At 43.4% G+C, this 72,089-nt stretch overlaps 1 protein-coding gene across 1 annotated transcript; it reads right to left on the bottom strand.

The window, feature by feature from the left end:
* Positions 1-13,377: 13,377 nt before the first annotated feature.
* On the bottom strand, positions 13,378-48,352 carry LOC147423467 (ubinuclein-1-like). Its single transcript, XM_086501054.1, has 13 exons — positions 47,413-48,352; positions 46,342-46,422; positions 46,141-46,224; positions 45,989-46,065; positions 15,902-16,457; positions 15,721-15,817; positions 15,538-15,638; positions 15,365-15,448; positions 15,123-15,248; positions 14,913-15,041; positions 14,795-14,842; positions 14,495-14,596; positions 13,378-14,109 (listed from the first exon to the last, which is right to left on the bottom strand). Exons 1-13 carry the CDS (start codon positions 47,650-47,652, stop codon positions 13,675-13,677), a joined length of 2,160 nt encoding a protein of 719 aa, XP_086357180.1. The 5' UTR covers positions 47,653-48,352; the 3' UTR covers positions 13,378-13,674.
* Between the last annotated feature and the right edge of the window lie 23,737 nt (positions 48,353-72,089).

Below are 72,089 nucleotides of genomic sequence, written 5' to 3' on the forward strand. Positions count from 1 at the left end.
TAAGCAAATGTGCTGGATATTATCCTACCAATCACAATTAAAGCAGACAATCATAGATGCAAAAAAGATAAGGGGCAATGCTAATGGACAAGAAACACCTGTTTGTATCGATGGTCGTGCTTGATTTGAAGAGTGAGTCAAGATAAAGATTCCATGAAGGTCCAAATCCTATCAATAGCAACACGCTCCTGTACACACGAGGAAACAAAAGGAATACCTCCAGGAGGCACATTAGTGGGAAAAGGTACCAACACTTATTGAACACAACAAAAAACATAAGGAACCCTAACCTAATTATTTGCACTCCCCCTAGAGAGTCAAGGGAATAGGATATTGTAGATGTTGGGGGGAAACCCTAAGGCTAAACCCCTATCCTCGTCGTCGAGATAAACAAATTCATCATCCATGAGACCATATGTGCCATCCGTGTAGTCCTGTAAATTTTCTTCTTCATCATAGGTGCCCATGTTTACTAAGAAGGTCACTAAACGCCTATAGTCATCTTGGTCAAAAGGGTAGGCTTGTGCAATGGGAGAAACGCTCTCTACTAAGTATGGATCAGACGTGGTCAAGAGACGTATCAGCCATTCTAACTCCTAAAAATTCCTCTCACATGCCAGCGTACCTATCAAATCCCATTCACATGCAAGAACTGGAAAAACCATGTGAAATATTTGTGAAAAGTAACGAGGGTACCTCTCACCCAAGGCAGGAGTGGATGACTCTAGCGTACTAGCCATATCTGTACACGCAAATAGATGATGGTTAGAGTGCAAATATTACAAGGGTCGTGTTCTTGTGCATAATTTGTTTTTATGATTTGTGTTATGGCTCTTGCTCTTTTACTTTTTTATCTTGTTTTTGTGAGTATAAGGCTTTATATATACATTCCCTAAGATTGGAGATTAAGAGGTCAGGGAGAAAGGTTGAGAGGGAAGCAAGTGAATGATGGATGTCCACAAACACTCCCCCCTTCCTTGGGTAGATCATACCGTTTGAAATGATGTCGTCACTCTTTGAAACCAATTGTTCCAGTTGGTAATAGGTGAGGATTTTTGCCAGTATTTTTCTATTACCCTAAGTGCCTCGTCAAGTTGCAAGGGTGGTAAGGTACTCTCCCAGGATCGAACTTGAAGTGGTTCATCAGGTGATTCTTGAACACTGGGAGGTGTGGATTCTTTTGTAGCTTCATGGAGGTCCACTACTATAGATGGAGGCTGTGTAGAAGCTTTTACCTCTATGGATGTATTACATGAGGAGATAGAAGCTTCATGGAACTCCCCCCTTCCTGAGCTAGGTGGAATAAATTGGTTTTTCCTTGGAGCCCAAACTAGCTCTGGACTAGGTGTGTAGCATTCTGTGATCTTTCCCTTCCCACGGTCTGCCATTGGCTTTAGCGTTACACTGTTTGACTCATATGGGTTTGTTGTCGATAGGGAAGGACACATTTTACGTTTAGGTACCAAAATTTGCTCATTTCCATCATAGTAGCCTTGGGCTTCTAATAGTTTCTTTGGAATCCATCGTGATTTGGTCTTGACTCTCCTAGGGCGCGCTCTTGGTTTTCCGGGGAAATTTTTTCTTGGAATGGATGGGAGGGTTGAGGTAGTTGGAAGTAAGGCCTTGGGGACCCATTGATATGTACTCTTAGGTCGTGCAGGTTGAGTACTTGCAATATTACTGCTTGCTGCAACTACAAGTGTTGAAGTGCTAGGTTCATGGGTAGCTGGCAAAGACGAGTTAACCACCTTGGCTTGTGAATGTTGGCTATCCTTCAACTTTGCTAGAGTTTGCAACGTAGGTGACTTTGCTTGAATGATAGGGGTAAGAGTCGGTGGTCGCGTCGTGATACTACCAGTATCCCAATCAATAGTGTATTTGGTTGCCAACATCCACGTGCGTCCCAGGTTTACGTTGCCTTCCATAGCTCCCGTGGGCATGACTAGAAACCTCTGCACTATGCTTCCATTGTCATAGACAACAGGGGTCTGAAGGACTCCAAGAATAGCAGTTTTATTTTTATTAATGCCCTTGACTTGCATCGTACTCGGGGATAGGGTCGGTTTCCCTAATTGACACCAAACTCCATAGGACAACAAATTGTGTTTAGCTCCCGTATCTAATAAGGCATTGTATAGTACTTTTCCATAGGGGCTACTTAGCTCAATTGGGTATCGTAGGGGTAGCTCAGATTCTAATGAGTTGTCATCTGTGTCCTCGAAAAATGCTTGCGTGATTCCCAGATTAGCCTCTCGTTGGCGTCTAAGACGTTGTTGTCGTTCTCAAGCCTCAACTCTTGCTTGGATTTTTTTAAGCTCTGCTTGTTCCTTGGCAACCTTCTTTTGATGGATGGCTTGCAACTCTTCCTGGCTTAGAGGATCATAATATCTTTTGAATTTACTCCCATTAAGGAATCCAATGGTTTCAACTCCATCTAGAGTCTCCACACGAATGGTCCCTTGCGGGGTAATTTCACACACTCGATATGGTCCCTTACCATCGTATTTCAATTTCTTCTTTTCATTACGTACCCCGTACATAAGAAATTTATCACCAACTTTGATGTCTTTATCCTTTAAATGGCTATCAAACCATTTCTTTCTCCTATCCTTCTCCACTAGAGCATTTCGCATAGCTAATTGCCTTTCTTCATCTAGCCTTTCCAAGATATATAATCGCTCCACTAAGAGGTTACCATCCCAACCTTCTTGAGAAGCTACTCGAAGACTAGGAATGACAAACTCCCATGGCATAACTGCTTCTTGGCCATACACCATCTTAAATGGTGTGCAATTAATAGCAACTTCATACGCAATACGATAAGCCCATAAAGCTGATGTAAGCTTTAGGTTCCAATCAGTGCGATGAGCCTCAACTGTCTTTGTCAAAATGGAGATCCGAGTTTTGTTGGTACTCTCAGCTTGGCCATTTTCTTGGGGATAATAGGGTGTAGACTTGTGGTGAGATATCATGAAGTTTGATGTGAGTTTTTTTATTACTTCATTTATAAAATGAGTTCCATTGTCACTCACAAGTTCAAAGGGGCATCCAAAACGTGTGATAATGTTCTCAAAGAGGAACTTAGCTGTTGTTTTTGCATTCGCCTTTCGTGTTGATTTTGCTTCAGCCCATTTGGTTACATAGTCGGTAGCTACAATGATATATCGTGATTGCGTGTTACGTGCAGCCGGACTAATCGGTCCTACAAAGTCTAAGCCCCACTTTTCAAATGGTTGGGTTACCTTGATGGGATGTAGAGGCATCCTATCACTTCTTTGTGGCTTCTTGAAGCATTGGCATTCATCACATCCCTTTGCAAAAAGTGATGCATCCTTAAACAGAGTGGGCCACCAATAGCCTGACTGTAAGATCTTTCGGGCAATCAACTTTCCTGAAAAGTGACCACCAGCTACGCCCATGTGTGCCTCTTGTAGAATATATAAATACTCATCCTCGCAGGCACAGCGTCTAAGAACATCATCTTTTCCTCTCTTATAGAGAGTTCCAGCCAGTAAGCAATAGGGTTCGCATTCCTTGATTAATTTTCGAGCTATATCTTTTCGCAGTTCTTTGGGTGGAAAACCATTAATTAAGAAGTTAACAATCTTTTCACTCCATTCATGCATTGTCTCAACAATGAACAAAGGAGTATCAGGCAATTCATCATCAACCCCCGTAGGAGCTTCGCCATTAGGGATACGAGATAAATGATCCGCCATGACATGTTTCCTCCCAGGCCTCACAACAACGGTGAAGTCAAACTCAAGAAGAATTAACAACCATCGTGTAATTCGACCTGTGGAACACGGCTTGTTTACCAAATATAGCAATGCTTGATGATCAACATAAAACAAAAACTTGGTAGCAAGAAGGTAATAGCGAAATTTTTTTACTGCGTAAATCATAGCTAGACCTTCGCGCTCTGTAGTAGTGTAGTTCATCGCGGCATCATTTAATTGGCGACTTGCAAAGCTAATAGGGTAGTCCAATTTATGTTCTCCTGGTTGAGTTAGAACACACCCAATAGCAAAATTTGATGCATCAATATGCACATGAAAAGGTACATTCCAATCAGGTGTTTGTAGGATTGGAGCACTTGTTAGGGCCTTCTTTAATAACTCATAAGATTGATGACATTCTTCCGTCCAGTGAAACTCGATAAGAAGCTTGTACAATGGACGCGCTATCTCGGCAAAGTTTAAAATAAACCTTCGATAATAACCAACATGGCCCATAAATCTTTGAACTCCTTTATAGTTAGTAGGTGGTGGCAAATCAGCAATGGCTTTAATCTTACTCTCATCTGTGGATATCCCGTTCTTGGAAACTATATGCCCTAGAATGACTCCATGCTTAACCCAAAATTGGCATTTGAAAGGGTTCAATGAAATGCGATAAAATCTGCACCTTTCAAATATTTTTCGTAGATATAACAAATGCTTCTCCCAAGAAGAATAAACACAAAGGTTGTCTAGGAAAGCTTCACAAAACTCCCTTAGAAATTCTTTAAACGCAGTGTTTATTAATCGTTGGAATGTAGCAGGGGCATTCGTTAAGCCAAAAGCCATAACACGAAATGCAAACACTCCAAACTCTGTGATAAAAGCAATTTTAGCTTGGTCCTCTAATGCGATTGTGATTTGATTGTAACCAGAGTACCCATCTAAAAAGCTATAAGCTTCCTTGCCCGCAACTCTTTCAAGCACATGTTCTGAATATGGCAAGGGATAATGATCTCTCCTAGTGGCTGCATTAACTTTCTTGAGGTCCACGCACACTCTTAGTTTCCCATTCTTTTTTGGCACAATGACTATTGGAGATCCCCATTCTGAGTGCTCAATAGGGTATATGAATCCACATTGGATAAGTTTTTCAATCTCCTCTTATACAATTTTGGCGTACTTAGGATTCATTGGATAGGGTCGTTGCTCGACGGGTTTAGCAGTGTTGATCATGGGAATTGTATGTTGCACCACAGAAGGTGGAACGCCCTTCATGTCATGATATGTCCAAGCAAAGATATCCTTGTATTCCTTGAGGAGCTCCTTAAGTACAGCCTCTTCAGTTTCGGTAAGGTCTTGAGCAATAAAGACTGGTTTAGACTCCTCACCTGGTTCTGCTAATTCTATCTCTTTAACTACCGTTGGACCATCATAGACTCCACTGCTTCCATTGGTAGGTATTCGTTGGGCTTTGGCATACACAACCTTTCGCTCCCCCGTGGTATAAGATTTAAAATATTCAGGAGCCGTATGTAAGTCAGCAGGCTCTTGTCCTGACAGAGACCTTTCTTTTAGTTCGGCCTCCTTTTGTTGTTGAGCTACCTCTCGGTTTTGACGTCTTCTTATAGTTCGACTCAATTTCGGCTCTATAACCTCCAATTGAGCGAGGTCAATGGGTCGCGGGCTGCACCACATGACACTCTAGAGATGTTCACCCCAATTGTCTACTAGCTTTCGATGAGCATCACATGCCCCTAGATAACTAATCCATTCTGCATTAGATCTTTCCTTGTTTATCCTAGCTCTCACATTTGCTCGATATCGTCGTCTCTTATATGACCTTTGTTTCTTGTTAAGGTTTTGATTTTGGTAAATGTTTGAACTCGACTCGCCTGATAGGTCTTCGCTTGTATCTTCTTCACTCTCATATAAATTACCATAGATGGTCGTACTAGGCCTTGATTGTTCAGTTTCTATACTTGGTTCACTCGATGTTTCTTCAGGTTCTGAATCCATTTCTCCCTGACATTCCGTTTCTGATGTGTATTGGCCTGAAGCCTTTGAGGAATCATCGGTTTCACTCTCAGGTAGGTGTGCCTCTTTCTTATCATCGGATGTTACATGCGCTACACCTAACATGTTTACTGGTGCAATGTGTGGTATCTCTTCCCCATCTGGTGTTACCCAGGTTGTTCCTCTAGCTCCCCATGTATTTATAGTTGCCGCTAGGTGCACCCAATCGACATTGTCTGACTCAACCATTCCGGGTAGGATATCCATATAAGGAGAGTTCTCCCTAATATCCGTGTCTTCGTTACATGTGTAACAATACTGTAATGGAGCTGAGTGAATTGTTGTGTCTGATCGATTATCAATGATGAATTTATTTCCTAGAGGATACGTTCGACCACTTAAAAGATCAACTCGAATGACAGAGTCTTGGAACTGTAAGTAGACGTGGTTTTTGAACCAGTCATGCACCATTTTTGCTTCCCTCATGAATGGACGCCCTAAGATCATCTCAAATGACATAGGATGCTTGGAAAAATCCATAACAATGAAAGTCTGCCTTACCTTGTGTCCCAAGACCTTGATCATGAGATCCTTTAGCATTCCAATAGGCGTAACAATAGATCCATTAGTCATTTTTACCACTACGCTTGTGGCTTCAAGGTGAGGTCGCCCCATAGACTCCCAACAACTCTTTGTCACCATGCTGACTCCCGCACCACCGTCAAGGACCCCCTTTACATTTAATCCTTTAGTAGTGATTGGTAGAGTAGCATTACATTCATCACCTTCAAAGTATTGCCCCAACTTGTTAACGGGTACTTCAATTACACATTCATGTCCCGCTAGGTCAGATGGTGGTGCTAAATGTTCCTCATCATTCATTACCGAGTCAAGTTTGTTCATATGTGCAAACTGTGGTAATCCGGCCTGTAATTCTCCATTGAGGAAGGCTCGAAGAGCTGAGACTAGCTCGGGGTCTTTATATAGTTTGGACATGATGGTGGTTCTAACTTCTGAAGACATGAAATCCATCAATTTGGCAACATTTAATGGCATCTTGTGGGACGTAGGACCCTGACAAGAGAATGGTGAACATGGAATCTCCACTTCCTCAAGGGGGTCGGGCATTCCCTCACCAAACATTCTCTCTAGTAGGAAAGGTGTGTGTCCACTTTCAGATGTCCTACCCTCACCCTCTTCCCGAATGATACTGGGTATAGCTAACGGCCTGTAGTTCTTGTGAGGTTGAACTTGTGTGGGAAACACTGTGTCCGACATCTTGATATGTTTGGGTTCAGGTTCTAATGTTCGTTAAGTTTCTTCCACCAAACCCCTCAGTTGTTGGACTCGTTCAATTTCCACTGTTGGGTTTGGATAGGTTCCAAGCTTTCTCTTGCAATCCTCATTTTTTGTCTCTCGTGGCTTATCTTGGGGGTTTGCAACTGGGTGGTTTAACTTTGAATACTCTTTTGGTGTTCGTCGTAATTCCCTCTCGTGATCCTCCTCACTGGCTTTTTCCTTTGTAGTAACAGTTTTGGTCTCCGTGGTCTCTATCGAATCTGAGTCATCCTCAGGGTCATTCATATACACGGGATCCTCTCCTGTCCCTATGTTAGTCTTTGAACTAGGTTTTGAGCTAGAAGCATTAAGGGATTTCTTTCTTCGTGTTTTCTTCTTTCTCACTCGGCCAATGGATGCAGCATCTCTCTCTTCGAGGATGTAATTTTGCTTTTGGACCATCGACCGTGTGAGTGCATTCACTGGTGCTATGTTTATAGTTGGTGGTGTCCCATCAACAATCTCTATTAAGTTCAATGGTGTGATTTTCGGTGCGTTTGGATTGTTAGGACACTGTGCGATCAAATGATCTATGCCACAACGATTACAAGTGAGTATTGGCATTGCCAATGCACTCCCTTGATTTGTTTGCATTAGTGCGGTATTCTTTTGCATTCTAATGGGGCACTCAACTAGTCGATGTGGTCCACCACATTCGTAGCACTGAAGAGGTGGTTTCCTGGTAAAACTATTAATGTTTTGGCCTCTTGCTCCTAGCGCAGTAGCTTGATATACCGGTTTGATTTGTCCCCAATGGTCTTCCATATAGTACATGGGACACTCCACAAGCATGTCGACTCCATAGGTGATACTAGAGTCTATGTCCTCTTCGCAATCTACATAAGTACTAGATGACTCGCAACCTATTTGGTTCATAGGTGTAACTCTTGGATGAGGAGGTTGCGGTCCTAGCACTGGAGGTGGAAACGGTGTGGTTTGGACCACATTTTGGGTTCTAGGGACCATGTGCTGTAATGGCAACTGTTGCTCCATGGGTGGGGTAGGCATCAATGCAGGAACTCAAGGTGAGTCTGCCCAAGCTATAGGCGGTCTATTTTTCATGATGCGTTTAAGCATTAGGCAATCCTTCGCTTGATGGCCATACCTACCACACGCGTTACAAGTCCCGTTAAACTTTACTCTGAAAGTAGGGCATTCACTCGTAGTATGTGGGCCCAAGCAAATTGAGCACCATTGTTGCTCCCTTCTTGGATACATATGAGTGTTTTGTGGAGCACGATTACCCCTAAGGCTTTCTTGGATGGCCTTGGTGAGATCTTTCAAAGTCGTCTCAGATATCGTTTGCTCTTTCACGATTGGCATTATCTTCATTGGCTCATGCCTTGATGCTTGCGAGCTACTAGACTTCGGCTCGGCAGACACTCTTTCTCCTGCAATCATTAAATTATCGTCCAATTGGATTGCATTCATGGTGATTGCTTCCCAAGTAGTGATACCTCTAATGACTAGGCCATTATAGATACTTTCATGTCGTAGTCCCCTAATGAATCTATCGAGCAATTGGTTGTTGTTGAATCGCTTGTTTGGATTGCATCGAGAATTCAAATTCTTTAGGCGACTAATGAAGTCTCTCACGGATTCACCTTCTTCTCATTGGGCTTTCTGGAGCTGAGAGGCTACACCCCAAAGTACTCCCTCTCATATGTGCTCTTTCAAGAACAATCTCCTAAGAGTAGAGTAGATCGTTTTCTCTTATACTCTTAAGGTTCTATACCAATCTCCAGCCTTTCCGCTTAGGGTCAAACTCAAAGCCTTACACTTATGTAGCTCATTGTGCTCTTCCAAGGAATCGCACACATGTTCAAAGACTTCCATATGTTTTCTAGCATCTCCGTCTCCACTGAATTTCTATGTGAGCTTAGCTACTTGAACTGCCTTGCTCCTAGACTCTCTATCAGATGCACTACGCATGTTTTTCTCAATAGAGCGACCGATAGTTTCAGCAAATGCTGCCAAATCTCCTATTTGAGCGGGTATAATGGGTGTATGTGCTCCTGGAACCACATGTGAGATGGGAGTTGGCCTTGGACTTGGCATACGCGCGGCTCTTGGGTCCCATATTTCGTATGGTGGTGTACCAAACGGTGGTCCAAAGTTTACAGGCGTGGCCCTAGGCATAGGGGGTGCCTGATATGGCATGTTATTATTAAATGGCATGGCTCCACTTGTATAAGAGCTTGGATAATTCCATTGTGGATTGTAAGCTCTTTGAATAATCGGAGGTGTAGGAGTTACATGAGGCTGAGGTACGACAAGTGCACATGATTGAAACATACATGTAGGTATAGTTGGGGGCACTGTGCTACTAGGCATCGGCGCAGTGTTAACAAATGAACTCCATGGTGTACTTCTTGTCATGCTCACCACTGGGATATGCATGGTAGCCGTAGTGTCATTAAGAGAAAGATGAGCTAGATCCGGGAAGGTAAAGCTGCCACTTGTGGGCTCAGATTGTACTAAGGCTCCCGGTGAAACAACGTATGGAGGATCAATGGGGCTCAGTGAGGGAGTCTCCATTTGTGATAGGGTTGGTTGGTTGGCCTTTCCCGTATCCAAGAATCTCATTAGGCCTGTTGAAGACATGTTGATTCCTGTGTTCTGTCTTTCTAACTCGACAATCCTATGGAGGACATCACAGACTTTCTGTTGTTGCTCATCTATGCTAGTAGTACCCAATGTGGATTATAGAACATCTAACCAACCCACATGATAGGTGTGTCCTGTGTACCGATTAGTTAAAGATTCTGCTTGTAGGTCATACTCCCAATTTTCGTTTAAGAATATCCCATCTAGGCCTGGCGTGCTGGAGGTTTCCCTTGAAGTGGAAGCATTATTGCTCCCCATAGCTTGCCCCTCCGTGACTGCTACCTTGGGAGCACTCGGTTGCTCGGTTGCTCGGCTGGCATGATTGTTGTCATAGGAGCCTTTGCTTTCAGAGCTCGACTTTGTTTTAGCCTTCGTAGGTTCTCAATTTCCCTCTCCCTTGTTGCTTGCATATAGCGTTCGATCTCTTGCACTTCGGCAAGACTCCTACCATCGGGTAGTAGAACCTCAGAGGGAGATAGTCCTAAAGGATTAGGAGGTGCAGTGGATGAAACATTCACATGCACACTCTCAAGAAGCATAGGGTCTTTTTTAGGCATGAATGACGAATTTACTTCCCCACTCCCTTCATTTATTTCATTAACCGCATGTTCGGAGCGAGTAGCTCTACTAAGGGTCTCTTTTAAGGGGCTAAACACGCTGGACCCGGGCCGTGGACCCATGGCATGCATGTCTTGACTTGAACTATCAAGGTTTGGTGTAAGATACCCCTCCATGACTTCGAAGTCAGAGGAAGAATCACTAGACGCGATATGAGGATCTTGGTTCGCACTACCTTGAGTCCCGGCCGAAGGTTCAGAACCAAGGGTGGAGGAATCATGGGTGCCCACGTAAATGGAGGCACTACCAATATGCTCATGCTCTAACACTCGTCCAGAGCGTAGGTACATGTGACCTCCACACTCTAAACGCGTTGGTGAGTGCTCGTGAAGGCCGCTCACTTAGTTTTTTTTTTTTTTTTTTTTTTAAAAGATGTTTATAACCCAAGTTTTTCGTTATTCTTTGTAACCGAGCCACAAAATATGGCATGTAATAGCTCAAGACTAGCGTTTTGGCTAAAGGAACGTGTCGTACTTTACAGCTCTCTATTCGGCTACGTGAAGCCCTCGAAATCTTAAAAATAGTCTTTATAGTCCTTGAAATCCTAAAAATAGTTTTTAAATATAAAAAGGTGTATAAACTATATTTTAAAACTGAGGACTGAGGTCTGGGTCTGGGCTTGAGCTTGGGGAATGATCCCCAGCCCGATCCTTCTTTTTTTTTAAAAAAAATTTAAGATTTTTTTTTTTTTTTTTAAGTCGCCGCGGCCGCGTCACGCGCGCGGACACACACACTTAACCTACACCTAACTTATCTACTTACAGCTAATAGAGATACTGCCACACCTAACATTGTTTACGCATTACTACATTAGCTAACAGATCTACAAAACTAACCTTACAGAACTAACATTCCATAGCTAATACCTTAATTCTAACAATACATTGCAAGAAAATTGTAACTCCTTTACAGAAAACAAAAAAACACAGTACAGTGTAACAAAAATCTTCTCCACACAACCACACACCTTCCTTCTTCACAAATCTTTTAATTGAAATTGCATCACAAAAAAGCGTAAAGTGCTTAACCGAGCTTAATGTAGGGCATTTTCACGACAGCGGCGCTAAAAATGTGCGCTCCTTGCCGCACTGTCGAAGCAAGGGACTTATCAATACACCGTGTGCGAGCCACAAATGGCTCCAAGCACACAACAAAACTAATCTAGCAAGCTCAAGAGAGCAAAGGGTGTGTCACTCACCGCTCTACGCTCGCCTTCGTGGTGAATTCCTCGCCGTGATGAAGAAAAAGCTGCAGTCGTGTCGCGCTCAACCGCTTCGCCACCGCCGTACCTTCGTAGCAATGCTCGATCACACACACTCTCTCTCTCTCACACACACACACACACACAAGGAGGTGAAGAAGAAGAAGATGGAGATGGAAATGAAGCAAGAGCACTCTTCTATTGCACAAATGAGAGAATGAGTGAATTTTAGGTTTACTTGGCTTTTATATGAGCTCACCCCATTCATACTTGGGCGCCCATGTTTAACCAACTAATCCCTTGAATGTCCCAGTTAGAGTGCGTCTCTCATCGACGATCACTCTTATCCTTTTTCTATTGGTTCGACAAGCCCGGTACCTGACTCTACCAAATATATAATACACGTCCGTCGTAGGTGATGGGGTGTCTGTGAGCCGTGAGGGTTAACAATGCATCATCGATAAACGGTTCATACTGACAACACATTAAAACACCCATTTCATATCTTACACGACACCCTGCAATGGCCACATCTTAGCCTTAAGCCTATGTATGCTTAATGAAACGATCACTTGCCTTGTACTAGTTGCTTCATTTTTCCTTTATCATGAGACTTGTCAAAACTTAGACTTGCTCCACGAATGAGCACTATTTGGTAATCTTTTTCCAAGCAACCACAAATCCTTATTCAACAATAAATTGATGAGCCATGTACTTCTAGGCAAAGAGTCTTGCAACAATATATTGATGAGACCATCATTGTATAACATTAGGTATGTTCCTTTTCACAAGTCTTTAAGCGGAGACAAAAGTCTGATAAGAATGTAGAAATGCATCAAGAACTGTGCGCACAAAATAACTGTGGTGCCAAAGCTAGAAAGATGTACGCAAACACGACATGTCAACTTTTCGCTAGCTAATAGACGCACAATGATGATGATGATGATGATGATTGCAAAGCATCCTATCCAACACTCATTCTAGTTTTCAAAATAGGGAGGCAAATAACAAGCTTTTCTTACTATGTAAAATTATTTCTATGCTACATATCTTTGTGTTAGGCCTACATCAACAACATATGAGAATGTACCAATCAATGGTGCAAGATCGAGATCTTTGATTCAATAAATCTACGTACCTTTTGACTGAATATTTATAGATGGGTGCTAGTGTTTCTTTTGGTACAGCCTTGTTGTATTTGGCTACTTGTTTGCAAGATACTTGAGTATCCACCAAGGTACTACATTAGACTATCTTGTATCCAACACGAGACTCGTCAATCGAACTGTGTATTTGACTCCAGCACACATCTATATCATGCAATTCCCTCTTTTCTTTGTGGTTAGGTGTAGCTCTAACAAATTTCTCGGCCCACAAAAAAAAAAACTAACTCCCTCTGTCTATAATATCCTTCACATAACTATAAACCTCTCTATGAGAAGAATTTTTACACTTTTGAAGATAAGAGCTCTAAGGTTTTGCTTTGTAAGAGTTCGTTGTTTTATATCCCAGGCTCTTACAAGCTTACCAAATAAGAGAGTAGTCACTCTTTGTCGAAGTCGCACACCAAATAGCTAACAGTTCGATGCAATGTGTTTTTTGTGGTTAACAAGCCGACATAGTGGCACGCGTATGATGTGTACCGAGTCCGGTTGTACACACACACACACACACACACACACACACGTGTGTATGAAGTTCTCTCTACTACCTTCCCCCACACTGATGGTGAAAAAAAAATCGGCAGTGACAGAAGCTGAGAGCAACATCCAAATTCATAAAACAAAAAGGTTGCAAAGCCATAAGACATGGTCAAGAATGATGTTAAGGTCAGCATGGACACTTGCACACAAACACCACAAGAACGTGCACGCAGCATCGACAAGAGAAATTTTAACCATTGCACTTCCAAGTCTTTGAGGACATTTGGAAACGAAAATAATGAGCTGCCCATTAACGAAGAAACTCATGAGGGAGGTTTAACACTACTTTCTGTACACTTGCCATATTACCTCGCAGGACATGGAAAACTGGTTAAGGTGCTAAAGAATGGGAGCCAGCAATTCGCTAGAAACCCCTTTACAGCAAAACAAGAGAGAGAGAGAGAGAGAGAGAGAGAGAAGAAAAGCTCTAGAATACATTGCTTTGCCTGCATAAAAAGCATCATCACCTACCTCAATGGGGGGAGATATAAGCTCCATTGGCCGTACCTACCGAATTAGGAAGAGGAGATTCCAATGGCAGGCTTGCTGGCAGAGGGGAGCTGAATGAAGCATGCCCCATTGAGCTACCCATGTTCGGAGGAAGTGAGATGGAGGCCCCCACGTTGATGATGCCTTTCTCCGCCTCCTTTTTTGACTTTTTCTTGAATAGTGATTCATCCATGGATTTGCTTTTCCCCTCCGCACTGCCACCATGTTTGCTGAAAACTTTTTTCTTCTCTTGCAACAGTAACTGAACATCGTGTCCATGGCTAATGATTTTCTCAGTTGAAGTAGGGTCGCTGCTTTTCTCACCCGGTGCGAACAGTTGAAGGAGGGTTAAGCCATCTCCACTTGAATCCTCTGTTTTCGCCTTCATAGGCCTACGTCTTATCTTTGCTTCAGAGCTCTGCACGTCATTGCCAAATAAACATATACCACGTGAGAGTTGGAACTTGTGGTTCAGAAGTATATAAGCATCCCATCTCTCACCCATTGGACTGCCTAAACACTACTATCATCCCCAGAAACGGCACTAGAGCCCAATTGAGGGAGTCCAGCTAGATATCAATTTATTTTCACACATGCCGTGCCCCCTGCCCCCCACAGATATTCTTACAAAGGTCTGCATATGGAGAGACAAACAAGAAGCTGGGCAACTTGGTCATAACGAAGCTTAGCACACAAATAACGTAATGACAATTCAACTTTGACACAAACAAAAAAGATGATTGATGGGGCAAAATCTCCTATTGCCACAGCATAACAGTCAATCAAGAACACCGTGTCCTTACATTATTGGCTTTACTCAGCTTTCTTTTCCTTTCTTTGGCCCTATGTACAGCAAGCTTTATACCAATATTGTCCATCCATCCATCCGGCCAAAGCTCCGCCAGCTGCCAAGTTAGACATGAACACACATCAATGATACTTCCAAACAAAATTACACTTGGGCATACAAGGAATTCTATCATATTATTTGCAGTTTTGGCATCTCTATAAATGTTTTGAAGTACCAAAAAGCCGCTACAAAAATATCAAAATTTAGTTCAAACAGTGGTAGTTGGCATAAATGCATGCTTGTTCATTAATACCTCAGCATAAAGCTTCCGCAAGTGTGGTCCTTTGTTTACATCCATCCCCTGTTGACAAGCAAGTCTGTCATTGAGACTTTTCAAAACACAACTAATAGTCAACAGTCCTAATAACCACCTCTATGTACTGCTCATAAAGATCACAAATCTTGTCCTCAGTCGCATGATCCCATTGATAAGGCCCCTCTCCACTTGCTTTGTCGGGAGAGGCACCCATGGATTGCATATTATTTGACCGGTGGCTATCCTGTTAACGATGTAAGCAAAAATCAAAACGTGTTCATACCTCTTTACCTCATAAACCTATTTCCATTTTATAGAAAAGGACCTGTGTTTGCAGATTGAGAACCCTGGATTTGATCATCTCTGTAACCTCCTTTTTGATGCCTTTCAAGCGACCCTCCTTCTCTTGCATAGCAGACACCCCCATCTCTATCATTGCTTTCAAATGTCTCTGAAAATAAAAGGGAATATTGAGCGTTTCGCAGAATTTAACAGAATTTGCGAATATGAAGTGCACAGAGTGCAATCAAAAGAATATAAAATCTAGCGAATGGGAGATCCACCCACCTTCAAAGTCCTTTCTCGAATCACATGGCCAAGAATGCCCATAAGGCGCTCAATCATGTCATCCGTAATTCTACCTTGTTTAGCCTGTAACAGCATAACTTCTCCAATAAACAAAGCAATCTCCCAAAGGCAACATCTCATCCTACTTGCTTCAAAAGTGCAAATGTTCTTACAGCTAATCTAGCGACTTTTGCCAACTTTTGTTTCAAATCTCGAGGAAGGCGGTTCCTCTTTCCTTGCTCAGGCTCTTTAACTACTGATGAGGGTGGATACACTGTCATGAGTAACTAAATCAGCACATAAACTTCAATACCAATCACTACGCAACAAGCCTCTTACTGCGATACAGCACTCACACTCCGTCACATCTTTTTCTAGATCCAAAAATGCCTTCTCTAGCGCTGTTCCTTTGTTGCGCCCTGGGCTGACTTCTTTTCCAGCAATTGGCAATCTCTGTACGTAGTCAATTTTAAAGATGTAAGTGTGACGGAGCTTCTGAAGTTCGATATCACTGAAAAAATGGTATTAATCTCTTACCTTAGCACTCGATAAAGATTCCTTCATGGCGTCCTCCCTCGCACATCTTTGTACAGATTTTGACTTCAGTCCGTTAGCTGACAAGGGGTCCCTTGGGTCAAAGATAGCAATAGCATCTTTTTCCAAGGGTTCATTTATGTCAATCAATCCTACTGATCGATCCTTGGCATCTCCAGTACTATCTATCATCATCGTATCTGCTACAACATCTTCCAAGAACCTTTTTCCCTCTGTTTTATTCCCAGCTATATCCCTAGATACTAACATATTGTTTGTCCTAGCATTATTGAGTTCTTTCTCAACAACTGCCATTGCTATACTTTTACCCATCTCCCAACCTGGGCCACAGAAACTTTTTTTCTGCTTTTCAATATAGATGTCTACCTTACATGAAGAGCCCAAACTAGATGGTGAAGGACCTCCTCTCGCAGCATCTTTCAACCTCACCCCTGGCTTAGACTGCTTTGCCTCATCTGCAGTAAAACTTGAGTTCAGCTTCTGAAGGTCCTTCCTTTTCCTCTTCTTAGGTCCAACTAAAGTAGAAGCCGGATCAACTCTGTAAATCATCATCCACACTCACATGTTATCATCCAGACTCCATAACCACATATACACATGATATAATCCATGACACACAAGAAATGGGCATCCAAACTCAAGAAAAATTTGGCCTCGATAAATCTCTCCCTCTCTCTTTTCTTTCTTATTCACAAACAAAAAGAGCTGGTCTCTATTACTTGAAAGACACCTCAGAACGCCCAAATGGTGCTGATTCTGAGGAGAAGTAATGACTGAAATACATAGCAGGCCTGAACGCAAAATCTGAGGAGCCATATACAACTAGCAACGTGAGCAAAAAACTGAAAAACTGAAACAAAAAGCAAGGGGAAAACACCTTTCCTAAAGAGACCCTAGCCACCTAAGGAAAAGAGAGGATGACAGCGGCCTCTGAAAGATGGGCACTTCCCACCTTCTGCAACTATACACCAACATCTCAAGATAAACAGAAGGCCATCAGGAATATCAGCGCGAAAGAAACTGGCTGCCTATGGCAGCTGCTTAATGCCAGGGGGAAGCCCAACAGCTAGTACTATCTGCAAACATGAAGCCGAGGAAACACAGAAAGGTACTGTAGCCAGCGAGTCACTGACAAGGCGGTGAAACAGGCAAGCACAGTACGAATTGAATTTAAACACCTAGTACTGGAACTAAAAACAGAACTTAAACACCTAGAATTGGAACTAAAAAAAGAACTAAAAACTGAAGACACAATGGGGCGAGGTTCCCCACTCAAATGTGGTGGCCCCTAAGGTAGGGTACTTGATCTTTGAACAGATACAACTGCCGGGGAGTTGCTCTGCAATCTACAACCATGCACTCATCTACAAAGTGGTCCCAAGGCACTAAGGCTTGAAAAGCAAATAATTTGCTATCAAAAGCTGGCTTCCAAAGCCTGGCAAAAGTCAACGCTTGCATAATTGGAGCCTAGAAAAGCAGCCCACGTCAATTCTGCCACGTAGAGCACGTCCACACAGCATGCGACATCAACTCCGTACCATAACGTCAACAAATCACGCCATGATTTGCGTTGTATTCTGCTGCCTGCATATGCCTGGCGCGAGAGATGGGTACTCTCTTTCGATCCAAGTCCAATCTGGCTCCTGCTCTTCTCTTCTAGTTGGTCGGGGGTCTTGCCACATCATCTCCTTGTGGCATATATGTCATAATAATCAATATCTAATTCTCCTAAATGATTTTCTCATGTTAAACTGATCATTTAATATGGGGAAGTGCCAGGGGAGAAAAAGCTAGAATATTGGTTAAGCTAGCAGACCGGCCACAGTAGGGATCCAAAGGAGGGAAAATAGGGATCCAAAGGGGGGGCCATCTGTAAAAGGGCCATGTGCAACAATGGGCTTAAAAGACCCTAAGGTTCAGCCCATTAAGACTTCCAAAATGCTAAGGTTCCAAAATTCAAAGGTGGTGTCCAAAGGTCAAACATTGGGGGAATTGGATGCTTTGTGTGTGTCCCAAAAGTCTTTAGCAATCCCTACATAGGAAGGGGTGAGCCTTGCAAGTAGGGGATGAGAGAGAAAGTCACACACACACACACAGAAGCTCCCTTGACACAAAGGGAATGAGGGACACATGTCAGCTCCCTAACCCACATGCCCACAAGGTGTACCCAATTCCTATTGGATGGCCTTGGAGGTGGACCAATGAGAATTAGACTAGAGTAAATCTAGTTTAATTAGTTTAAAAACACTTAATAAAAGAACCACTAAGAATTAAGCTCTCTAAAAGACTATTGGACAGTCTCCCAAGGGGACCAATGGCATTCAGCAGCCCAATGGCTTGCTTGATACCTATTGGCCAAGAGGCAAAGGGGTCCAATGAGAGTTTAGTTGCATTTATTAATTACCTAAAGCTCTCACAAAAGGGGAAAGAGGGACACATGTCAGAAGGCTATCACTTATGCTCCTTAATTACCATTGGCTAAGCCTGGGGAGGTCCAATAGGATGCTAGCAAGAGCAAATAGCAAGAGGGGTCGACCAAGAGAGAGAGGGGGCTGATTTTTGCAAGGCATTATCACACACACACTCACACAATCTCATGTGTGAATTAAAGCAGACTCTCTCCTTCTCAAGCTTTAATGGAAAGCTTATCACCTACTCCAAGCTTGTGAGAAGGAAGGCCTACACCAACAACTCTTGGCTTTGTGATGCAAAATCCAACCAAGAGCCAAGCTTCAATGCATGCTCATCTCCTCTACCATGCTAATTACTAAGCTAAGCTATGCTAGTATGAGTGATTATGTGAGGAGATGTACATCTTTCTCGTAAGAATACTCCTTCCTCTCAATCTACTCTCATACCCCGCTAGCTCTCACCATCTTCGAAGGTGTGTGAGGTCTTGGGTCTGAGACCTTGAGGGAATTGATGTTGTGTTTGATAAGTGTTTTGCGTAGTGCATGAAGTTTCCATCTTCATTGCACTAGCTAATATTGAAGGAACACAAGAAATTGTATTGTAAAATGTCTCTCTTGATGGGAGAAACCATAATACAAAGCCTTTTGGAGGGGGGACCGGCTCCATGCAAATCCGGTCCTCAACTATTGTCAATTGCTTAATTTCTCTCTTTTGAAGTATTGTTCATGCTATCTGACTAGGTGTTATGCTTTTTGTTGCTCTCTCCACCCAAGCACTCTTGTTAATCTCATTAGGAATCTATTATAATGAAATGCTCACTATGTTCATGCTATTTTCCGCTACACACAAGTTACTAGGCCATTAAATGTTACAATATACCCCCCCCCCCCCAAAACAAAAAAAAACCCTTTGAAAGAAGAGTAACCATCATCCATTACACTTGCAAAACAAATAACAACCGCATGCACGTCTTTAACTCCACCAAGACCTCAAACATAAACTGTTATCCCAATGAATCATTTAGCCATCAAATCCAGGCCTCATTAACATCTACACGTGTGAAGATGCACTAAATTCATCACGTCAATCATTGGTACCAACCCCTACCGGTGTTCTCTATCTGAAACAATAGATATAGGCATCCCATGAATCCAAAAGATGTTCAAGACAAAGAGCTTTGGCCAAATGATCGGCCTTCACAATCTTATTCACAAGTGTCACCCAGAGGTGTATTTTTCCTGTTGCCTTCCTTGTACTACATATTTTTAATTATTTATTTTTACTCGTTTTCCCCGAAACCCTTGAAAAGGTGCAAGTAAACATGACATGGCCAGTGTGAAACAGCTGCGGCCAAACAGGTTTCTCACATCAAGCATGTCACGTGCACATGGCTTTGTGTGCCACATGGACTTGCTTCATCGACTTCCGAAGCCAGTTTTCCCCTTCTTCCTAGATAGGAGTGTCTAGAATTTTAGGAGGATTAGTACCGGCAATTTTGTGAGCCTATTCGCAAGACTTGCATGTTCGAACGAGTTCAATGCATTACGTTTGTCACGCGAGATATGGGCACCACGTGCCAACGGAAAGAACAAACTGAACAACTCTAAGCACTTCAAATAACAACTGAACTGAAAGAGATGCACGACACGAAACGGGGAGTGGCGGAGTCCCACCTCGAGAGAGCATTGGCTACAAACCTTGGCGCCCCTTTCGGTATTTCTTTATATTGCTTGAACTCTATAAAATGTCGGTACTCGCGCTCTGCACCTTCACTCAGAAGAGTGCCAGAGACTGAGCCCTCTACACACATTTAAAGGCCCTTGGCCTATGAAAAGCAATTTACATGAAAAGCTTCAAACTCAAAATCATATGGCCCCAAAAGCACTAGCGCCTAAAAGCTGCCAGCACGTTTTGCGGGAATCCGTACCGGTGCCACGTAAGCACAACCAACACAAATTGCGGAAATCCGTACTAGTCTGCCACGTCAACATGTGAGCACAGAATCCAAAAATCCGTACAGGTCCACCACGTCAACATATCACTACAGAATCCGAAAATCTGTACACATATGCCACGTCATCAGCTCCAAGGTTGTACCAATCCGTACGTATTGCACTGTACTGTACGGACGTCCGTACTGATCGTACAGTACGCGGACTGATCGTACTGTGCGGCAGTTTTTTTTTATTAAAAAATTGGGTGAGTTGGGCGTCTGGATGCGACCAACCAGCATAGCGATTGAACTTTTGCACCTAGGGCTCTGAAATTTGCCGTACGTAAATTGATATGGGGGCGCTTTTCTATGCGTGGCCGTTTTTGAGAATTCTCTAGGACGCAGCAGTAGCATTTACTGGCAGTGTGTGTGCAGGTTCAGAATAAGGTAAGTGAGCATCCTCTCTCTCTCTCTCTCTCTCTCTCTCTCTCTCTACACACATACTGTGAGCACTGAGCAAAACTTTAGTCTTATATTAGCTCTCTGCTTTCCTTCAAGGAGGAGCCATCATGCCGAAACCAACTAATCCCTTGTGGAAGGAGCACACCAATGTCATCGAGATTGTCAACACATTTTCTAAATCTCTAATGAGGAATGGAATTTTTTTCTCATTTACTTGTTTTTTTACAAAGGCACGTATTTTTATGTACATAAAAAATTTATCCATACGGAACAATGTACAGTACGTACAGATACGTACCGTACGTTACGTATGGTACCACCTTGAGATTCAACTCTCCGCGTGTGTGTGTGTGGGCTTGCTTTATTTTTAATGCCTTTATGTCACTTAGGCCCCATCAGACGGGGTGGGGTTCCATAAGTTGGTGGGAACTCTTCTTTAAAAATAGACCAGTCCGCAAGACTTTGTAAGTCGGTAAACTTCTTCTGCTGCTTCTGCTTCTCCACTTAGGGTTTAGGCTTCTCGGCCTGGATCTGCAGGTTGGCTCCATTCTTCAATGGCTTGACACGTCAGTAATTTGTAACATCCCCCCTTCTTGAAAGAAAGTAATCGTCCGCAATTACTTGATATCTATAAAACAACTCAAGTTAGCTCAAAAATTTTCTGAGGGTCATTCCGAGGAACATTCCGAGGGACAATCAATTTTCTCAATCCAAATGGGAGCTCTTGATTTCTTGGGTCGTTGGCTTCTCAAAAGAATTTCATCCAATAATGAGTCTCAATCACAAGACGGGCACCACGTGCCAATAGAAAAAAATTGACTGAATAGACTTTTAGCACTTCAATAACAGTTGAACTGAAAGAGAGAGACAACAGGCGACACAGAGTGGCGGAATTCCACCCCAGAGAGTATTGGCCCCAAGCCTTGGCGCCCTTTCGGTATTTCTTTATATTGCATCAACACAATACAAGTCGGTACTCAAGACTCAGCCTTCAAACTCAAAAACATATGGTGCAAAAGCAATGCCAAAAAGCTGCCAGCGTAAATCACCGAATTTTCGTACAGCAGTCAACGCAAAACACAGAAATCCGTATAACCTGCCACGTCATCATGTCAGCGCAATTATCGGAATTTCTGTACAGCTACCACGTCATCAACTGCTACGCCAATCTTCTGTGTGTGTGTGGGTCTTGCTCTATTTTAATCCTTTATGTCACTTGGAGCCCCATAGAACGGGGTCCCCATAAGTTGATAGGACTTCTTCTTTTGTTACTTGTTCTTCTTAGGGTTTAGGCCCCTCGGCCGGCTTCTGTAAGTTGGCTCCGTTCTTCAAGGCTTTGACACGTTAACATTTTGTGACATCTCCCCTTCTTGAAAGAGAGTAATCGTCCGCGATTACAGCATATCTGCAAAACAACTCAAGTTAGCTCAAAAATTTCCGAGGGACAATCAGTTTGCTCTTTTTGTTAAGGAGTTAGCTTCTCCTTTCGGCTCTTTTGATCAAGGAGTTAGCTTCTCCTTTCGTCCAGATCGGAACTCTTGATATTCCGACGTAGTTAAATTAGCCATCACACCCAATTCGTATCTTCCACGGGTGTCTTGATGCACTAAAATTACATACCCAGGCAATCTCATCCAATTAGGAATATTCAGTGGTTGACACATCACAATGCAACACAAATGCTCACATATGCATGTTACAAGACATAGAAACATAAAGCCGCCGATGAACACTCCCCCCGCAATAACCATCTAGGTCCAGGCCATGAGCTGTTCAACGACTCCCTCATCACTCCTTCCGCAAATAACCTAAAAAGGTCCGGGCCATGAGATATAGAGGCCTTTTACAACCAAACGCCCCCGAAACCGCAACCTGCGTCGTTTGGAGGTGCTGAGAGTAACCACTGCTCAGATTTCTTAATACTCCCCCCGTAAATAACCATGCAAGTCCGGGCCATGAGTAACAACAACAATACTCCCCCCGTAAATAGCCACAAGAGTCCAGGCCATGAGTAAAAACAACACTTTTCAATCATTCAATGCTTCCCCCGCAAGTAACCGCAAGGGTCCGGGCCATGAGTATGAACAAGCATTCTCAAACATCTTTTCTTACCCTCCACCCGGGAGTATAATCACCAATCGTTGAAACCAGTATTAGAACCAGAGTCAAACATTTCAAATCGGCACCAAGACAGGTTTAAAACAGATACCATCCATTTCAAACAAAGCTCCAAACAATACTTTCTCAAACAAAGTTCAAAAGTATCTAACTATAGAACAACTGAGAGTTCATTCATGGTTTTGTTCGGACAACCGAACTTTGAGGACGACTGGCTTGTCCTTCTGCATCACGGTGATGGTTCGATTCCGAACTTGGAGAGTGGCATCATTCTTGTCATGCCAAGGCATGCCTAATAGAACGTCACAATTGCCCAACTTCACAATGTGGAAATCGGCTTTTCCATGATAATCTTGGATAGTCACTGGAAGAGCACCAATGAGTCATACCACTTTCTGAGTTTGCCCTATGGCTAGCTCAGCTTCAATTTCTCCACCCTCTGCATCATAATCAAAGTCCATCTGCTTCAAGAATTGTGGATGGATGAAGTTCGCGTAGCTCTTGGGTCAAAGAAAATTAGGGCTTTCGAACCGTTGACTTTGCCATATGCTCGACACAATTCATTTGTACTTTCAAGGCGTATGCCATAGATGTCAGGTACTAATCCAATGATCGGTTTAGCTCGTTTGGCTGGAGATGGTCCTAGATTTCTGTCGACTGTCGACGTGGGAGTCGGCTCCGCAAGTTTGTCAGTGCGTTGGGGACAACCAAAATAGTTATGTCATGTTTGAAAGCATCCAAAACATCGGCCTTCTTGTAGTAAGGTGTCTCGTTGTTGAGGTGTCAAACGAGGCCTTTGTGGTTGACTTGAGACTCTCGAGAATTTGTTCGTTGTTGCCGAGACTTGTGGTTAGTGGCCGGAGATTCTTTTGCGGTAAACTCTAGCTTTCCCTTCATCAGTTTGTAGCTGACTGCGGCATGGTCCATAAGTTCTTGCATGGTGGAGACTTGCTTTATTCCTGCAATGATGATGGTAGTCCAATGGTGTATCGCTTGCATTGGGCCTCCAAGGGAACAGATCTAAAAAAAGACACCGAAAGGTACACGTCGAGAAACCTTTGGTTATATTCGTCCATGGTTTCGGTGGCAAGCATTTTCAAGTTGCCCCACTCTGCCAAAATCCGTACTTCAAACATAGAAGTCATGTAACCACTGTCTTGAAAGCTTGCCAGGTCCTTGGAGCATGCGGTTGTGTCGCGATCGAACTCCACCATTGCATAGCATTATCTTTAAGAAATCCTGCTGCTCGAGAAATCTTGGATTCTTCTGTATAGTTTCCCAAAGCATAGATGTTGTCGAATTGCTGTAGAAACTGTAATGCTTTCTTGCGATCTCTCACCCCGGAAAAAGTGAAAAATTTGACTGTCGTTCCGCCATCTTTGGAATCTTTGGGTTGGTTAGGCGCATATCCCGGGTATGGATAATAAGGGTATCTGTTAGGTGCAGCGGAATGAATGTTGAACTTTGCTCAAGATGAGTGCTCCGAACTGTGCTCAAGGATTCCTTTTACTTACGGAAGGGAGAGCCTTCCGTTCCTTTAGTGAGAGAGTGCAATGGACACAAACAAAGTGAATGGACACTGTGAATAAAGGTGCATGAGACTGAGAGATAGAGAAGAGAATACGACACCAGAAACGTAAAACCCTCCTCCGAAGGCCCCACTCTCTATGGAGAGAGCGGTCTACTTATGATTGCACAAATCTCTACAATGCTTGGACTTGCCCACGATGTCGACGACGATGAGGACGACGAGATGAGCTGAAATCTGAAAATGCTAATGGCTGAAATCTGCAAATCTTTAAATGCTGAATTCTGACTCTATGTCAATGACGACGGTGCGACGACAACGCGCTGAAAACGCAGATGCTGAAATCTGCGTTTTCTAGGCTGAAACTGTAAACTGCGCTGGATTTGACCGTGCGGCGAGAATCTGCTGCGGGAAGGTGGGATTTGCGAGGTTCGGGGGTTCTTCTACGAGTGCTAAAGGCTGAAAACTGAAAACGCTGATGCTTTTGCTGATTCTGTCGCGGAGGAACTGCAAAACGCTAGGTGCTCTGCTGTCCCAAAAACGCTAGGGCTGAAATTGGTCCTGCTGCTGTCGATTGTTCTGCAAATGCAAAACGCTAGGCTGATCTGCTGTATCGTGATGACGCCGGGCTGATTTGCTGAACAAACCCGCCAGGACTGTTCTACTGATGCAAAAACGCTAGGGTAGCTGCTGTGAGGCAAAAACGCTAGGCATCTTGCAAGTTCTGCTGAGAAGTTGCCTGTTGAGCGAGTGCTCCTGCTACCTCTTCTGCCAGAAACTGCTAGCGCTAGGTTTTTATTTATGCAAACTTAGCAAAATTGCCCTACCTACTTTCCAACAAAAGTCACTTAAAAATAATAAGTGAAAAATGTCAAAAATAGGGAAAATAGGCCTATGCACTGTAAAAATGCTACTCATGGAATCTGACTGGAATATGATGGTCATGCTGTGTGCAACTAGAGGATATGCATCTAATCTAAGTGTCTGGACATGCACGGTCTGCGAACAGACTCACAAAAGTGCCAGATCACTTCCTATTCTAGACTGACTTGACTGAACTGAACCCTGGTCATGCTGTAGCTTGTCCACGGACACATAGAGTTGGATGTGTCACGTGACATCCCCTCCTTTTCAAAGTGAGGTACTGGTACAGAATTGTAAGGCGTCGAGGGAGATCTCCAATAGCATCCGGAATCCTGGAAGGGACTCTTCGCTGGCCCACTCTGATGTGTGGGTCGTGCGGTACTTGAACTTCATAAAGGTCTGCAACGCTTGCTTCTTTGGGCCGCGCCGAAAGCGACACAAAGTCTTTTGTAGCTCCTTCAATGCTTCAACTTCGTCTAGAGTCATGCGTCTACCTTCTTCAAGAATCTCCGAGGCTGAAAATTCATGAAACCACTTCTAACACAAAAACATGAACATACCTATTCCATGTAAAGTGACTAGAAAAGCTCTCGTCTTCTCTAAAGACTGTGCATGCAATGTAGATGAACATAGAGATGGAATGCTAACCCGTTTATCAACACGCATGCAAACAATAAGATCGAACAAGGAAGAGACATGGAATGTGACTTCCTAGAATGCATACTTTTCAGCTTTTCATGAGAAAACCGCATACATCCGTACTCATTCATGAGTGAAACGTGCTCAGCATACAATATGTCATGCCTAGGAAAAGGGATCACATATAGACGCTGACTAAAATACAGGAAACAATCACGAATGAAACACTCGAACAATGCGTGTTGATTAATCATTCGTACACAGAATACTTCCTGTGAGGGTTCTTTGGACCTAGGCTTGAAAGCCAAGATCGGTTCTTCTTGAAGTGGTTCTTTGGACCTAGTCTCAAGAGCCAAGATCGATCCTTCGTGATTGATCGAATCTGCAACGAGGTTAGCTTCGCTAGAAAAAGCATCGACTAACACATCATCCTTGTGAACAATCACATCATCTTCATGCAAATCATCATGCTTGTGAGAAATCACATCTTGATCATGCAAATCATCATGCTTGTCATTGGCATCCAAATCATCATGCTTATCATTATCATTCAAATCTTGTGTATCAAGCTTTGGAGAAGACGAGACCGAGAGAGTCTCCTTCTCCTGAATCCTTTCAATCTTCTCTTGCACATTAGAAATGAGAGATGGAGAATGAACAACTTGCTCTCCACGAATGACAATGGGAGAGTCACTTATGGCATTAAAAGTGAACGTATTTTCTGCCCAATCAATGAGAGGGTTATGCTCACGAAACCATCGAATGCCCAAAATCATATCACATCCTTAGAGAGGAAAGACTAAAAATTTTCTTTGGAAAGCAGCTTGTTGAACTGTAAACCACACATCAAGGCACTCTTTCGTGATGAGCGAGTCCATATCGGCTTGTTGAACTGTAAACCACACATCAAGGCACTCTTTTGTGATGAGCGAGTCCATATCGGGAGCGAAGCCAGAGACCTCGAGAGGAGATTTCTGCCTAACCTCTACGCGGACTCTCTCAACAAGAGAGGGACAAATCACATCATGCATACTACTTGGGTCAAACAATATGACAAAACGTTGCCCGTCATATGACCATAACATTAATGAGAGACTCATCAATCGGAGGGTCATGAGAAACTTAAGGCACACTCGTGTTGTCATTGATTGCATTGACAGAGGAAGTGGATGCTGTGGATTCTTTAGATTCATTAGAGTCGAGCTTAGGACATGTTCTTTTTATGTGACCCTTTATGTGACAATGAAAATAACGACCTTCCTTAGAATAAGTGCTTTGCTCTTCGGACGTGATGTATCCTCCTAAAATTCCTTGTGCTACCTTTTCATCTAGAATGAGCTTAGGTTTAGCAATTGTGTTAGACTTACCCTTAGGCTCATTGGAAGAGTTCTTTTCTAAGAGACTTGGAAGATTGGTTAGAAGAGTTACCGTTCTTACCATTCTAAGGGTTCTAAGAAGTCTAGGAGGTACTTGTCGAAGTCTTGTTCTCCTTAGGCTTTCCCTTGTTGTGCTTCATCTCCTGTGCGAAAGCAATCGCTACCGCCTTGTTGAGATCGATTGGATCGAGCACCTCGACATCATACTTGATATACTCGTCCAATTTATAAAGGAATGCCTCTTTGCGCTCATCATCCGACTTGCGTAATTGGGTACCTAGCTCCAAAACACGATTAGAGAAAGACATAACTGGCATACCAATTTGCTTGAGAGCGTGCCAATCGTCCTTCAATCGTGCGAGGTACTGAGGTGGCATAAACTGCGCCTTGAGCTTGTCTTGGAAATCAGCCCAATTGAAGGAAAGGGGTGTGAATTCGTCGGCTTCCTCTCGGTGCATGGCTGACTGTGCCTCTTGCCATGCGTGGTACCAATTGATGGCATCATCGGCAAGGTACATAGCTGCCGTCAAAACCTTGCTATTTCCTGTCTTCTTAGTTGTCGCAAAATAAGCATTAAATTGATGCAACCAAGAATGAATAACCGTAGCATCCATCTTACCATCATACTTACTGAAAGTCAACTTCTCTGTGACAGGGTTGTTGGAGTCCGAATCGCGGCTTGCACCACTCGAGGAACTACCATCTTTGGCTGGTTCGGACTTCGAGGCAAGAACCTGTCGAGCCAATTCTTAAGTAGGTCTCTTTGAATCTCACGATCGGCCTCCAAGGCCGCTCATCTTGCTTCGGCTTCCTCCTTTCTTTGTGCTTTTCTTTCTTTTCGTGCATCGCGCTCGCGTTTCAAAGCAATGCGAGTCGCTTCTTGTTGTTCTGCTTTTCTTTCTAGTTGTGTCTTCGCAACGCAAGTCGTTTCTTGTTGTGCCATCATCTCCAACATTGACTTGACCATCGCCTCCATAGGATTTGGTACAACTCGTGGCGTAGATGGGAAAGGGGGAGGGTCGGAAAAACCTCCTGGTGGGGAAAATTCTTTGTCGCCTCTCTCATGCTCATTACCTCCAAGCGAAGTATCCATTCCGCTTCGAGTGATGACCATACACTGTGATCTTGGGTTCTTAAGTTCACGAGGAACTTGGGTTCTTGCGGGTCTTGGATTCTTGGGTTCTTGAGGGTCTTGAGTTCTTGAGGTTCTTCTTTCGCTTGCAATTTGTGTTCGAGAAGGATCTTCTCTTCACCCGAGATCTGCTCTTATCCGCGGGCGCACCCCTTGGCGGCCTTGCGCTCACACCAAGGTTGCTTTTTCCCACCTCACGTCGATTGGCCAGCCGCTAAGTGCACAGTCGGCTCTCAATGAGTGAAAAGAGGCACAAGGGGAGGCTGGACAAGCCCTTCTTCCTTGGGATTCTTGTCACTCTTCAAAAACACGATTAGGAATCGACACGCCCAATTGAACTTGGGTTTGTGCGACCACAACAAGCAAAAATAAAAAATAAAAAAAATTCTTGTGGTTCTTTCCTTAGTGATACAGAACACTGCCACAGCTTTGATACCAATGTAAGGTGCAGCGGAATGAATGTTGAACTTTGCTCAAGATGAGTGCTCCGAATTGTGCTCAAGGATTCCTTTTACTTACAGAAGGGAGAGCCTTCTAATCCTTTAGTGAGAGAGTGCAATGGACACAAACAAAGTGAATGGACACAGTGAATAAAGGTGCATGAGACTGAGAGATAGAGAAGAAAATACGACACCAGAGCTGTTGTAAAACCCTCCTCCGAAGGCCCCACTCTCTATGGCAAGAGCGGTCTACTTATGATTGCACAAATCTCTACAATGCTTGGACTTGCCGACGATGTCGACGACGGTGAGGACGACGACGAGACGGGCTGAAATCTGCAAATCTTTATCTGCTGAATTCTGACTCTATGTCAGTGATGATGTCGATGATGACAGTACGACGACGACGCGCTGAAAACGCAAATGCCGAAATCTGCGTTTTCCGGGCTGAAACTGTAAACTGCGCTGGATCTGACCGTGCGGCAAGGATCTGCTACGGGAAGGTGAGATCTGCGAGGTTCGGGGGTTCTTCTGTGAGTGCTAAAGGCTGAAAACTGAAAACGCTGATGCTTCTGCTGATTCCGTCGCGGAGGAACTGCAAAATGCTAGGTGCTCTGCTGTCCCAAAAACTCTAGGGCTGAAATTGGTCCTGCTGCTGCTGCCGGTTGTTCTGCAAATGCAAAACGCTAGGCTGATCTGCTGTCTCGCTATGACGTCGGGCTGATTTGCTGAACAAAACCGCCAAGGCTGATCTATTGATGCAAAAACGCTAGGGTAGCGGCTGTGAGGCAAAAACGCTAGGGATCTTGAGGGTTCTGCTGAGAAGTTGCCTGTTGAGCGAGTGCTCCTGCTACCTCTTCTGCCAGAAACTGCTAGCGCTAGGTTTTTATTTATACAAACTTAGTAAAATTGCCCTACCTACTTTCCACAAAAGTCACTTAAAAATAATAAGTGAAAAATGTCAAAAATAGGGAAAATAGGCCTATGCACTGTAAAAATGCTACTCATGGGATCTGACTGGAATATGATGGTCATGTTGTGTGCAACTAGAGGATATGCATCTAATCTAAGTGTCTGGACATGCACGGTCTGCGAACAGACTCACAAAAGTGCCAGATCACTTCCTATTCTAGACTGACTTGACTGAACTGAACCATGGTCATGCTGTAGCTTGTCCACGGACACATAGGGTTGGATGTGTCACGTGACAGTATCCATATGGGCTCCAACCATTGTAGCCTGGTGGCGGTGGCGGTGGCGGTGGCGGTGGCGGTGGTGGAGGTGGGGGCGAAGGCGGTGGCGAAGGCAGTTGCACTGGATTGGGGTCAGATGGCTGCACCATATTCCTGAAAACTCTCCCGATCGAAAAAGACGGCTGAGAAGGTTGCCCATTGGAAGCTCTCGTACTTTCTGATGTCGGAGGAGGAGCTACCACCTGGGGCATCAAAGAGGGTAACATGTAGTTCAAAAAGTGTTGAAAACTTTGCAGTATTGGAAGATTCTATTGAGGATGCCGCAAAAGAATGTCCTAGAGTTCGTTGAGCAGAAACTACAAATATTCTGTTGAATCCATGAATTTCAAGTCTTGGGTTCTTTATGGCTTATGCCCTGTAAGACAGCGACGAAGACGAGAGCGCGCCCGATGCGCGATGAAGGGTGGGAGTGGCTAATAAGTCCGGGTTGGAGGGCGAAGATACCTCAAATGGAGGGCGAAGATACCTCGAATCAAATTCCAATAGCTCTATCTGCTCTTTTGTAGGATCGGTATGCTTTCAGAAAAGCACACGCCTGATGCTCTGATACCACTGTCACAAGACGGGCACCACGTGCCAATAGAAAAGAACAGAATGAACAGACTTTTAGCACTTCCATAACAGTTGAACTGAAAGAGAGAGACGACAGGCGACACGTAGTGGCGGAATTCCACCTCAGAGAGTATTGGCCCCAAACCTTGGCGCCCCTTTTGGTATTTCTTTATATTGCATCAACACAGTACAAGCCGGTACTCGAAACTCTGCACCTTCAGGAAGCCGGTCTTCTCTGTGTATGTGGGTCCTGCTTTATTTTAATTCTTTATGTCACTTGGGGCCCCATCGGACAGGGTCCCCATAAGTTGGTAGGACTTCTTCTTTTGTTATTTGTTCTTCTTAGGGTTTAGGCCCCTCGGCCGGCTTCTGTAAGTTGGCTCCATTCTTCAAGGCTTTGACATGTCAGCAGTTTGTGACACTCATTCGAGATTGGAGCTCTTGATATCATGGGTCGTTGGTTTCCCGAAAGTTATATAGTTTCTGCCAAAAGCAGCCAGAAACCATATAACTTCGGGCAAATATTTTCTTGAAAGCTTGCCAAGTCCTTGGAGTGTGCGGTTTAGCTATAGACATCCACCACTGCATGGCACTGCCTCTGAGAAAAACAGCAACTCAAAAATAAAGTTTTGATCCTTCTCTGCAAGTGATCTTTATGTCTTGTGCCTTGTAAGACACAGCATGAAGACGGGAGCGCGCCCAATGCGCGATAAAGTAAGGGTGGGAGTGGCTAATAAGTCCAGGGTCGGGACACGAAGATTCTTTCATAAATTTCTCTGTGAAACTTGGAAGCGCCATCTTGCTCTATCTGCTATTTAATAGGACCGGTATGCTTTCAGAAAAGCACACGCCTGAAGCTCTGATACCACTATCACGAGAGATATGGGCACCACCTGCCAACAGAAAAGAACATATTGAACAACTTTAAGCACTTCAAATAACAACTGAACTGAAAGAGATGCAAGACACAAGACAGGGAGTGGCGGAGTTCCTGTCACAAACGGGAGCGCATGACAATATAAAATATTCTCGGATAAATAGAATTTATCACTTAATACTGAAGCCAAAGGCTATAGAGAGAAATAAATAGAAAGAGAGAGAGAGAGTGAGAAGATCGACACAGTAGTGGGGACCAGAAGATGGGCTCGTCCCCCCCCTTAAGGAGAATCCTTTATTAGGGAGAATCTTTTTACAAGCACAAGAACCGGAGAAAACCCCTCCGTTCTAATTCTCTGACTCGATGGTCGTTCCTTCCCGTAAGGGAAATCCAAGAGACGAGCTCTCAATCCTTTTTCCGTCTGTACTCGGGAGTGGAGACTCCGCAGACAATTTCCGAATTCCGTTCCCGGAACTCCCAAGCGTAGGCCGAAGCCTTCTTGCTTATCCTTTGCAATGAAGTACCTGCAAACACACACGCAAACACGCGACAACAATTCGTATGGCGAATCCACAATAGATACATGTCGCTCTTGCACGAGAAGAGCGACTTCTGTGCTTCGTAGTCTCGCGATCTCTTGCGTTATCTGGCGGCAGAGTCTTCTCTTGCTTACGTTGGGAACTCCTCTTTCAATGAGGGCATGTGGTGCTTTTATATCTCCTTGGCCATGGCACGAATAGCTGCTCGCGTAGAGATCGCGGCCGTTCTTCTTTTTTTTTTTTGGCTGTTCTACCCGAAATAGGGAGAGAGAATTCGCTGGCTAGTTTTGTTGCTTTATTTTCTAAGTGGCTGCCCACTTATTAAGTGGACGGCCGACATATTTTAAAATTGGTCTGAACTTGGCCAAAAACTCAATAAAACCTTATAAGTTTAAAACAATGCTTTTCACAACACTTCCCAGGCGTCCCTAGATGCAACCACATGCACGAATACAATGCAGACATAGATTCCTCGCAGGAAAGCGTTTGCTCTTCCCAGAAAACTCGTTAAAATATTCCGCTTTTTAAGAAAAGCTTCTCAGAACCCATCTTTATTCTTGTACTTGCGTCTTTACGCGTATTCCTCTTTCCAGTTCGGATTTCCTCTCAACTATGGATATCCCTTTCCGATGCACCCGTCACCCACCTTGTGACGCATCAAGAATACCCATCACCTAGTCCTTTCCTACCGAACTTACGGTACAACCCCCTTCACGATGCTCTATGTCACCCATCCTATGACGCATCAGAGATGTCCGTTCCCGGATGGTCGAATACTTCTTACTGATGTTCCCTGTCACCCATCCGTTGTGACGCATCAGAAGTACCCGTTCCTGGTGGCCTTACGGATATTCCCTTTCACAGTGCTCTTGTCATTACTTTGAATGACGCACTAGGGATACTCTGTACTCAGATGTCTCCAGTGAGAAAAACCCTCTCACTTAAAATTCCAATAATTCATTTAAAATTATTTTCTTGGTGTTCCAAGCGAGAAAACCCTCTCACTTATAAATCCAATAATTCATTCAGAATTATTTTTCTGTAAGATAAAGCTAGCTAGCAACAGTTCCACCCCAAGAGAGCACTGGCCCCAAACCTTGGCGCCCCTTTCGGTTACTCTTTATATTGCTTGAACTCTGTACAATGCGGTACTCACGCTCTGCACCTTCGCCCGAAAGAGTGCCAAAGACTGAGCCTTTTGCACATATTTAAAGGCCATTGCCTATGAAAAGCAATTTACATGAAAAGCTTCAAACTCAAAATCATATGGCCCCAAAAGCCCTAGCACCTAAAAGCTGCCAGCACGTTTTGCGGAAATCCGTACAGGTGCCATGTCGACACAGCCAGCGCAAATTGCGGAAATCCATACTAGTCTGCCACGTCAGCATGTTAGCATAGAATCCGAAAATCCGTACAGGTCTACCACGTCAGCATGTCAGTGCAGAATCCGGAACTCTGTACACATGTGCCACGTCATCAGCTTTCTGTGTCACAAGACGGGCACCATGTGCCAATAGAAAAGAACAAACTTTTAGACCTTTAATAGCAACTGAAATTGAAAGAGAGAGCACACGCGACATAGAGTGGCGGAATTCCACTCCAGAGAGTACCGGCCCCAAACCTTGGCGCCCCTTTCGATATTTCTTTATATTACTTGAACTCGGTACAACGTTGGTACTCGTGATCTGCACCTTCTCACCGAAGCGTGCAAGAGACTGAGCCCTTTGCACTTATTTAAAGGCCCTTGGCCATAAAAAGCTGTTACATTTAGACTCGAAAGCAACTGGCCCAAAAGCAAGTGCTCAAAAAGCTGCTAGCACAAAAACAGGAATCCGTACAGCTCTACCACGTCAAGAGTCAGCGTAAAACGTGGAAATCCGTACAATCTACCACGTCAACAACCAACGTAAAATTCAAAATTCCATACAGGATGCCACGTCATCAGCTTCTACATTTTATTTTATTTTTTGACACTTTAGGCCCCATCGGACGAGAACCTTAAGTTGGTTGGATCTTCTTCTACTGCTTTTGTTGCTTCTCTTAGGGTTTAGGCCCCTTGGCCGGGATCGGCAAGTCGAGTATCGGCATGTTCAAGTAATATAAAGAAATACCGAAAGGGGCGACAACGTTTGGGGCCAGTGCTCTCTTGGGGTAGAACTTCGCCACTCCCCATCTTGTGTCATGCATCTTTTACAGTTCGGTTGTTATTTAAAGTGCTTAAAGTTGTTTCAGTCTGTTCTTTTCCGTTGGCACGTGGTGCCCGTCTTGTGACATTGTAAGTCGATAAACTTCTTCTGCTTCTTCACTTAGGGTTTAGGCTTCTTGGCCGGAATCTGCAGGTTGGCTCCGTTCTTCAATGGCTTGACATGTCATCCAGTTTTGGAACCCTCTTGCATAAATGGTTTATATACGCGTTTTGACAGATGTTAATACACTACGATGGGCATCTGGTATGGCGTGCATGTAGTTTTAGGTTAGAGGAATCCAACAAGCTCCAAAATTGACCATTCCAGCAGTTGTTTTTACCTGTCATATCTGCATTTTGGGCATATGGCTGCAAAAACCCAGCCATATCAAATTGTGTTCCGAACATTCGAAATTGACCTAGGCACCCTGAAAACATGGTTGGACACTCATGTTCCCATACATAGGGTTAACCATGCGTGGTTGCATTGTCCCGAACACATTCCTTGGCATATAGGACTACAAACCTATGGAAGGTCCAGCCATAGCTTGAAATAATGAACCACCTCCGCAATAACCAAGATATGAAGTAGGTAATGGAAGGGTCTAACGCAAAATCTGTTCATTACTCCCTTGACCATTCACAAACGGTTCCTGTCCACGTAAAGCAAATTGCTTTGGATCAATGGACATCGATGGTTGCTCAATCTCATGGGCTTTTCCTCAAGCATCAAGAGACCCTTGTGCATGGGAATCTCCTATGCTAGCAATGGCTCGGACATTCCTTGTGTCAAAGCCTGTAAACCTTGTGTATGAGCCTGTAAGCACCTTGGATTCTTAGCCAACTCTTGAAAAATTTCCATGCAGCTATGCAACCGAGCTCTAAACAACCTATCCACTTGAAGAGTTGAAGGAACTTTTTGTGTGCCATGTGAGGAAGATCCCTCTTCAGGTACTTGGTCTCTCTTCTCTTCCATATTGATAAGCTTTGTGTCTCTTTCACCCACAACAATCCACGCTACACTTTTTGAAGAAAAACTGACTATAACGACAATTGAACCATATAACAAACGACTGTTGCTCGTTAAGGGAGCAAGGTCGACCTTTGTGGGGATGGCAACTCTCCATCACAAGTTTAACATCCCACCCGTACCTGCATTATGTGGGGAACAACGAGCTAGGACTTTTAATAAGTACCGCTCGGCTTCATCCACCTGGATAGGCTCCTTGGTAAACAAGAAGCCTAAGAACCAAACATTCAAGAAGTGGGCTTGGACAACCAGAAACCAGGATTGGATGAATAAGTATATCCCTGCGGCTGACTTTAGCTCAATTCGCTACCACACATGGGACAAGTGGTACGAGAGGCGTTTGTGACTGGAGTTAGAACCCTAAAAGACGGCCGGCTATGAACAAACGCGTGGATACCTGCTACAGCTCACTAGGAGCATTGTCGTTGATAGGAAGGAAGAGAGTGATGGCTCTATCGAGAGTAGGTGGGCTTAACTGGCTGACACCTGGAGGCACGAACATAGTGTCTATCCATTGTGCTCCCAGTTAGAGGTCGTTCGCTTTCGCATTTGCTGGTGAGCTGCTCGGCCATTGATGAGCTTAGGGTGCGTTGTTCAACTCCACCTTCAACAATTTCGACCCGTCGTTGGACCTTGAAGAGATGACCGTTATCCTCCTTGGTGGGGAGCCTCGCAGGAAGCGGATACCCTTCTAGGTACACCGTGATCCGCACTCAAGGAACGGAACCGCAAGGCACGTCTTTGTGGCGAAGTTCCTCGGTGAGGATGTGCCCGGTACTTGACTGATATGCATACCCGGATGGAGGGGTGATGCCTTCCTTCCTATGCTTACTATTATACTCCAATCTCTCTCGAGGAAAATGACATTATTCTCCCAAAGCGAAGACAAATAAGCACCGAGATCCATTCAAGTGCCTTGCCCCACGGGGAGGCCAACCTTGCTAAAACGGGATTGGGAGATGAAAGGGGGACATCACCAATCTCAACGGACGCCACCTGTGAGCCGACACCCTTCCAAGCGGGTATGGCATTTCCTTTGCGAAAACCGACGGTTTACAAGGGCAATTTACTAATTTAGCATGGTGAGCGATACGCTACCTAGCGGAGAAAACTCCAAAAGGAAGGCCGAAGCAAGTCCCACAGTACCTGGGCCTCTAACCAAAAGTTCTTGGTCGTTGTCATGCCCATTACCAGTCAGCGAGATGGATCTCTCAAGGGCACTGCTCTTAAGAGAGTAGATATTCTTGGCCTATTGGGGAAGCGAAGCCTCACGTAGCCCAAGGGAAACTAGTGGCAAAAGCATTTTCCCTAGGAGCTTGGGTGCAATTGAAGTCTCGGTCGTTTTTCTCGTGCATTTTTGGTGCGCGGGGGAAACGGCCGAGAGTACCCATCCCCGACTCCTAAAACAAAAACAAAAAATATAGCCAGCCAATACACAGTAGAGGGCGGTACTAATTCAATTTAAGGGTGAATATGGGCTTATCCTGGATTCATCAAGGTATATTACTTGTTAACTTTGCACAGAGCACTTAGAAGAAAAGAGAGCACAAATGTGTCCAACGACTAGAATGTCACTGCACACACGAAGACCGACACCCTGTAGGCCCGAAAGACTGGCGCCCCTTTCAATATTTCTTTATTCAATTGAAAATAGATGATCCGAACGCTTAGATCCAGCTCTCACCAAGCTGTCCAAAACTGTCAAGGGCTGAAATTGCAGATTTCCGTCTTGATTTCGGTAACATAACAGCACCAAAATCCCTATAGGTCAAAAGTACATGTCTAGGACAGATTCCCTTGCATTTTAGAAGCTTTCCGGTGAGCTGTAATTGAATTTCAGCATGCTGTAATCTTCTGTTTGGTCACTGACAAGTACCCAAACTCCTGTATAACCACCCCAAGGCTTACCCGAGGCTTCCTTGGTGTTAACTTGCAGTTTAGGTGCGAAACCCTAAACCTGCAAATAAACACAGCAGGCCGTAATTCTCTGTTTTGGATCATTTTGAGCGGAGGAAACACGTTTACACATTCCTAGGAGCTCCCGCACGCAATGGGACAGGCCCCCGTGCTTTGGACGAGTTTCACACTAAAACTCTCCAAATTCGCAGTCTTTCGCGATGGAACTCTGCGTACCTGTGAGGGATTAGCAATTAGCTAATCCGGTTCCTGTTCAGAAGGCTCTTGCCTTAGCAAATGCGCATAAAACCCATAGAACTTTACATGGTCATTTGAGTAGCCCAACTAGTGGGGCATTATCATATGTGCAAAGGGGGAAGAGATGAAAGTTGCCACTTTCTTGAAAGGAAATGCGCGTTCACGGTGGACGACATTGTTGATGCAAGGACAGGCACCCGCCACTTGGATTTACTTCAAGCAAATGTTTAATCTACATGGCTGTCAAACGAATTTGAAGCCGATGTCATGACAGATTGGCACCAACTCATTGTGGCTACTTGCAAGAGCCTAGAGGAGTACAATTGGAGGTTCTGTAAAGGGTTGCTCTCAATAACCTCCTACAGGTTTGTGCCACTAACAGAGTAGATTGAGAAGTATTGTTGCAGGATGCCTCAAGGGCTCACGAATTGTAAAGTGGCCACCCTTACTTAGCTTATGGAAGTTGCCAAAACTGGTCATGCCTTGTTGAAGGGAGAAGACAGTGGATTCCAAGGCAACGTGAAAGGAGGCGTAGAAAAATTCAGCAAAGAGGTCCTTTGCAAAAGCGGCTCCGCAGGCTTCTGAGGCATTAAAAAATGCAGAGAAGGCTAAAGACTCAACCGAGTCTTCTGCTGCAGACTTCTTCCACCCCCCCCTCTTCTACACACGCCAATTTCTCTTTTTTAATTGCACCTCATTTCCTTTTTTTAACAGCTCTACACATCGTTATTTTTAGAAAGAAACCTTAGCGTTATTTTTAACAAGTTATTGGCGCCCACTCACATGCCTTGGGCAACACTTTTGGCTTTCATGTCGGCCAAAGCATTGTCGAGCTTAACCTTTAAGATCCAAGCATAGGTAAAGGCATTTGGGAAATGCCTTACCTTCGCCTCCGGCTTCCATGGTGCAATTGTTGGCATATACCGCAATCAAAGTGCTCCAAGTAATGACATTCCAAAGTGACTTCCCATTGCATTCGACATAAATATCAACCAAAGCATAGCCAAGCATACCTTATGGCTTACATATTGACTAAATAGTGCCAGACCCAATTTTTAGCACCCTTATTGATCAAAGCAAAATTCGGTGTACATATCAATCAAAGCATCCCAAGCACTTAATGTGCCCTCTGAAGTCCGCACCAGACATACATATCGCCCATGGCTTTGACGAACACAATCTCGCAAGCAGGTCGAAAATCCGTCTCAGAGATAATAATGCACAAAATCTTGCGTTCTGTCTGAGCTTCACCTTGTGGGCACGAAGCGTCACAACACCGTTAGTGGAGTATCTTTTGTAAGCATAAAAAATGAGTACACAGATTCTGAGTTTGGTAAGCAATGGTTGCAAGCTCTTGCTGCACAATGGCCTAACAACTATCTCATTCACAAGGGTCTCGTGTTTTCGCTACCGTCTTATTGTGTTACCTTCTCCTAGAAAATCCATATTGCACACTGCACACGATGCACTCACGGGTGGGCACAAAGACATATCACTTTAGAAAAAGTAGAAAGATTGCAGTCAAGGAATACACAATGTCCAACCATTGTCGATCGTTTCTATCAGTTTTGCATGCTCATTCCTTGGAATGCCACAGTCACAACACAATATGTGGCACGTTTGTTCATTAAGCATTAGTTTCCCTTTGTGGTTTGCCAAGGTCAAGTGTTTCAAATAGAGATGTCACGTGTGCACTACACTTGCGCCACGTGGACAAGCTTCTGCTACAGTCTAGCGTCAGTCTTACTTAGGAGGACGTGCATGTCCAAGCCGGTCATAGTTGCATACCCTCACTTGCACAGTTTCGTCACTTAAGCATATAGGCATATGAACAATCACTTAAGTCATTTATTAATAAGTGACTTTGACATGACATTTATTAAAAGTAGTTGGGGCAAATGGCTAAAAGGCCTATAAATGAAGCCCCTTGGGCACCAGAGTCAGGTAGAGGATAAGAGAAGCAAAGCCTCTCAAGGACCAGCAGTACCAGCGTTTTTGCAACCTTGCATCAGCGTTTTTCAGCCAGCATTCAGCCCTACCCTCGCCATCGATTTCAGCCCTTCGCTTCATCACCGATTCAGCCCTCAGCCATTAGCAACACCAGTGATTTTCAGATTTTAGCCCATAAGCCTCGACATCGTCATCATCATCATCGACCTCATCATCGTGGACGTCGTCGTCGTCAAGCATCACAGCATTTAGAACCATTGTACCAGACTTCGTGCAATCTAAAGAAAATACCTCTGTAACAACAAAGAGGGGGGCCCTTGGAGGGGGGTTTGGGACCCAACATTTTGGAGGGGGGTTTGGGACCCAACATTTGGTGTCCTCTCTCTCTCTCTCTCTCTCTCTCTCTCTCTCTCTCTCTCTCACACACACACACACACACACACACGGCACTCTCTCACAGTTTCCACTCTCTTTTGTTCGGTCATTGCACAATCTCTCATCAAGTCAAGGAACTTGGAAGGCTCTCCCTTCCTTCAGTAAAAGGAACCTTGAGCACTCACTCATAATGTCAGGTGCAGCGGAAGAGAATAAGGATTTAGCTCGGACTTAGTACTCCACACAAACACAAGGGACACTTTACTTTACTTGAAAGATTGACTCAATTGAAAGAAAGAGAGAGACAGGAGAGCGAAAAGAGACGGCACAGGGATGTCGGGTCCCAACCCTCAAGGGCCCCCTTGCTTTGTTGTAGAGCAAGTACTTTCTTTACTTTTGCACAATGCTACTACAATGACTAAATGCTGAGATGATGATGCTAATGGGTGTTGATGCTACTGATGTTGGGTACTGGGTACTAAGATACTGAAGGGGTACTAAGGTTCTATGTCGATGACGATGATGGCGGTGACGAGGTGCTGATGGTCTATGTCAACGACAATGATGTCAACGACGGGTACTACTGGTCTATGTCGAAGACGATGATGTTGACGACAACAACAACCGTTACGGACACGACTATGTTGCCGTGACGACGATGATGACGCGAGGCTAGGGCTAAAATCTGAAAACGCTAGGGCTGAAAACTGAGATCGCTGGGAATCTGCTGCGATAGGGTACTGTGCCCACGACGACAACAATGACAACGATGTCGACGACGAGGGCTGTTCTAACTGAAAACTGAAAACTGAAAACGCTGGCTGATTTGTAAGGCTGAGAATTGGCGCTGATGTAAGGGCTGAAAATGCAGTACTGTGTTGTGGCGATGACAATGACGACGATGGGACTATGACGATGACGACGATGGGTCGTCGCCAAGTCCGAGATCTACAATGTCAACGACGACGATGGTGTCGACGACGACGACATTAAGGCTGAAAAACACTAAGGCTGAAAACTGAAATCTGTCACGATGGATGGCTTTCCACGAGGATCTGCTACCGGGAATGGAATTGGGGATGCGACGAGCCTAAAGGGATGGTTCTGTTGCAAAAACGCTGATGGCTGAAAAATGCTCCAAAAACGCTAGTGCTGCTGGGTACTGTTGAGAGAGAGACCACTTGCTGGGTGGAACACTTGGTGCACCACCTTCTACTGCCTCCTCCGCTTCTACTGAGTGCCCAATGGGTTTCTTTTATAGATTCTTTGCAATTTGCCTTACCTACTTTTCCAACAAAAGTCACTTATTAATAAATAAGTGAAAAAAGTGTACTTTGGCAAAAAGGGTTCTATGCTCTGGAAAATGCTCATGTTGAAATGACTGTATTGTGCAAGAGAGGCCTCGACATGCACGTCTTGCTAGAGGCTCACGAGGTGCCAGGCTAAGTCCTACGCTAAGACTGACGCTAGACTATGGCAGAAACATGTCCATGTGGCGCAAGTGAAGTGCGCACATGACAGATCACTTATCCTGAGCATACACCAACATTCACTGCCACTACACATTACATTGGTGTCAGAAGCCCCTTGGGCACCAGAGTTAGGTAGAGGATAAGAGGAGCAGAGCCTCTCAAGGACCAACAGTACCAGCATTTTTGCAACCTTGCATCAGCGTTTTTCAGCCAGCATTCATCCCTACCCCGCCATCAATTTCAGCCCTTCGCCTCATCACCGATTCAGCCCTCAGCCATTAGCAGAACCAATGATTTTCAGATTTCAGCCCAAAAGCCTCGACATCGCCGTTGTCATTGTCGTCATCGTCATCGACCTCGTCGTCGTCGTCCTTCATTTCCGCTGCACATTACAAGTGTCAAGTTTAACCTTTCTGTAACAGACTTGGGACACTCCAAGTCGAGAATCTACCACAACACACGAGAGCAAACTGAAAGAACTCAACAAAACTGAGAGATTGACCCCAAAGAATGGCGCCTCTTTCGGTATTTCTTTATTAATATTGCTTCACAAAGTACAATATTCGAGGGTCCTTGTCTCAGCAATGCTCCCAAGCGTATCTGCCAGAGAGTGAGGCCCTGGCACTTTATTTATAGGCCCTAGGCCTTCCAAAAGCAGTGTACATGAAAAGCTTCAAGTCTAAAAGCATGAGTCCCAAAAGTTGGTGCTAGGGCAGCCAACGCAAATTGCAGAAATCCATACAGGTGCCACGTCAGCAGCTAGCGCAAATCGCGGAACATCCGTATAGCTCTACCACATCAACATCTCCACGCGATTTGGGGATCCTGGCTTTATTTTAATCTCTAGTGTCCCCTTAGGCCCTGTCGAACGGGAGCCTTTGGGACACTAGAGATTAAAATAAAGCCAAGATCCCCAGATCCTATAGAATCCTTTTAACTTATAAAACCCTTGGTCTTTATTTTTAAACCTCTCGGCTAGGCTTTGCAAGTTGGCAGCACTTCTCTGCATCTTTCAATAGGGCTTTGATCCTCCCTGTCTCGAGTTTGTCCTTTAGGTCATGCGACATCATCACTTTGTGACACTTTCCTCTACATTTCATGCATTTCATCCACAGGTAGTGTATCTTAGAATCATTAAGCCTTTGCTTAAAGTAAAAAAGAAGTGTCCTCGGTTGTCTTTTAGGATGTATGGCCCATTTCCAGTCATTAAATAGATATATGATCTATCTATGAATTGCGATTGCCTAACTCATGGTCAATTAACAACATTTTTTATGTTTCGGATCTCCCACACGAGATACTTGAAGAGGACGAACCCGAGATCATAGACGAAGCTGAAGTCGTAGAGCCAAAGCACATTTTTACTGTATCGCTTTTGGCATGGCTCCAAGAAGCAAGCACAAAAGTACTTTTTGAAGTTCAAGTATCGAGGAACCCACGAGGCAATGTGGCTTGATGAAGATTTCTTCGTAGATTACTCGGAGTCGAAAGCCATGTAGCACGGTACCAGTACCTCACCTTAAAAGGGGAGGATGTCACGTGCACATCTAACCCTATGTGCATGTGGACAAGCTGCAACTCCTACTTCTAGGGATTAGGATAGCCTAGGAAGTGTTTTGACACCTTTGTGAGCCTACATAGGACGTGCATGTCCAGGCACTTTAGATTAGTTGCATACCCTCTGATTGCACCTGAGCATCATCGGTGTCTGCTAGGTGTAGGCACTGAGGAGTGTTCACATTATAGGACCCTAGCATTAGTACCTAGCCTACGTAGTTATCAGCATATGAATCACCTCTTAATATCGCCCTACAGTAACAGATCAGCCTCACAATACCAGATCAGCCCTAGAGTTAGCAAATTCAGCCCTCAAATCCATTATACTCACTAGCGTTTTCAGACTTCAACCCATCAACCACACCCTCGACATCAGCATTAGCAGATCAGTCCATAGCCTCGTCACAATTGCAAATCCAAGTCAGATAGCATAGCGTTTCCCATTTCAGCCCTTAGCCTCTTAGATCCAAGCATCCACCACATGATCCCTTCAGCATTTCAGCATCTAGATCCATTGTCTCAGCATTTGTGCAATTTAAAGCAAATACCACTCTAGCAATAGAGTGGAGGCCCCTTTTGGGACCCTATCTGATGTTAGTCTTCTTTCTTTCTCACTCACAGAACCTTCACTCACAATAGCATTCTTCTTTCTCTCTCACTCACAGAACCTTCTCCTCTCTCTCTCTCTCTCTCTCTCTCTCACACACACACACACACACATCTCCCTCATTAAGTAAAAGGAACCTTGTGTAAGTACTGAGCACTCATCTTGAGCTATCACCATCGATCACTTCCGCTGCACCTATCAACTTCTGACATGGTATCAAAGCTGCTATGTTAGAACTGATCCTGGCGCGTGTTTTGCAGCGTTTTCAGTGCTTTTCTGGCGGTTTCAAAGAGGAGATAGCTTGCTGGCTTTTGCAGTAGAGATCTGGTATCATTGCATCCAGTGCAAGTTTTCGAGAATCCGGAGCGAGGGGATGTCCATCTGCTGCAGTAGATTTCAGATTCGAAGCCATCGTTTTGATCGCATATAGACACCGATTTGAAGCTGAAGAAGCGGTTTGGAGGAGAAACAATTGGTTCGATGTTAATTTTTGTCTCTCTATTTGTTTCTGATTTGGAGTTGTTTTGTCACTGTATTTGTTTCTGATTTGGAGCACTTTTTTCCAATTACTTGAGCCTATCCTCTTCACACAGCCATACTCGACATGTCAATGGATGACACAAAGGAGATAGTGTTGGAACATTGCCAAGTCCTACGTGGGATTGTTATACAACCGAGATGGGGTGAAAAGATGGTGAAGACACCAGCCCTACCAACTTTTCCAGCTAGACGTCAGGTGGATGGTACCAACTATGGTACTTCAAGGATAACAACGATGGCGTTATTTGATTCGTATGCTCTTGGGTTCCTTGTAATTGAGAAGGTTCAAAACCTCTCTACAACAAAAGAGGGAGCACGTTGGGAGCGTGTCAATGCTTGGGTGCGATCATTTAAGTTCTTAAATTGTACCCCATAGATCTTGGAACATGTGAAGGCCGTGACGAGTGCTAAGCAGATTTGGGATCATTTGGAGTCTTATCCCATAGGCATGTTCCTCCTCTGAAGCGTGTTTCCTTGCAAGTGTAGTTGGTGCGGCCCGTGCTTCTACCATGCAGGCCCATATCAACATGCAAGCATTGCAAAAAGAGATACTTCCGACAAGGACGAGCAGTGCTTTGGAGGACATTGCCATTTACTTGAGTTTCTATTCATTGATTACAAGTGGACGCTTGAATACTATTACGTGGGAGAAGTTGGACCAAATGGTATTGAGACCACGAGCAGCAATTCAAAACCCAAATGGATCGAACTCTATGATTTAGGCTTTAATTGGAGATTACAAAGGGAAACAAAAGGTTATACAGAGTTGGCCAAGTTCTTCGAAGATCGATGCAAAGCAGGAAGCCTTGAACACCCAAAGACATTGCAATCATTGTGGTGAGAAGCCATTGCTAGAGGACATGTCCTTTGCAAAAAGGAGAGTCTTCAACAATGACTCCAGTGCCCCTTTGTTACAATCGCCCAAGATCAATCTCATTTGCTAGTGTTCTCTCTCTAGCGTTTCTCTCTCCTGCAACGTTTTGCTAGATTGCTCTCCCTCTCTCTATGCCTTAGTGTTTTGCCCACTCTCCTTCCCGTGCCCTCTCCAGCCCTAGGTGACCTCTCCTCCTGCAACATCCTTGCAGACTTAGGAGTTGGGTTCCTCACGGAGGTGTCACATTCAGAAGTTGCTATTGTCCACCATTCGAGACGAGAGGTTGAGCACCTATTTCCATTGTTTTAAGCCATACACGTCCATATTTTGTTGCCACTTCTGACAAGACATTATTAAATTGCCCCACTCCATAAGAAGTTCTACTTCAAAAAGAGAGGTGAGGTAATTACGAGCAAATATTGCCTTGAAGTCCTCGAAGCATGAGGATTAATAGACAAAGAGCTCCATCATTAAATTGCCCCACTCGATAAGAAGTTCTACTTCAGAAAGAGAGGTGAGGTAACTACGAGCAAATATTGCCTTGAAGTCCTCAAAGCATGAGGTTTGATGGACAAAGAACTCCACCACTGAATAGCATTGTATAGATGTTCACAAATTGTTGTAGAAACTAAAGAGCTTTCTTTCAATCGTGGACACCAAAGAAAGTAAAGAACTTGACTGTGGATCCACCCTCTTTGAAAGGCAGTTGAGGAGGAGCAGCCACATACTACAAGTAAAACCCATAACCATTCCGAATCAGATATGGTGATGGAGGAGGTGGTGGAGGAGGCAACGCAGACATAGGTGGTGCAAGTGGTCGTCCTGCAACCATCTGCCAGAAACCACTGCCCAGTGGAATAGTTGCAGAATCCCCCGGATTATGCGTCGAAGCTCTCAAATTGTCAGGTGGATTAGGTGGTAACACCGCTTCCACAGTCGGAAGAACCATATATTTAAGAAAACTGTTGAAAATTCTACAAATGTGGTAAACTGCCTCAACTGGAAAAGCAACCAGCTGACGCTCTGAAAACACTGCTTGAACTTGTAGACAACACAGAAGAGGCTAGTTCTCTTCTAGCTAGTTCCCTCAAGTCATAGTACGAGTGAAGAATGCGCTAAGTTGAAGATAAGTGACATAGTTTTTTTTTTTCACACATGTATAGTGTAGACCAAACAAAAAGAATTCTGGACTGAGCTTACTCTTTTTCTAGCGTTCCTTTATTTATAAAGAAACCAGAGTGCTTCAATTTTGCTTTCTCCACAGAAAAGTAGTCATCCTGAAAAAAAAACAGGCATAATTATAAAAGCCTCAAAATATTAAGCACAAAACCAAAGCTCTTATAAACAATTACCAATTCTGTGTCGTCAATAAATGAATCTCGTGTGTCATACTTGTCGTCATCCATGACCTCAAACTCATCATCACTACTACCTCCCTGCACCAACAGCCTCAATGTTCAGTATTTTACCCCCGACCACAATCATAATGCTAGCTGTTTGGAAAGCAATAATAGTGATATTGTTGAAATCACAGCCAATCATCCGAACATTACCTGATAAAGCCTCTCAATTTTTTCAATAACCGAACTATAGCGGTTTGAAGGAGGTGGAAGAGGGTCTTTTTCTTTTACAGCCTGAAGGTGGATCCATTGCAGTTAGTTAAAAAAACACACATACAAAGAAAACTTGGCATGCAATACAAACAGTTATATAGAATGAACGTGCATTCCTGAAGCAAATTCTTTGTTACTAAAGTTTACAACTTGACCTCATAGCAGAGAAATGAGCTGACATGAAATAAAACAGGCACGTCAAAATCTGGCTCTTGATAAAAACCGTGATTAAATGGCCCACGAATGACCAAGACAGGCATTCAAAGGTACTCCAAACCACTTTGGATACTAATGAAACAATCAATCAGTATCGTGTTTTGATGACTTACGGTACATGGCTAAAAGTTATATTCAACAATCAAGACCCTTGCAAAAGACCCATGGAAAGTGACATAAGATATGCACAAAACTTAGCTTCATAGAGGAATTCATACTTCTTAATAAACAAAGACATCTCCCATTGAAGCATCAGTAAATTGTTTTGCTTGGAGCAACCAAAAGGAGCATACATCAGGGAGGGCTAGCTTTTAAATCACACTAATGGCCCAATAATAAGTGCTATTTGTTGATATAAGGATTGTCTTCCCTGGACTCACAGATGAGTTCCCAGACGAACACAGGTCTTTAATAATCATTCAGCATTATGCATTAAAGGGCTCTCCTACACTGATCAAGTCAATTTGAATACATGACAAGCTAAGGATTGTACCTAGATAACATATGAAGTAAACACCGATTTAAATTGCTCCAAGACAAGAGAAGGAAGACCGTGTTCTTGTTTAAACAGGCGATGGATTATAATACACTCAATATAACTAAGTACTGTACATCATTTGTTCAATACTACGCCTTGATAAAATAACATGATCATCAGTATAATTGCATAAGCCAAGGAGCGAGTTGCCTTTCTTCATAACATGAATGTGATCATCAATGTAGATCACATAAACTCTCTCATACCCCAAGGCTCTCTCTGATCAGCATTCAAACCCTAAAATAACAAGGACTTACCTCTGGGGCGATACGGGCCTCAAGGGCAGGATGTGCACCAATTGGGGCCTCAGAAGAAGGGGAGAAGGAACCTGCTGTTTTTTGAGACTCCTTTACCAGCTTCTTCCAGGATACAAAGGTGGTCTCTCCAGGCTTCAACTCCACATAGAAACGATCCCTCAAAGGCATAGCTATGGAAGCTGATGCTGAAGCTTGTGGAAAACAGGACACCCCTGTCCCTTTGGTGGTGATGTCAAGCATGCTGCTTGCTGGTATTGAAGAGGGCACGCCCTATATTGATGTGGTCATGTTATTTAGCCCTCACTATTGATGGAAGCATGCTGCTTGACAGTGAATAGAAGATGTTGAGACCCTTTTAGACCTGTTTAATCCCCTGTTGCTTTGATGGTATTGGCACACACATGCTGGCTTTTTTTCGCTTGATAATAATGATGCAAGGAAAGTTACAAGAGCCCAAAAGTCCACTTTAAGATCTTGCTTTCAAGAATGTAGCTGAAAAGCACTCCATTAAAGCTCGCCTAGAAACGCAAAGGCCAGCAGCGGCAAGCAAACGGAGGTGCATTTTCTTGGCAGACGAGAGAAGCCGGATTTTAAATCCGAAGTAATCGATGATTTTGACGGCTGGAGAAAAAGCAAAATTACAGCTGAAGAAGAGAAAACAGACAAGATGGGCGAAAGTGTGGCAAGAGCGTTGCTTCTCTCATTGTGGGCGATCCTGCTTAGGGAGTTCAATGCGCGTATGCGTAGAAATCTTCCCTCTACGATACGCTGCCAAGATTTAACTGCTGTTCACGCTCTCGCATACGCAATCTTTGTCTCGCAAAGTAGGAATACACATGCGTTCCTTTCCCTTGCTTTGCCACGGCGTACGCATCCTCCCCCTTTCTAAATTAAGACCAGTCACAATTGACCGTGTAAGCGATTAGACAACGCAACGACACTCCTCTCTCTCTCTCTCTCTCTCTCTCCATACATACTCGAGTCTCCCTCCCCTCCCTCCGTCCCCTATGATGGGTTACCTCAAAGCTCACGGTTGTAATAGATGCTCTTCAATGTGCTCAACGCATTGGACCTCATATTGAACCCCCCCCCCCCCCCCCCCCCCCCCCCCATAAAAAAGGGGCTCTCCACATTGCTTGTGTGTCACCTCGCCTCCCTCACGACACCGTCCTACAAGGACTCCTCCCGTGCCTCACGACGGCTTCCTACAAGAGTCCTTGACTAGCAATATGAGCAAGTTTTCCTCTTCGTCAAGGGCCCCTCCTCTTCCCAACAATGGCGCCTAACTATAATCTTCGTGTGACTTGTCACCACGTTAGGGAAAAATAATCAAATAACACACATCTAATTTTTTTGAGCAAATCTCACAATATGTGAGAGGTTATATTTAAATAAGAAGAACTATTACATCGGAGCAATGGCCACATATATTCCATTGAAGATTGTTTAAAATCTAATACCTAACCAACCCAAATGATTTTTTCATATTAAACTAATCATTTAATGTGGGAGAATAAACGGGAACAAGGGTTAGAATATAGACATGTGCTTATGGATCTATCTCAACACGAGGTTAGAGTCAAAGGGTCCAAATGAGAGATGGTTTGTCAAAGAGCAATGTTAGAATGAGCTTAAAAGACCTTAGGGTTAGCTTCATTAAAGACCTCCAATGGTTAGTGTAAAAGTCCTTAGACCTTAGGTTAAAGCTAGGTCTATGCTTGAGGTGATGATTAAAATGCATGAGATCATAGCTAAGGTGCATGCTTAAGTTATGCATGAGCTTGAAAAGTCAAATCAATCCCTACAAGGAGGAGGCGAGCCCTTGAAGCTAGGGGCATGAGTGAGGGAGAGCCCATACTCTTGCTAAGCTTGCACTTGCTGACTAAGGTGCTTGAGAAGCTTTCCATGCTTGGGGGGGTAAGGTGCTTGAGGTGCCCTACAAAGAAGGGGGTGAGCCCCAAAGCTAGGGGAATGATTTGACCAACCCCTCACTCACCCAAAGGACATCCCTTCCTCAAGGGGCACAAGGACACATGTAATGGAAATGGCGTATGAACTTTGAGAATAGTAGAATTAAGAGAATTAGAGTGAGCATTTTTGTGAGACAACTTTGAGAACATAGAGGGTGAACTTAATTAGCGGTAGCAACATAAACATTGTAAATTAACTTGGCATGAACAATAATTTTGCAAGAGAGAGAGTCAAAGAACTTGACAATAGTTGAGGATCGGATTTATGTGGAGTCAGTCCCCCCTCCAATAGGCTTTTGTATTATAGATTCTCCCATCAAGAGAGACTTGGTACAATACAATCTTTGTGTTCCTTGTGACTTAGGTGATGCAATGAAGATGGGAAACTTCATGCATCACAAGCATAAGATAATCCTTTGTAAAAGCATTAACCATCCCGACCTCATTGCCAAGGCCTCAAACACCTTCAAAGGTGGAGAGAGCTAGCGGGGAATGAGGGTAGGGAAGAGGAAGAAGAAGCATTCACAGGAGAAAGAAATAGTTCCTCACTTATCATCACTCTTCTAGCTTAGCATACATAATAGCATAGTAATGAAGATAGAGAAGATGGCAAGCTTAAGCATTGGAGCTTGGCTCTTGGTTGCATTCGCATTCCATATCCAAGAGTGTTGGTGTAACATTTAATGGTCTAAATAGCTTATAAATAGCGGAAAACAACTTAATATATTGAGCATTTCATTAAGAGCAAGTTCCTAATGAGCATAGAAGAGTGTTTGGTTGCAGATAACAACATTAGCATAACACCTAATTAGTTTGGCATAACAATACTTGAAAGAGGGAGAGAAATAGAACAATTAACAACTATTGAGGACATGATTTACATGGACCGTTCCCCCCTCCATTAGGCATTTGTATTATAGCTTCTCCCATTAAGAGAGACTTTGTACAATACAATTCTTTGTGTTCCTTGGTAAAAACTCATTGGTGCAATGAAGATGGATGCTTCATCCACCAAACTTACACGTGATAACACATAGCATCAATTCCCTCACGGTCTCAGACCCAAGAACTCACACACCTTCGAAGATGGTGAGAGCTAGCGGGGTATGAGAGTAGACCTAGAGGAAGGAGTATTTTTACGAGAAAGAAGTATTTTCTCACTTAATTACTCTTGTAGCTTAATAATTAGATAATAGAGGAGAGAAGCATGGCATTGAAGCTTGGCTCTTGGTTGGATTTGCATTCCATATCCAAGAGTTGTTGGTGTATGCCTCCATTCTCAAAACTTGGAGAAGAAAATTAGTTTTCCATTAAAGCTTGGAGAAGGAGATGACTTTCTTGCTCTACACATGATTTTTGTGAGTGTGTGTGGAATAATGCCTTCACAAATCAGGCCTCTCTCTCATCTTGGTCGACCCCTATTGCAATTTACTCATGTTGGCTTCCTATTGGCCCTTGAAAAATAGCATTTGAGCAAGCTTTTCACTCTTGTTGGCTTCCTATTGGCCTTTGAAAAGTTTAGCAATAGCATTTGAGAGGCCCAGTCAAGAGCCTTGTGATAAGTGTCCATCCTTTTTTCCTTTTTGTGAAAGCTCAAATAATTAATTTAATTATCTAAATTCATATTCGACCTTTTAGTCTTTTGGCCAATAGGAATTAAGCAAATGTATGGGCTGCTTAATTCTCATTGGACCTTTTGACTGTCCAATAGTATTTTAGGGAGACTAATTCTTATTGGTTGTTTTTTTAAGCATTTATAAAATAAGAAATTTAGTTTACACTAGTTGAGCCCTCATTGATCCACATCTATGTACATCCAATAGGCATGCAAGAATTGGGGGTTTTCCTGCATACATGACATGTGTCCTATTTGCTTGCATGCTTGACATGTGTCCTATTTGCTTTGTGGAAAGGTAAATTGATGTGTGTGTGTGTGTGTGTGTGTGTGTGTGTGTGAGAGAGAGAGAGAGAGAGAGTGCTATCTCTTTCCCAACTTGCTCACTCTTCTATCCTTTCCTTGTAGCCACTTTGTTGACTTTAGCATTCAACACTTTAGTCACTAAGAGTATTTCCCATGGCCTATGACTTTTAGAGTAAAACTTTGGAACTTTAGCCTTTGGAAGTCTTTAATGGAGTTAAACCTAAGGGTCTTTTAAACTCCACTGGTGCACTTGGCTCTTTAGCAGACCATCCCCGTGTGGATCCCTATTTCCCCTCCTTTGGATCCCCTATTGAGAAAGGTCTAGCAACCTTTCCAATATCTAGCCTTTGCTCCCTTTGGTATCTCCCCATATTAAACGATCAGTTTAATATGAGAAAATCATTTGGGAAAGTAGATATTAGGTTTTTATGAAATTACCTCTCTCTTGATATCATAGTCGTCCTCGACTATGGGGTAGAGAAGATAAAGCCTAATCTTTGTCATAATAATCAATATCTAATTCTCCTAAATGATTTTCTCATGCTAAACTAATCATTTAATATGGGGAAGTGCCAGGGGAGAAAAAGCTAGAATATTGGTTAAGCTAGCAGACCGGCCACAGTAGGGATCCAAAGGAGGGAAAATAGGGATCCAAAGGGGGGGCCATCTACAAAAGAGCTACGTGCAACAATGGGATAAAAAGACCCTAAGGTTCAGCCCATTAAGACTTCCAAAATGCTAAGGTTCCAAAATTCAAAGGTTGTGTCCAAAGGTCAACCACAGGGGAATTGGATGCTTTGTGTGTGTACAAAAAAGTCTTTGCAATCCCTACTTAGGAGGGGACGAGCCTTGCATGTAGGGGATGAGAGAAAAAGCCACACACACACACACACAAGCTCCCTTTACACAAAGGGAATGAGGGACACATGTCAGCTCCCTAGCCCAGATGCCCACAAGGTGTACCCAATTTCTATTGGATGGCCTTGGAGGTGGACCAATGAGAATTAGGCTAGAGTAAATCTAGTTTAATTAATTTAAAAACACTTAATAAAAGAACCAATGAGAATTAAGTCCTCAAGAAGACTATTGGAAAGTCTCCCAAGGGGTCCAATGAGCATTCAGCAGCCCAATGGCTTGCCTGATTCCTATTGGCCAGGAGGCAAAGGGGTCCAATGAGAGTTTAGTTGAATTATTAAATTACCTAAAGCTCTCACAAAAGGGGAAAGGGGGACACATGTCAGAAGGCTAACACTTATGCTGCTTAATAGTCATTGGCTAGTCCTAGGGAGGTCCAATGGGAGGATAGCAAGAGCAATTAGCAAGAGGGCTCGCCCAAGAGAGAGAGGGGGCTGATTTTTGCAAGGCATTATCACACACACACACTCTCACACAGTCTATGTGAGAAGCAAGAAAAAGACTATCTCTTCCCAAGCTTTAATGGAGAGCTCATCACCTACTCCAAGCTTGTGAGATAGAAGCCTACATCGACACACTCTTGGCATGTGGATGCAAATCCAACCAAGAGTCAAGCTTCAATGCATGCTCATCTCCTCTACCATGCTAATTACTAAGCTAAGCTATGCTAATATGAGTGATTATGTGAGGACATGTACATCTTTCTCGTAAGATACTCCTTCTTCCTCTCAATCTACTCTCATACCCTGCTAGCTCTCACCATCTTCGAAGGTGTGTGAGGTCTTGGGTCTTAGACCTGGGATAATTGATGTTGTGTTTGCTAAGTGTTTTGCTTAGTGCATGAAGCTTTCATCTTCATTGCACTAGCTAGTCTTGAAGGAACAGAAAGAATTGTATTGTACAATGTCTCTCTTGATGGGAGAAACCATAATACAAAGCCTTTTGGAGGGGGACCGGCTCCATGCAAATCCGGTCCTCAATTGTTGTCAATAGCTTAATTTCTCTCTCTTTTGAAAGTATTGTTCATGCTATTAGGTGTTATGCTTTTTGTTTCTCTCTCCACCCAAGCACTCTTGTAATTCTCATTAGGAATCTATTCTAATGAAATGCCCACTATGTTCATAATTTCCGCTACACACAAGTTTTTAGGCCATCAAATGTTACATTGATATCAGAGTACAAGGTTTCTCTTTTCTTGCTCAAGAAGGGAGGTCCTCAAGCTAGCTATAAATGGTTGGTATTATTAATTGCCTGTGAGTAAGTAGAATAGGGATTTTTCAGCCTTGCAGTGCACCTGCCTTCGTGCAGTTAACGGGGCATCATCGTCGAGAGTTATGGTCTTAATAGTGGAGTCCTACGGGGCTTGCCTACGGCTTAACCACTATTGAGCTATTAGAAGCTTGACAGGAGCCAGTGATGTTTTGGTGTTGAAAGACCCTCTCTTCTATTCCTTGCAATTAATAGTATTCGAGCCACGGGTACAATAGCTTGAGTGATTTTTCTAAAGGGGTAAAGAGGAGTAGCAACTAGGGCTTGAAGTGCCAAAGTACACCTAAAAAGTTTACACCTAAAAGTTGTTAGAATGGCTGACAATAGTAAAGAGAGTGAAATTAATGTTGATAACTTTGATTTTGCTAATGAGCAAGCTACTAATGATGCTCCGATGCTTGTTAACTATCTTGTTTCTAGGCTTCAACAAGCCATGGGCAATCCATCTCTCCAAAGTGAAGTGCAACGGCAGCTCCGTGTTCATGGGATTCTCCAAGCTCATCACCATGACTTGAGAACACATAGGAAGCCTCCTTGTGAGACTTCCAAAAGAGGTCTCTCTCCGATTCGGGAAGAAGAAGAGAATCCATATGAAGGGCTCAAGAATTTACTTCTTGACGATGCATCTCCTTCCCAAAGGAGAACTCAAGAGCCTCCACCAAAGGAACGAGAAAGAAGTGAGTCTCTCGCCACCTCGGCGGAGATGGCTCCACGAAGACGGCGGGTTAAACGCTCTCCATCACCACCAAGGCGGAGAAGACCATCACACTCTTCTCCACACCATAATTCAAAGAGGGATGATAAAAAGCAAGAGAAGAACGGCAAGAAAGAGGACACCCTCTTCTCCATCTTCTTCATCCTCTTCCTCTTATGAAAGTGATGGTGAAGACGATGAAGATCAAGACAATAAAAAGGCGAGAAAGAGGTCACCCTCTTCTCCACCTTCCTCAAATTCTTCACCTTCTGAAGAAAGTGATGGTGCAGCCTTTGAACCATAAAAAATAAGAGGCCATAGGAAATCCTATGCCGCATGGAAGAGGTCATCCAAGCTGAAGAATTTCAAAGAGGGAGGGAAGAGCATCTCTTTCCTTACCTATGATGGCACCTTTGGTGCTATGGACAAAGTCTTGGCCTTTATCCAGCAATTTGATGCGGCATTTGGAGATGACGGCTTCACGGAGTCCTCTAAGCTACGCCATGTAGCTATGCACTTTCAAAAGTCCGCCAGACAATGGTGGTCTATCCTACGAGCCAACATGGAAAGCTTTAAGAGCTTCCATTATGAAGCAGTTTTTGGCCACCAATGCCAAAGACAAAGTACCTACCGAATGGCGAAGCTTAAAGCTCTCTCCCTATGCATCCATCCACAAATATGTAGACAAGTTTTGGGACCTACAACTCAAAGCCACTGTCTTCAAAAAGTTGGATTTTGGAGAGCAAAAGCAACAATTTTGTGCGGGCTTAACCGAAGAAATGGTGGAGTATGTCAACTCCCAAAGGCCACGTACCATATCGGCGGTAATACACCATACTATGGTGGCCTCTCGAATCAATTTCCAAACGGGGGCTAAAAGAAATAATAAGCCCACAGAAAACAAGGGTTCCAATGAGCCTAAGGGGAAGGACAATGTCCAAAAGTCTCCTAAGGGAAACTCCAACAAAGCTAACCGGTGTTTCAAGTGCAGCGAACAAGGGCATGCGTACCGTGCTTGTCCCCAAAAGAACAACCGCCAAGATCCTCCTAGAGCTTCCTTGGTTGAAATCCAAGAGGAGGAGACTCACCAAACTCACCACAAAGGATCTCCTCTATTGCATGCTTGGGGAAAGGTAAGAGAACATGATGCTTTTATTCTCTTTGACCCTGGTTCTACTCACAATTTTATATCTATAGAGTTGGCCACCAAGCTAGGCATACAAGCCTACGAGATGGGAGATTTCTTAACCGCAGACAATGCTTTCAAGGAGCAAGAAGCTTCAGTCACTCCCTTAATCGGGAAATTGAGGCTTCATGTTCAAAGCTATGTGGACAAAGAGGACTTCTTTATCTCTCCTCTTAAGCATGAGGATGTAATCCTAGGGGCACCATGGTTTGATCGCCTGGCTTCCAATGTTAAATTTCATGAAAGGAGAATCTCCTTTAAGTTCAGGGAAAAAGACATGTATATAGATGCTAAGGAAATGGGTAACACTATCCCCATTGTACATACACCAGCTTTCAACAAGTCAATAAAGAGCTCTATTTCCGTGTACATGATTTTTGTTGAAGATTCTCAAAATGAACCTAATGCTTTAGCAAAAGAAAATAAAAGCAACCAAAAGGAATTAGAGTTATCCAATTTTCTCAAGGGGTTTCAAGATGTTTTTATTGACGACATCCCTTGTGAGCTACCTCCTAAACGAGGTAATGATGACCATGCAATTGAACTTCTTCCAGGAAGTTCACCGCCTAACAAACCTTCTTATAGAGTTTCTCAAGCTCAACAAGAGGAGATTATGCGGCAAGTGCATGAGTTAGTTGAGAAGGGCATGGTTAGGCCTAGCTCATCTCCATTTTGCTCACTTGTGCTATTAGTGCAAAAGAAAGACGGCACATATCGTATGTGTGTCGACTATAGAGCACTAAATAGGATCACTATCAAGAATAGGTTTCCCGTTCCACGGGTAGAAGACCTATTTGATAAGCTACAAGGATCGACCTACTTCAGTGGGATTGACCTAAAAAGTGGCTATCATCAAATAAGGATAGTTGATCAAGACATTGTAAAGACCGCATTTCGCACCACATTTGGTCTTTATGAATACATTGTCATGCCTTTTGGCTGGACCAATGCACCAGCCACATTCAACCGCTTGATGGAGAAGCTGTTCATGCCTCATCGAACCTTCACTGGAGTGTTCTTTGATGATATTATCATCTACTCTAATTCATTAGACGAACACAAGCAACACCTCCAGGTAATATTTCAAGTTTTAAGAGAGAATAAACTTTATGTTAATCGAAAGAAAAGTGAATTTTTCTTGCAAGAGATTCAGTATTTAGGTCACATTATCTCTCAAGATGGCATCCAAATGGATCCATCAAAGTTAGAGGTAATAAAAGGATGGCCTAAACCAAAGAATCTTCATGAACCAAGAAGCTTTATAGGTATGTGTGCATACTATAGATGCTTCATAGAAAATTTCTCACAAATTGCGGGACCATTACATGACCTAACAAAGAAAAGCGTTAGGTATACATGGTCTGCTAAGGAGAACAATGCTTTCGAAAAGCTTAAAGAAAAGCTTATCTCTCAACATGTGCTTATACTACCGGATCTCTCAAAACCATTTGAGGTCCAATGTGATGCTTGTGGTGATTGCCTTGGAGCTGTTTTGCTCCAAGAAGGGCATGCCATAGGCTATGAGAGACGAAGTCTCGACCCTGTTGAGCAACTTTAGGCATATATGAAAAGGAACTCCTTGCAGTTCTACATGCCTTAGACTCATGGAAGCACTATTTATTGGGGACTCCTTTCATTCTGCGAACAGATCACCAAAGTCTTAAGTACTTCATGACGCAGACCAAGCTCTCCGACAAACAAATGAGGTGGGCAAATTTCCTTTCGCAATTTCATTTTCATATTGCTCACATTGCTGGCAAGCATGATCAAGTAGCTGATGCACTCTCAAGACAACCGAGAGTGAATGCGGTTTCCATAGCAACTCACAATGATCTATCTTCAATGATAGATGAGTATGCTATTGATTCCGATTTTAGAGATGTGATTTCAGCCCTTGCATTAGGGAAGAAAGAAGAACCATTTACTTTACAACATGGTTATCTTCTCTATGGCAATAGACTATGTGTTACTAACTCACTACGTGAGAAAGTAATGCATGAATCTCATGCTCCACCTTATGCGGGGCATAGAGGGATTCAGTCTACCTTAAAGAGAATTGAAACATATTTCTATTGGCCTACCATGAAAGTGAACATACAAAGAGTATGTTTCTAAATGTGTGGCATGCCAAAAGATAAAATTTGATAGAAGGAAGCAACTTGGATTGCTTCAACCCTTGCCAATCCCTAATTCACCATGGGAGAGCATATCCATGGATTTTATCTTTGGATTGCCTAAGTCTATCCATGGGAATACGGGAATATGGACGATAGTAGACAGGTTCAATATACAAGCTCATTTTATACCTATCAAAAAGACTATCAAAGCCCATCAAATGGCAACCCTCGTCATTTCACAAATTTTCAAGTACCATGGCTTGCCAATGTCCATAGTGTCGGATAGAGATCCTAGAATGACCAGTAATTTCTGGAAGGGTCTCTTTGAGAATTTAGGGACAAGGCTAAACTTCTCTTCGGCCTATCATCCACAAACGGATGGCCAAAGTGAAATAGCTAACCTAACAATTCTCGATCTACTAAAAGCCTATGTAACGGAAGTAGATCAAAGATCCCAATGGGAGAAGTGCTTACCCTTAGTGGAGTATGCTTACAATAACACTATACATAGTTCCACGGGAAAAGCACCTTTCGAGGTAATTGAGGGGAGATCAAAAAGTCCCTTGCTACTTAAGGTACATGGAAAGATCTTCGCTACAGATGAGTATAGCCGAGACCTACAAGAATCTTTTCAAAAGATTAAGGATGCTATCTCTATCTCACAACAAAGGCAAAATGATTGGAAAAGCCCAAGCCTTTAAAGAAAATGATTGGATCTTATTAAAGTTTCCCAAGGCTCGATTAAGGCACACGACGGGCAAGAATCCTACGGGACACCAAAAGTACTATGCTAAACTAGCAAAAAGGTACTATGGTCCCTTCCAGATTCTTAGGCCAATCAATGAGATGGCCTATCAACTCAAGTTGCCCAATCATTGGCTCATACACAATGCTTTCCATGTGAGCCTATTAAAGCCTTACAAAGGAGAGCCACCTCAAGAACCAACTATTGAAGACTCACCGGAGATCGAGGACCAAGAGGAGGTGCTACAGCCCGAGTCCATTCTCCGACATGAAGACAAGGTATTAAGAGGCGTTAAGACTATCCGACGATATCTTATTAAGTATAAGAATTATCCTTTTGAAGATGCTAGATGGATGCAAGGCATACAATTAAAGGATAACCTAAACCTTGTCAATGCTTACAATGCTTCCCAAGAGTAAGAAAATGTACAAAATGAACAAATTTTTTGTCTTATAAGACTCTCTTTTTCTTTACTGTGCACAAAAATGAAGTAGTATGCATGCTTAGATCAAGTTTGCGGAGACGATGTCTCCCAAACACCAAGTAGAGCTTGTCCCTCTACTATGGAAGATTGATAGGACTAATGTGCAGACATGCTTGCGGCAGCCTCAGGCTCTCAAGCGCCAAATGGACTAGTCATCCATTGTGGAATGATGTTGTAGGGTAACATAGGGATCCTCTACCCGCTTAGAAAAGGACTCATGAATATGCTTTATCTTCTCTACACCATAGTCGAGGACGACTATGATTTCAAGACAAAGGTAATGTCATAATAATCAATATCTAATTCTCCTAAATGATTTTCTCATGTTAAACTGATCATTTAATATGGGGAAGTGCCAGGGGAGAAAAAGCTAGAATATTGGTTAAGCTAGCAGACCGGCCACAGTAGAGATCCAAAGGGGGGGCCATCTGCAAAAGAGCCATGTGCAACAATGGGCTAAAAATACCCTAAGGTTCAGCCCATTAAGACTTCCAAAATGCTAAGGTTCCAAAATTCAAAGGTTGTTTCCAAAGGTCAACCATAGGGGAATTGGATGCTTTGTGTGTGTACAAAAAAGTCTTTGCAATCCCTACTTAGGAGGGGGCGAGCCTTGCATGTAGGGGATGAGAGAGAAAGCCACACACACACACACACAAGCTCCCTTTACACAAAGGGAATGAGGGACACATGTTTGCTCCCTAGCCCAGGTGCCCACAAGGTGTACCCAATTTCTATTGGATGGCCTTGGAGGTGGACCAATGAGAATTAGGCTAGAGTAAATCTAGTTTAATTAATTTAAAAACACTTAATAAAAGAACCAATGAGAATTAAGTCCTCTAGAAGACTATTGGACAGTCTCCCAAGGGGTCCAATGAGCATTCAACAGCCCAATGGCTTGCCTGATTCCTATTGGCCAGGAGGCAAAGGGGTCCAACGAGAGTTTAGTTGAATTATTAAATTACCTAAAGCTCTCACAAAAGGGGAAAGGGGGACACATGTCAGAAGGCTAACACTTATGCTGCTTAATAGTCATTGGCTAGCCCTGGGGAGGTCCAATGGGAGGATAGCAAGAGCAATTAGCAAGAGGGCTCGCCCAAGAGAGAGAGGGGGCTGATTTTTGCAAGGCATTACCACACACACACTCTCTCACACAGTCTATGTGAGAAGCAAAAAAAAGACTATCTCTTCCCAAGCTTTAATGGAGAGCTCATCACCTACTCCAAGCTTGTGAGATAGAAGCCTACATCGACACACTCTTGGCATGTGGATGCAAATCCAACCAAGATCCAAGCTTCAATGCATGCTCATCTCCTCTACCATGCTAATTACTAAGCTAAGCTATGCTAATGAGAGTGATTATGTGAGGACATGTACATCTTTCTCGTAAGATACTCCTTCTTCCTCTCAATCTACTCTCATACCTTGCTATCTCTCACCATCTTCGAAGGTGTGTGAGGTCTTGGGTTTTAGACCGGGAATAATTGATGTTGTGTTTGCTAAGTGTTTTGCTTAGTGCATGAAGCTTTCATCTTCATTGCACTAGCTAGTCTTGAAGGAACACAAAGAATTGTATTGTACAATGTCTCTCTTGATGGGAGAAACCATAATACAAAGCCTTTTGGAGGGGGGACCGGCTCCATGCAAATCCGGTCCTCAATTGTTGTCAATAGCTTAATTTCTCTCTCTTTTGAAAGTATTGTTCATGCTATCTAACTAGGTGTTATGCTTTTTGTTGCTCTCTCCACCCAAGCACTCTTGTAATTCTCATTAGGAATCTATTCTAATGAAATGCCCACTATGTTCATGCTAATTTCCGTTACACACAAGTTTTTAGGCCATTAAATGTTACACCATTAGTCCGTTTGCTATCGGGTAGAGGATCCCTATTTTACCCTACGACATCGTTCCAGAATGGATGACTAATCCATTTGGTGCTTGAGAGACTTAGTTGCCGCAAACATGTCTGCGCATTAGTCCGAATCAATCTTCCATAGTAGAGTGACAAGCTCTACTTGGTGTTTGGGAGATGTCGTCGCCACAAACATGATCCTAAGCATGCATACTTCTTAACATTTGTGCACAATAAAGAAAAAGAGAGTCTTATAAGACAAAAACATTGATCATTTAAAACATATTTACATTTGCTTACGCTAGGGAATCATTGTAAGCATTGACAAGGTTTAGGTTATCCTTTAATTGTATGCCTTGCATCCATCTAGCATCTTCAAAAGGATAATTCTTAAACTTAATAAGATACCGTCGGATAATCTTACTGCCTCTGAATATATTGTCTTCGTGTCGGAGAATGGACTCGGGTTGCAGTACCTCTTCTTGGTCTTCAATCTCCGGTGGATCTTCTATGGTTGCTTCTTGGGGTGGATCTCCTTGGTAAGGCTTTAACAGGCTCACATGGAAAGCATTGTGTATGAGCCAGTGGTTGGGAAACTTGAGCTGATAAGCCCTCTCATTGATTGGCTTAAGAATCTGAAAGGGGCCATAGTACCTTTTTGCTAGTTTAGCGTAGTACTTTTGGTGTCCCGTAGGATTCTTGCCCGTCGTGTGCCTTAACCGAGCCTTGGGAAATTTAAGCAAGACCCAATCATTTTCTTTAAAGGTCAGGGCTCTTCTGTGCTTGTTAGTAGCAGCTTTTTGCCTTTGCTGTGAGATGGATATAGCATCTTTAATCTTTTGGAAAGATTCTTGTAGGTCACGGCTATATTCATCTGCAGCGAAGATCTTCCCATGTACCTTAAGTAGCAGGGGGACTTTTTTATCTTCCCTCGATTACCTCAAAAGGTGCTTTTCCTGTGGATGTATGTATTGTGTTATTGTAAATCATACTTGTTAACCCTCACGGCTCACGGACACCCTATTACCTACGACGAACGTTGTATTATTTACTTGGTAGAGTCAGGTACCGGGCTTGTCGGTCCAATAGGAAAAGGGTAAGAGTGATCGCCAATGAGAGGCGCACTCTAACTGGAACATTCAAGGGATTAGTTGGCTAAACATGGGCGCCCAAGTGTGAATGGGGCGAGCTCATATAAAAATCAACTAAACCTAAAATTCACTCATTCTCTCATTTGTGCAATTGAAGAGTGCTCTTGCTCCATCTCCATCTTCTTCTTGTTCATCTCCTTGTGTGTGTGTATGCGTGAGAGAGAGAGAGAGAGTGTCAAAGTGTGTATGATCGAGCATTGCGGCGGTACGACGGCGGTGAAGCGGTTGAGCGCGGCGTAGCAGCGTCTCCCTCTTCTTCGCGGCGAGGAATCGTCCACGATAGGAGGCGTAGAGCGGTGAGTGACACACCAACGCCATCTTTGAGCTTACTAGTTTAGGCTTGTTGTATGCTTGGAGCCATTTGTGGCTCGCACAGGGTGTATTGGCAAGTTCCTTGCATTGACACGTGCGGCATACGCACATATTTTTGGCGCCGCTGCCACGGAATGCCATACACTAAGTTTGAATGGCACTCTGTGCTTCTTTTGTGGTGCAATTTCTATTGTAGGAAAGGTAAGGAAGGAGGGTGTGTGTGTTGAGAAGAAGGATTTTGTGTTATACTGTGTATTTGTTTTGTTAATGGAGTTTTCAAAGGTACTGTGTTTATTCTCTGTGTATTAAGGTTGTTAGTTTTCTGTGTAATGTAATGTACAGTAAGTAGGAAGTAGATCTGTGAGAGCTAATAGAGTGTGTTAGTGTGTAATAGTAGGTGTATTAGTTAGAAGTAGGTAGGTAGAGTGTGTTTGTGCTCTCGCGCAGGCCACGGCGACCTTATCCTTATAAAATAAAAATAAAAATAAAAATAAATAAATAAATTTTAAAGGTAGGACCGGGATCAGGAATATCTCCCAGACCCAAGGCCAAGCTTACGCTCAGGCCTAGGCCTCAGTCGCCTTTTAAAATTACGAATTTTAGCTTTACACGTAGCTAAAAATTGATTTTTTGAAGACCAATGGAACTTCAGATGCCTGAAAATTGTGCTGTAAAGCACACAACGACCCTCTAAGTGATACGCTCGTTTCGAGCTATCACACACTTTAATATAAAAAAATCAAACATTTAAAAAAACATTAAAAACGTAAAAAACACGAGTGAAAACGGACGCTTAAAAAAGTAAGCGGTTAACCTTCGAGGTTATTCACCGACGCTTGTAGGGTGCCAAAGGCACATGCATCTGTGCTCTGGTCGTGTGCTAGAGACGGAGCAACTAGAGAGAATTTCAACTTACGCGAGTTCTCAATATCCACCTACTTTAGGTTTCGGGCCCTCGATAGGGACCCAAGGTAATACAAACCAATACCCGAACATAGTGGCTAGTGACTCTTCCTTTGACTACGACGTCATGGAGGGTTTCCCAATGCCTAATCCCGATAGCTCAAGCCAAGACATGCATGCCATGGGCCCGCGGTCCAGGCCAAGCGTGCTTAGCCTTTTGAAGGAAACCTTTAGTAGAGCCACTCACTCCGAACATGGAGCTAATGATGTAAATGAGGGGGGTGGAGAAGTAAATTCTCCATTCATGACCAACGTACAGCCTATGCCCTTAGAGAATGTGCGCGTGAATACTTCATTCACTGCACCTCCTGACTCTTCAGAGTTATTTCCCTCCGAGGTCATATTACCCGATGGTAGAAGCCTTGCCGAAGTGCAAGAGGTTGAGCGATATATCCTTGCAGCAGTGAGGGAAAAGGAAGTCAAGAGCTTACGTAAGGCGGAGCAACGAAGAGAGTTAAAAGCGAAAGCCCCTATGTCAATATCCTTGCTAAGAGAGCAATCGAGTGCTCCTGACTTAGCAACCGCTAAGGGCCAACCCCTAGAAAGCAACATTGCATCTAGCTCAAAGGACACCCCTAGCACCTCAATCCTAGATGGAGTGTTCCTAAATGAGAACTGGGAGTACGAACTACAAACGGAAACTTTGACCGACCTATACACAGGTCACACATATCACGTGGGTTGGTTAGATATCCTACAATCCACAATGGGCGCTACTAGTGTGGAGGATCAACAACAAAGAGTTTGTGAGGTCATCCATAGGGTCATTGAGTTAGAGAGACAAAACAAGGGGATCAACATGCCTTCAACGGGTCTAATGAGATTCTTGGATACAGAAAAGGCTAAACAACTGACCTTATCGCAAATGGAGACTCCCTCGGTAAGTCCGATGGATCCTCCATACGTTGTTTCGCCAGGGGTCTCAGTGCAATATGAGACCACAAGTGATAGCTTTACCTTTCCAAGTCTAGCTCATCTTTCCCTTGATGACACCACGGCTACCATGCCTACCCCAATGATGGGCATGCCAAGAAACACGCCATGGACCTCATTTGTTAGTAAAGCACCGCTACATGGTAGCTCAATGCCTGCAATAGTACCTACAAGTGTGTACCAATCGTATACACCCATGGGTCCTCGTACTCATGTAGTCTCTACTCCTCTCATTGTTTCAACAACCTATGCTCCACAACCACAATACCCAAGTTCTTATTTCCATGGGACTATACCGGCTAGCATTAGCATGTCACATCCGACGTCTGCTATGCCTAGGGCCACACATATGAACTTTGGACCACCACATGGCACAACATCGTACCCAACGTGGAACCCAAGGGCTTCCTATGCGCCAAGCCCAATGCCAATACTTACTCCACATGTAGTCTCTGGAGCACCTTCATCCACAGTGCCTGCTCACTTAGGTGACTTGGCAACATTTGCTCAAGCTATTGGTCGATCTATTGCTGAGAATATGCCTAACACGCCTCATAGAGAGCCTAGAAGTAAGGCAGTATAAGTAGCCAAGCTCACACAAAAATTTAGTGGAGACGGGGATGTGAGAAAGCATATTGAAGTATTTGAACAAATATGCGATTCTCTAGGAGAACACAATGACCTACATAAGAGTAATGCTTTAAGCCTAACCTTAAGTGGGAAGGCAGGGGATTGGTATAGAACCCTAAGGGTGGAAGAAAAAATGAATTACCCTACTCTTAGGAGACTGTTCTTGAAAGAATACATACGAGAGGGAGTGCTTTGGGGTGTAGCCTCTCAGCTCCAGAAAGCCCAATGAGAGGAAGGAGAGTCGGTGAGAGACTTTATTAGTCGCTTGAAGCATTTGAATTCTCGATGTAATCCAAATGAGCGCTTCAATAATAACCAATTGCTTGATAGATTCATTAGGGGATTATGACATGAGGATATCTACAATGGCCTAGTCATTAGAAATATCACCACTTGGGAAGCAGTCACCACCAATGCGATCCAATCGGAGGATAATTTAATGATTCAAGGAGAAAGAGTATCTGTTGAGCCTAAATCTATTAGCTCGCAAGCATCGGGGCATTAGCCAATGAGCCTAAAACCTATTGCTAAGGAGACAAAGATATCTAAGATGACTTTAGCAGACCTCACCAAGGCCATTCAAGAGAGTCTTAGAGATAATCATGCTCCGCAAAACAATCATATGTATCCAAGATGGGAGAAACAATGGTGCTCAGTATGCTATGGACCGCATAGTACCAGTGAATACCCTAGTTTTAGAGTAAAAAATTCAATGGGAACTACAATGTCTATGGAAGGTATGGTCATCAAGCTAAGGATTGCATAGTATTTAAGCGTGCGATGGCCAATATACCAACCTTAGCATGGACAGACACACCTCGAGTGCTTGCATTGATGCCGGCTCCACCTCTTGAAAAAACGTCACAACACATGGTCCCTAGGGCCCAAAATGTTGTTCAAACAACACCCTTACCACCTCCAGTGCTAGGATCACAACCACCACACCCGAGAATCACTTCAATGAATCAAGTGGGTTGTGAGTCATCTATTGCTTGTTTGGAAGGCTATTGAAGAAAGTCCACAATGCTACATGGAGGACTATTGGGGACAAGTCAAACCTGTTTATCAAGTAGCTGCTCTTGCTGCAAGCGGCCAAAATATCAATTACACAACTAAGAGACCACCTCTTCAATGATATGAGTGTGGAGGTCCACATCGTGTGGCCAAGTGTCCTATTAGGCTACAAAAGAACGCCACACTAATGCAAACCAATCAAGCGAGCACGTCTACAATGCTGATACTCATGTGTAAGCAATGTGGCATAGATCATTTGATTGCCCAATGTCCAAATAATCCACATGCACTGAAGATCATGCCATTAAACTTGATTGAGGTTATCGAGGAGCCATCACAAAGTACACCTTTGATACCAGTAAACATACTCACACGATCGATGCTCCAAAAACAAAATTATATTCTTGAGGAAAGAGACACGGCATCAATTGCCCAATCTCAGAAAATGAAGAAAACATGAAGGAAGAGATCACAAAAAGCAGCGAAGTCAAACCCCAGTTCAAAGACTAACATAGCAACTGGTGATGACCCTGTATATATGAACGACACTGAAGAGGATTCTGATTCATGTGAAACATGGATACTAAAAGGACCACTAAGATAGAAACCAACAAGGAAGATCTTCATGAGCCATAATGCCAGGATCCAAGAAGAAGATAGGAACTTATCGAAACCCTACAGAGGAGATCGAGCGAGTCAAGCAATTAAGGATTTTGGTAGAAGTTACCCAAAGGGATCTAGAACCAGCACCTAGGCAGATCCAGATTACAGAAACAGTGTTCCCCTACGCAACAACACCCTCACCAAGTCCATAGACCCTTAGCCGTACCTAGTGTCATCCAAGAAGAAAGTGACTTAAAGTCATGGGAAAGTGGGCCTACTCACTTCTTGATGGAAAGAATGTTTACAGAGGGACTACCTAATCCTATCGAAGAAATGGAGATCCCATCTTCCCCACGTCAAGGGACTGAAGCCCAAAAGGTGCCGTTAAACATTGCCAAATTGATGGATTTCATATCTTCAGAAGTTAGAACCACCATCATGTCCAAACTATATAAAGACCCTGAGCTAGTCTCAGCTCTTTGAGCCTTCCTCAATGGAGAACTGAAGTTTGGGCTACCACAATTTGCACAGATGGATGGAGCTGGGGAGATGCCAATAGAGGAGGAACACTTAGATCCACAACCCAACCTAGATGAGAACCTTGTGGTAGAAATACCTGTTAACAAGTTGGGAAAATACTTTGAGGTAAAGATGGCCAATGGGTCTATTGTTAAACCTATTGGGATGCTAGAAGATCTCAAGATCAAGGTCTTTGGACATAAAATAATAATTACCTTCATTGTTATGGATTCCTCCAAGCACACTATGGCATCTGAGATGATCTTAGGACATCCTTTCATGAGGGAAGCAAAAATGGTGCATGATTGGCCTAAAAACTGTCTACTTGCAGTTCCAAGATTCTGTCATTCGAGTAGATCTTGTAACTGGTCAAGGACATCCTCTAGGAAACAGGTTTATAATTGATCATAGATATGACACCACAATTCACTCGGCCCCATTGCAGTATTGTCACACGTGTAAAGCGGACACTGATGTGGGGGAAGATTCTCCTTATATGGATGTACTACCTGGGATGATTGAGTCGGACAATGTGGATTGGGTCCACCAGGAGCAACCATATATACTTGGGGAAACAGGGAGACGACCTAGGTAACACCTGAGGGGGATGAAATGCCATCACTCGTACCCTTAAATATGCTAGAAGCAATGCATATAGCTTCTAACAAGACTCATCCTAATATCACAAAGAAAACATACAAGTGGGTCCCTAAAGCTTCTTTAGCGACCATAGCTAGTGCTAAAAAATAGAAGCCTTGTAAGAAACGTCCCACTCGATCCAAGAAATATAAGGAAACATGGCGATGAATTCCTAAATGACTATTGGAAGCCCAAGGCTACTATCAAGGAAATGATCAAATCTAGGTGTCAAAACGTAGAGTGTCTTCTTACCTATCACCTGACCCATGTGAGCCCAATCATGTAGCTCCAAAACGAATTGACAATTGTGGAAAGAAAAAATCACAGAATGCTACACACCAGCTCCAAAGCTAGTTTGGGTACCGAAGAAAGAATGATTTTTTCCACCTTGCTCAGGAACAGGGAAGTCAAATGAAGCTTCTTAATCTTCATGTAGTTCCTATACGGAAATAGAGGCTTCGACACAACCTCCACCTACCATTGTACATATCCATACAACCAACAAAGAGTTTGCACCTCCCGTTGTAAGTTCACCACCTACAACAATGTTGCAAATAAAATCATGGGAGAGTACGTTACCACCCTTGCAACTAGATGAAACGTAAAGGGTGGTCAAAAACTATTTGTTAAAGCCTTCACTGATAACAACTTGGAACAATTGGTTTCAAAAGGTGACGACATCATTCCAAAAGGTATAATCTATTCGAGGAAAGGGAGAGTGTTTGCTGAATTTATCATTGAATTATTTCCCTATTACCCTTATTTCCCTGACCCTTGAGCTTTTTGATCTTAGGGAATATATATATATAATCCTTATACTCACAAAAAAACAAAAATAGTCAAAACATTGACCAGACCTACACATTCACGTCTGGTACATTGAAACAAAAACCTATGTCATCAAACACCTTTGATCCTCATCACTCAAGTGATGGAGGGTAGGTAAGATTAGTACCATATGAGTGTTTCTGTTTTAGAGTTTAGTGATTAGCAAAGTTCTTTCTTCCCATTAGGAAAAATATGGACTCTCCATGGGCCTTATAAGAATCCCTAATTTTAAGGAAGTGTGTTGTGATTAAGGGAGACAAAGGAAATGATGGGGGCTATTTTGGTAGGTCATTTTCTAGCCTTCAAGCCTAGAAAAGGTGGGGTAAGTAGTGACTAGGAGGCTACCTTCTCTCTCTAGCTTTTCAGCATCTCCTAGAGTAAAGGGGGTGTCATAAAGAGGGAGAGGGACCCTTGTAAAAAAAGAGAACCCCACCTTTCATTTTTTTCTAAAGGCTCGGCCAAAAATAAACCCTAAAAATTTGAAATTTGTTGAAATTTTCAAAAGTAGTCATTTCCCCCCAAAAAGTGACCCCAAACCTATTCTAATATCAAAACATCATTTTTTGCCTCCAAAATCCCTTTCTCTCTCTCCATGTCTCCTCTTTTTCTCTCTCACTCCCCTTCCTCAAAGTAGCCATGCCCACCATAGCCAAGACCTGCTGCATCTCCCTCTTCATCTAAACGCTAAATCCTCCTTCTCACTCTTACAGAATTTTGCATCTCCCTCTCCATCTACCTGCTAAACTCTCCCTCTCATTCTCACACACTCCTGGATCTGCCTCTTCATCTACCTGCTAAACCCTTCCTCTCACTGTCACATTCCTCTCCTCTCTTCTTTCTATCCCTGTACCCTCTTCCATTTTTCATCGTCCTCCCTAAAAAATACCAAGATCTATAGCTACTACCTCTTCATCTACCTCCTCAATCTTCCATTTCAATGTCAACGTCCCCTCCCCTGAACCTACCCCTTCCCTCCCGCTCAACTTACCCTATCAACCAAGCCCACCCTGATTACAATTTAATGTAGTTGTCTTCACATCCACCTTTGCCTCTATTGCATCCCACAACACTGATACCCAACTTCTACAAGCTATGGAAAAGACTCTAGCATACCCAACTTCTTGCAAGCTATGGAACATAATATTTCTTTTTCATGTAAGGTGGAGTCACATCACAAACTTTCTAGTTGGAAGGACACAGAAGGGTGCCCCTGCACCACAGGTGGAAACTCCATAGCCATGAGACAGAGATGGATCCCAAGCATAGGAAGGTCAAGTATGTCAAGCAATGGTGATGTTACTTTACACAAGGGCACTGGTTTCAAACCTGAGTGTATTTGAGGCAACATTTGAAGAATTTAGATCTGTACTCTATACATGCCTTCAGAATTTAGAACCACCATCATGTCCAAACTATATAAAGACCCTGAGCTAGTCTCAGCTCTTCGAGCCTTCCTCAATGGAGAACTAAAGTTTGGGCTACCACAATTTGCACAGATGGATGGAGCTGGGGAGATGCTAATAGAGGAGGAACACTTAGATCCACAACTGAACCTAGATGAGAACCTTGTTATAGAAATACCTGTTAACAAGTTGGGACAATACTTTGAGGGTGGTGAATCCAATGCGACCATACCAATCACTACTAAGGGATTAACTGTGAAGGGAATCCTTGATGGTGGCGCTGGGGTTAGCATTGTACTAAAAATTGCTGGGAAACTATGGGAAGACCTCACCTTGCGACCACAACCATAGTAGTGAAGATGGACAATGGGTCTATTGTTAAACCTATTGGGATGCTAGAAGATCTCAAGATCAAGGTCTTTGGACATAAAATAAGGATTACCTTCATTGTTATGGATTTCTCCAAACACACTATGGCATCGGAGATGATCTTAGGACATCCTTTCATGAGGGAAGCAAAAATGGTGCATGACTGGTCTAAAAACCATGTCTACTTGCAGTTCCAAGATTCTGTCATTCGAGTGGATCTTGTGACGGGTCGAGCACATCCTCAAGGAAACATGTTTATAATTGATCATAGATCTGACACCACAGTTCACTCGGCACCATTGCAGTATTGTTACACGTGTAAAGCGGACACTGATGTTGGGGAAGATTCTCCTTATATGGATGTACTACCTGGGACGACTGAGTCGGACAATGTGGATTGGGTCCACCTAGCAGCAACCATAGACACTTGGGGAAATAGGGGGACGGCTTGGGTAACACCTGAGGGGGATGAACTGCCACCTCTTGTACCCTTAAATATGCTAGAAGCAATGCATATAGCTTCTGACAAGACTCATCCTAATATAATGAAGAAAACATACAAGTGGGTTTCTAAAGCTTCTTTAGCGACCATACCTAGCGCTAAAAAATAGAAGCCTTGTAAGAAACGTCCCACTCGCTCCAGGAAATGTAAGAAAATGTGGCATTGGATTCCTAAAGGACTATTGGAATCCCAAGGCTACTATCAAGGAAATGATCAAATCTGGGTGCCAAAACGTAGATTGTGTTCTTATTTGTCACTTGATCCATGTGAGCCCAATCCCGTAGCTCCAAAACGAATCAACAGTCGCGGAAAGAAAAAAATCACAGATTGCTACACACCCGCTCCAGCGCTAGTTTGGGTATCGAAGAAAGAACAATTTGTTCCACCTAGCTCAGGAAGGGGGGAGTCCCATGAAGCTTCTAGTTCCTCATGTAATGTATCCATAGAGGTAAAAGCTTCTCCACAGCCTCCACCTACAATAGTGGACCTCCATAAAGTTACAAAGGAATCCACACCTCCCAGTGTTCAAGAATCACCTGATGAACCACTTCAAGTTCGATCCTGGGAGACTACCTTACCACCCTTGCAACTCGATGAGGCACCTAAGGTAATAGAAAACTAATGGCAAAAATCCTCACCTATTACCGACTGGAACAATTGGTTTCAAAGGGTGACGAGCACATTTCAAACCTACCGAAGGAAGGGGGGAGTGTTTGCTGACATTTATCATTCACTTGCTTCCCTCTCAACCTTTTTCCCTGACCTCTCAATCACCAATCTTAGGGAATGTATATATAAAGCCTTGTACTCACAAAAAACAAAAATAATAAAGAGCAAGAGCAATTAGCAAATGAGTATGCACAATAAAAGTCAAAACATTGACCCACACCTACACATTTACATCTGGTACACTGAAACAGAAACCTATGTCATCAAACACCTTTGATCCTCAGCACTCAAGTGATGGAGGGTAGCTAAGATTAGTACGATAGGAGTGTTTCTGTTTTAGAGTTGAGTGATTAGCAAAGTTCCTTTTTTCCACTGATGTGCCTCCTAGAGGTATTCTTTGTGTTTCCTCATGTGTACAAGAACGTGTTGCTGTGTTTAGGATTTGGACCTTCATGGAATCTTTCTCTCATCCACTTTTCAAATCAAGCGCGATCATCAACACAAACAGGTGTTTCTTGTCCAATAGCATTGCCCCTTAACTTTTTTGCATCTATGTTTGTTTGCTTTGATTGTGATTGGTAGCATAATATTTAGTGCCTTTGTTTAGCACCAAACATTAAGTTCAATGTAATTTTTTGTCATAATCACTTGTCTAGGTTTAAAAATCAAGCAGTCCGACTAAGCTAGTTTGACCAAGCTAGGTGTTAGAGATCTTCTCTCAATACCATGGGGAATGCGTTCCTAATCATCAATGGTTACTTAGGTTCTTAATCTGATTTAGGCAGCATTGTGTGCAATGTACTAGGGCTTTCTAGTGGGCTTAGTCCCTATTGACCTTTAGCTTAAGTATTATAAAGGGAGTTTACTAGTGTGATGAGCATGGGGAGGGTAACAGTGTTATATGACCCCCCAAAGTTACAAAATTAAAATGCTGAAAACGAACAAACAAAAAATCAAAGTGCCACAATGTAAAATTTTAAGCTGGAAGAGAA

The sequence above is a fragment of the Adiantum capillus-veneris genome, chromosome 26 (assembly GCF_014529385.1).
Source record: "Adiantum capillus-veneris isolate H3 chromosome 26, ASM1452938v2, whole genome shotgun sequence".
NCBI lineage: Eukaryota > Viridiplantae > Streptophyta > Polypodiopsida > Polypodiales > Pteridaceae > Adiantum > Adiantum capillus-veneris.

Bases quoted from the DNA above. Each gene is read 5' to 3' on its own strand.
- LOC147423467 (XM_086501054.1), bottom strand. From the start codon at position 47,652: ATGCTTGACATCACCACCAAAGGGACAGGGGTGTCCTGTTTTCCACAA. The intron at 46,225-46,341 runs GTAATGTTCGGA...CTGTTGGTGCAG, and splicing joins AAATTGAGAGGCTTTATCAG to GGAGGTAGTAGTGATGATGA. The intron at 16,458-45,988 runs GTAAGCTCAGTC...GATGATTTACAG, and splicing joins AAAGGAACGCTAGAAAAAGA to AGTTGATCCGGCTTCTACTT.